General features: G+C 43.4%; 1 protein-coding gene across 1 annotated transcript; it reads right to left on the reverse strand.

The window, feature by feature from the left end:
* Positions 1-20,265: 20,265 nt before the first annotated feature.
* LOC124675096 (protein DETOXIFICATION 19-like) lies at positions 20,266-30,115 on the reverse strand. Its single transcript, XM_047211166.1, has 7 exons — positions 29,335-30,115; positions 21,703-22,247; positions 21,521-21,607; positions 21,343-21,399; positions 20,985-21,223; positions 20,684-20,802; positions 20,266-20,616 (listed from the first exon to the last, which is right to left on the reverse strand). The coding sequence occupies exons 1-7, from the start codon at positions 29,611-29,613 to the stop codon at positions 20,488-20,490; spliced, it is 1,455 nt and encodes a 484-aa protein (XP_047067122.1). The 5' UTR covers positions 29,614-30,115; the 3' UTR covers positions 20,266-20,487.
* Positions 30,116-72,089: the final 41,974 nt, after the last annotated feature.

Genomic DNA, 72,089 nt, shown 5'->3' on the forward strand with positions numbered 1-72,089 from the left:
TCTGTAGTCATGAAGGACTTGGACAGGTTCGACGTTATCTCCCTAGAATCATCTTCCGAAAGCCTGGATAACCTCGATCGGTGCTTCCCTACGCCTTGACTGGTTCGGGAGGCGCTCCCTCGCGAGCCCCTTCGTCGCTTGCTAGATTGTTCTGCGGTGAATAGATGTTTCTCGAGGGTGGCTTGCTCCTTCGATAGACGCTCCCGGTTTTTCTCCAATATAGAGCGATAGGCATTGAGGGTTCTAACCGAAGTTCCAGCGGGGAGTGATGTGTTATTAAGCACGGCTGCTCTGGCTGCTGCCCACTCTTCCTCCGCGATGGTGTAATCGCTGTTGTTGTTACTGGCGCTGTTTTCAAAACTTAGCCGCCTGCTGGAGCGAGGGGTGTGATCTCCATCTCCCCTATTCCTTGCGTTTCCTGTGTTATTGGTGGCATAAACTTGGTGGTGCGCCACTTTCCAGGTGACCCCCTTGACGACGCTGTCGACACTGTTCTCTCCCGATGAATACTGGGCGCTGCAGATGAACGGTGTGTCGCTCGATCCCAACCCATGCCTGGTGTCGCAGTTCAAGCAGTAGTACGAGGTCATCTCTGAAGATACGGGGTTATCGGATCCAACTGACATTGAAGACGTCGACCGAGGGGTCGATGGCGAGGATGAGTTTGTCGAGTCCGTCAGGCCCGCCAAAAGGTCGACTAATGACGACATGCTTGGCCCCGCGGCCGGTGCTGGTGATTTCTTCGCTGACCTGGGGGCATACGGTTCTAGCAGTCGAAGGACTCCTTCCGCGCTGACGTTGTAGTGGACGCTGCCGAACATCATCTCCATGTTTCCTTGTAGATCTGAGAAAGTCGAGTGAGAAGAGTCGCTATGCGGGGTGAACTCATAGGAGCCGAATCGAATCGGGCTTCCTAAATTTGGCGATGATGACGACGATGGCGTCGACGAAGCTGCCGACGACATGACTGGATCTGCCGATGACGGATCTTGTGCCGACAGGGTTCCCACAGACGGCCCAATTGTCCAGGGTACTCCTCGGCAATGCCCTCTGATTGGGGCTTAGGTTTATGGAATCCTATAGGCTGACACGAGACATCGGTTAACAGACAAGCGGGGAGCGCGATTTACCCAGGTTCGGGGCCCTCGATGAGGTAAAACCCTTACGTCCTGCCTGTCTGATCTTGATTATGAAAATATCGGGTTACAATGGGGTGCCGAAGGTTTCGGCTGTGATCTCGTCGAGAGGCTAAGTGGTATGGCGACCTAGCTCTAGACTTATGGTGACTAAAGTTGCTAAGATTGATTGTCCCTCGGCAGCCCCTCTCCTGGCCTTTATATAAGAGGCCAGGTCTCAAGAGATCTGTCCGGGTACGACTAGGTTTACAAAATACCTAGCTCTAAACTTTCCTTGTTCGACTCCTCCCTGTCTTGTTCTTCAAGGAATCTTCTCCAGCACCGTCCTAGTGGCCCACCTTGCCATCGGGTATCTTCATGGGCCTCCAGTTGGGCCGTACAAGATAGGGCAATGTTAGTTACTGATGGCGTGTATTTCACACGTTCGTTGGGCAACCCCAAGAGGAAGGTATGATGCGCACAGCAGCAAGTTTTCCCTCAGAAAGAAACCAAGGTTTATCGAACCAGGAGGAGCCAAGAAGCACGTTGAAGGTTGATGGCGGCGGGATGTAGTGCGGCGCAACACCAGGGATTCCGGCGCCAACGTGGAACCCGCACAACACAACCAAAGTACTTTGCCCCAACGAAACGAGTGAGGTTGTCAATCTCACCGGCTTGCTGTAACAAAGGATTAACCGTATTGTGTGGAAGATGATTGTTTGCAGAGAAAATAGTAAAACAAGTATTGCAGAAGATTTGTATTTCAGTATTAAAAGAATGGACCGGGGTCCACAGTTCACTAGAGGTGTCTCTCCCATAAGATAAAAGCATGTTGGGTGAACAAATTACAGTCGGGCAATTGACAAATAGAGAGGGCATAACAATGCACATACATGTCATGATAAGTATAGTGAGATTTAATTGGGCATTACGACAAAGTACATAGACCGCCATCCAACCGCATCTATGCCTAAAAAGTCCACCTTCGAGGTTATCGTCCGAACCCCCTCCAGTATTAAGTTGCTAACAACGAGACAATTGCATTAAGTATGGTGTGTAATGTAATCAATAACTACATCCTCGGACATAGCATCAATGTTTTATCCCTAGTGGCAACAAGCACAACACAACCTTAGAACTTTCCGTCCATCGTCCCGGTGTCAATGCGAGCATGAACCCACTATCGAGCATAAATACTCCCTCTTGGAGTTACTAGCATCAACTTGGCCAGAGCCTCTACTAATAACGGAGAGCATGCAAGATCATAAACAACACATATGCAATAACTTGATAATTAACATAACATGGTATTCTCTATCCATCGGATCCCGACAAACACAACATAGAGTATTACGGATAGATGATCTTGATCATGTTAGGCAGCTCACAAGATCCAACAATGAAGCACAATGAGGAGAAGACAACCATCTAGCTACTGCTATGGACCCATAGTCCAGGGGTGAACTACTCACTCATCACTCCGGAGGCGACCATGGTGGCGTAGAGTCCTCCGGGAGATGAATCCCCTCTCCGGCAGGGTGCCGGAGGCGATCTCCGAATCCCCCGAGATGGGATTGGCGGCGGCGGCGTCTCAGTAAGGTTTTCCGTATCGTGGTTTTTCGCCTCAGGGGTTTCGCGACGGAGGCTTTAAGTAGGCGGAAGGGCAGAGTCGGGGGCCGACGAGGGGCCCACACCACAGGGCGGCGCGGGCCCCTCCTTGGCCGCGCCGCCTTGTGGTTTGGCCACCTCGTGGCCCCACTTCGTATGCTCTTCGGTCTTCTGGAAGGTTCGTGGCAAAATAGGACCCTGGGTCTTTGTTTCGTCCAATTCCGAGAATATTTCGTTACTAGGATTTCTGAAACCAAAAACAGCAGAAAACAACAACTGGCACTTCGGCATCTTGTTAATAGGTTAGTTCCAGAAAATGCACGAATATGACATAAAGTGTGCATAAAACATGTAGGTATCATCAATAATATGGCATAGAACATAAGAAATTATCGATACGTCGGAGACGTATCAAGCATCCCCAAGCTTAGTTCTGCTCGTCCCGAGCAGGTAAAACGATAACAAAGATAATTTCTGAAGTGATATGCCATCATAACCTTGATCATACTATTTGTAAACATATGTAGTGGATGCAGCGATCAAAACAATGGTAATGACATGAGTAAACAAGTAAATCATAAAGCAAAGACTTTTCATGAATAGTACTTCAAGACAAGCATCAATAAGTCTTGCATAAGAGTTAACACATAAAGCAATAAATCAAAGTAAAGGTATTGAAGCAACACAAAGGAAGATTAAGTTTCAGCGGTTGCTTTCAACTTGTAACATGTATATCTCATAGATAATTGTCAACATAGAGTAATATAACAAGTGCAATATGCAAATATGTAGGAATCAATGCATAGTTCACACAAGTGTTTGCTTCTTGAGATGGAGAGAGATAGGTGAACTGACTCAACATAAAAGTAAAAGAATGGTCCTTCAAAGAGGAAAGCATCGATTGCTATATTTGTGCTAGAGATTTTATTTTGAAAACATGAAACAATTTTGTCAACGGTAGTAATAAAGCATATGAGTTATGAAAATTATATCTTACAAGTTGCAAGTCTCATGCATAGTATACTAATAGTGCCCGCACCTTGTCCTAATTAGCTTGGACTACCGGATCTTTGCAATGCACATGTTTTAACCAAGTGTCACAATGGGGTACCTCCATGCCGCCTGTACAAAGGTCTAAGGAGAAAGCTCGCATTTTGGATTTCTCGCTTTTGATTATTCTCAACTTAGACATCCATACCAGGACAACATGGACAACAGATAATGGACTCCTCTTTAATGCATAAGCATGTGGCAACAATTATTATTCTCATATGAGATTGAGGATATATGTCCAAAACTGAAACTTTCACCATGAATCATGGCTTAGTTAGCGGCCCAATGTTCTTCTCTAACAATATGCATGCTCCAACCATTAAGGTGGTAGATCTCTCTTACTTCAGACAAGACGGATATGCATAGCAACTCACATGATATTCAACAAAGAATAGTTGATGGCGTCCCCGAAGCATGGTTATCGCACAACAAGCAACTTAATAAGAGATAAAGTGCATAAGTACATATTCAATACCACAATAGTTTTTAAGCTATTTGTCCCATGAGCTATATATTGCAAAGGTGAATGATGGAATTTTAAAGGTAGCACTCAAGCAATTTACTTTGGAATGGCGGATAAATACCATGTAGTAGGTAGGTATGGTGGACACAATTGGCATAGTGGTTGGCTCAAGTATTTTGGATGCATGAGAAGTATTCCCTCTCGATACAAGGTTTAGGCTAGCAAGGTTATTTGAAACAAACACAAGGATGAACGGTACAGCAAAACTCACATAAAAGACATATTGTAAACATTATAAGACTCCATACCGTCTTCCTTGTTGTTCAAAACTCAATACTAGATGTTATCTAGACTCTAGAGAAACCAAATATGCAAACCAAATTAGCAAGCTCTAAGTATTTCTTCATTAATGGGTGCAAAGTATATGATGCAAGAGCTTAAACATGAGCACAACAATTGCCAAGTATCAAATTATCCAAGACATTTTAGAGTTACTACATGTAGCATTTTCCAATTCCAACCATATAACAATTTAACGAAGAAGAAATTCGCCATGAATACTATGAGTAGAGCCTAAGGACATATTTGTCCATATGCTACAGCGGAGCGTGTCTATCTCCCATAAAGTGAATGCAAGGATCCATTTTATTCAAACAAAACAAAAACAAAAACAAACCGACGCTCCAAGCAAAGTGCATAAGATGTGACGAAATAAAAATATAGTTTCAGGGGAGGAACTCGATAATGTTGTCGATGAAGAAGGGGATGCCTTGGGCATCCCCAAGCTTAGACGCTTGAGTCTTCTTATAATATGCAGGGGTGAACCACCGGGGCATCCCCAAGCTTAGAGCTTTCACTCTCCTTGATCGTATTGCATCATACTCCTCTCTTGATCCTTGAAAACTTCCTCCACACCAAACTCGAAACAACTCACTAGAGGGTTAGTGCATAATAAAAATTCACATGTTCAGAGGTGACACAATCATTCTTAACACTTCTGGACATTGCATAAAGCTACTGGACATTAATGGATCAATGAAATTCATCCAACATAGCAAAAGAGGCAATGCAAAATAAAAGGCAGAATCTGTCAAAACAGAACAGTCCGTAAAGATGGATTTTATTAGGCCACCAGACTTGCTCAAATGAAAATGCTAAAATTGAATGAAAGTTGCGTACATATCTGAGGATCATGCACGTAAATTGGCTTAATTTTCTGAGCTACCTACAGGGAGGTAGACCCAGATTCGTGACAGCAAAGAAATCTGGAACTGCGCAGTAATCCAAATCTAGTACTTACTTTACTATCAAAGACTTTACTTGGCACAACAAAACTCAAAACTAAGATAAGGAGAGGTTGCTACAGTAGTAAACAACTTCCAAGACACAAATATAAAACAAAAATACTGGAGTAAAAACATGGGTTGTCTCCCATAAGCGCTTTTCTTTAACGCCTTTCAGCTAGGCGCAGAAAGTGTGTATCAAGTAACATCAAAAGATGAAGCATCAACATCATAATTTGTTCTAATAATAGAATCATAAGGTAACTTCATTCTCTTCCTAGGGAAGTGTTCCATACCTTTCTTGAGAGGAAATTGATATTTAATATTATCTTCCTTCATATCAATAGTAGCACCAACGGTTCGAAGAAAAGGTCTTCCCAATATAATGGGGCAAGATGCATTGCATTCAATATCCAAGACAACAAAATCAACGGGGACAAGGTTATTGTTAACCATAATATGCACATTATCAACTCTCCCCAAAGGTTTCTTTTTAGCATTATCAGCGAGATTAACATCCAGATAACAGTTTTTCAATGGTGGCAAGTCAAGCATATCATAGACTTTCGTAGGCATAACAGAAATACTTGCACCAAGATCACATAAAGCATTACAATCAAAATATTTGACTCTCATTTTAATGATGGGCTCCCAACCATCCTCTAGCTTTCTAGGAATAGAAGTTTCAAGTTTTAGTTTCTCTTCTCTAGCTTTTATGAGAGCATTTGTAATATGTTTTGTGAAAGCCAAGTTTACAGCGCTAGCATTGGGACTCTTAGCAAGTTTTTGCAAGAATTTTATAACTTCAGAGATGTGGCAATCATCAAAATCTAAATCATTACAATCTAAAGCAATGGGATTATCATTCCCAAGGTTGGAAAAAATTTCAGCAGTTTTATCACAGGCAGTTTCAGCAGTTTTAGCAGTTTCAAGTAATTTTGCGCGCTTTGCACTAGGAGTAGAAGCATTGCCAACACCAATTATTTTACCATTGATAGTAGGAGGTGCAGCAACATATGAATCATTAGCATTGCTAGTGGTGGTAATAGTCCAAACTTTAGCTACATTTTCCTCTTTAGCTAGTTTTTCATTTTCTTCTCTATCCCACCTAGCACGCTAGTTCAGCCATTAATCTTATATTCTCATTAATTCTAACTTGGATGGCATTTGCTGTAGTAACAATTTTATTTTCAATATCCCTATTATGCATAACTTTCGATTTCAAAAGATCAACATCAGAGGCAAGACTATCAACTCTAGAAACAAGAATATCAATTTTATTGAGCTTTTCCTCAACAGATTTGTTAAAGGCAGTTTGTGTACTAATAAATTCTTTAAGCATAGCTTCAAGTCCAGGGGGTTTATTCCTATTATTGTTGTAAGAATTCCCATAAGAATTAGCATAACCGTTACCATTATTATAAGGATATGGCCTATAGTTATTACCAGAATTGTTCCGATAAGCATTGTTGTTGAAATTATTATTTTTAATGAAGTTTACATCAACATGTTCTTCTTGGGAAACCAATGAAGCTAACGGAACATTATTAGGATCAACATTAGTCCTATCATTCACAAGCATAGACATAATAGCATCAACCTTATCATTCAAGGAAGAGGATTCTTCAACGGAATTTACCTTCTTACCTTGTGGAGCTCTTTCCGTGTGCCATTCAGAGTAATTAACCATCATATTATCAAGGAGCTTTGTTGCTTCACCAAGAGTGATGGACATAAAGGTACCTCCAGCAGCTGAATCCAATAAATTCCGCGAAGAAAAATTTAGTCATGCATAGAAGGTTTGGATGATCATCCAAGTAGTCGATCCATGGGTTGGGCAATTTTTAACCAAAGATTTCATTCTTTCCCAAGCTTGAGCAACATGTTCATTATCTAATTGTTTAAAATTCATTATGCTACTCCTCAAAGATATAATTTTAGCAGGGGGATAATATCTACCAATAAAAGCATCCTTGCATTTAGTCCAGGAATCAATACTATTCTTAGGCGAGAGATAGCAACCAATCTTTAGCTCTTCCTCTTAATGAGAAAGGAAACAATTTTAATTTTATAATGTCACCATCTACATCTTTATACTTTTGCATTTCACACAATTCAACAAAATTATTGAGATGGGCAGCAGCATCATCAGAACTAACACCAGAAATTTGCTCTCTCATGACAAGATTAAGTAAAGCAGGTTTAATTTCAAAGAATTCTGCTGTAGTAGCAGGTGGAGCAATAGGTGTGCATAGGAAATCATTATTATTTGTGCTAGTGAAGTCACACAACTTAGTATTTTCAGGGTTGACCATTTTAGCAGTAGTAAATAAAGCAAACTAGATAAAGTAAATGCAAGTAAACTAATTTTTTGTGTGTTTTTGATATAGCAAACAAGACAGTAAATAAAGTAAAACTAGCAACTAATTTTTTTGTGTTTTGATATAATGCAGCAAACAAAGTAGTAAATAAAATAAAGCAAGACAAAAACAAAGTAAAGAGATTGAGAAGTGGAGACTCCCCTTGCAGCGTGTCTTGATCTCCCCGGCAACGGCGCCGGAAAATATGCTTGATGGCGTGTATTTCACACGTTCGTTGGGCAACCCCAAGAGGAAGGTATGATGCGCACAGCAGCAAGTTTTCCCTCGAAAGAAACCAAGGTTTATCGAACCAGGAGGAGCCAAGAAGCACGTTGAAGGTTGATGGCGGCGGGATGTAGTGCGGCGCAACACCAGGGATTCCGGCGCCAACGTGGAACCCGCACAACACAACCAAAGTACTTTGCCCCAACGAAACAGGTGAGGTTGTCAATCTCACCGGCTTGCTGTAACAAAGGATTAACCGTATTGTGTGGAAGATGATTGTTTGCAGAGAAAATAGTAAAACAAGTATTGCAGCAGATTTGTATTTCAGTATTAAAAGAATGGACCGGGGTCCACAGTTCACTAGAGGTGTCTCTCCCATAAGATAAAAGCATGTTGGGTGAACAAATTACAGTCGGGCAATTGACAAATAGAGAGGGCATAACAATGCACATACATGTCATGATAAGTATAGTGAGATTTAATTGGGCATTACGACAAAGTACATAGACCGCCATCCAACCGCATCTATGCCTAAAAAGTCCACCTTCGGGTTATCGTCCGAACCCCTCCAAGTATTAAGTTGCTAACAACAGACAATTGCATTAAGTATGGTGCATAATGTAATCAATAACTACATCCTCGGACATAGCATCAATGTTTTATCCCTAGTGGCAACAAGACAACACAACCTTAGAACTTTCTGTCACTGTCCCAGGTGTCAATGCAGGCATGAACCCACTATCGAGCATAAATACTCCCTCTTGGAGTTACTAGCATCAACTTGGCCAGAGCCTCTACTAATAACAGAGAGCATGCAAGATCATAAACAACACATATGCAATAACTTGATAATTAACATAACATGGTATTCTCTATCCATCGGATCCCGACAAACACAACATAGAGTATTACAGATAGATGATCTTGATCATGTTAGGAAGCTCACAAGATCCAACAATGAAGCACAATGAGGAGAAGACAACCATCTAGCTACTGCTATGGACCCATAGTCCAGGGGTGAACTACTCACTCATCACTCCGGAGGCGACCATGGCGGCGTAGAGTCCTCCGGGAGATGAATCCCCTCTCCGGCAGGGTGCCGGAGGAGATCTCCAGAATCCCCCGAGATGGGATTGGCGGCGGCGGCGTCTCAGTAAGGTTTTCCGTATCGTGGTTTTTCGCCTCAGGGGTTTCGCGACGGAGGCTTTAAGTAGGCGGAAGGGCAGAGTCGGGGGGCTTACGAGGGGCCCACACCACAGGGCGGCGCGGGCCCCTCCTTGGCCGCACCGCCTTGTGGTTTGGCCACCTCGTGGCCCCACTTCGTATGCTCTTCGGTCTTCTGGAAGGTTCGTGGCAAAATAGGACCCTGGGTCTTTGTTTCGTCCAATTCCGAGAATATTTCGTTACTAGGATTTCGAAACCAAAAACAGCAGAAAACAACAAGCGGCACTTCGGCATCTTGTTAATAGGTTAGTTCCAGAAAATGCACGAATATGACATAAAGTGTGCATAAAACATGTAGGTATCATCAATAATATGGCATAGAACATAAGAAATTATCGATACGTTGGAGACGTATCAGTTACCCAAAGGGTAATGCCCACGTCATGTGGAGTATAAGAGAGATGTGTTGCATCATCTCTATGTTAGAACGTGATGCCATATGAATGTGTATCTTTCACATGTTATTATTTTGCATCATCGTATCTCATTGATGAATTGTTATTGTCCACTACAACTTAAAAGAGAGAATAGTCAAGTGAATCTATGAATCCCGGTCCACTTTTTATCATAATAAACACTTTTATATTGCTTTTATCTTATTTTCTATTTGATGCACTATTTAATCCAAAAATACAAAAATATTTTATTTTCTCATTTGCATCCAAAACAATCAACCCTTTTACTGTTTTTACTTAGTTACTTTATTTTATCTAGTTTACTTGTTTTATTATTACTTGTGGTTTATTTACATACGTGAAACCTTGTGCTTGCCATCCATACGGTGGAGTTGGTGACATAAGGCTTTTATTTTACTTTGCAGGATTGCTAGAAGAAGAGAGGGAGAGAATCCTCTTTGCTCAGTTCCCCGAGAGTTTGATATAAACCCTCGAGTCTCCCTTGCGGGGAAAATACTCTACTGACACAACACTCTTCACTTGAAGTCCCAACGTCATCACACTGCCACCCCCCTAGTCAGCGGCACTGCCGCCTGGCCTGCGAGCCAATTCGACTGAACCCACTCCGTGTCAGTTTGCATCCAAATTATTTCAACCCTAGGTCATCCCAAACTCCTATATGATAGCATCTCTAGCAGACACCCCATATCGGCCTGGAAACGTTAGTTTGGGATGATATGGGGTTTTTGGTCTATTTTTGGGCCAGACCAGACACCGCATCGGTGGTCTGGCCTGGAAAATGGATCCAAGCCGCATCCCAAAACAAGGAAATGTCCGTATATATGGCGGTCAGAGAGGCCGATTGGGGCCAAACCCCATCCGCTCCTCCACCTCCCCGCCTCCCACCGACGACAAATCCTCCTCCCGCCGGCGAGCAATCGGCAACAAGTTCGCGTAGATCCAACCTCCCCTCCTCCCACCGGCGAGCGATGGTTTCGAGGCGTGGATCCAACGGGCGTGGGGGCGGCCGGGTTGGCCGCGACGGAAGCGGCCTCGACCGCGACGACAGCTCCAACGACCACGCCGGCGAGAAGACGGAGGCGGAGAAGGTCCGCTACGGAGCGGTGCGGATCCAGGGGTCGTACCGCTTCAGCAGGTACAGCATCGTGCCGCCGCCAGCGTTCTCGAAGCGCCAGTCCGCGACTTACCGACGCCGCAGCTTCTCCTCTTCCGGCGGTGCTTTGAGGTCCCGCTAGCCGCCATCAATGGCATTGGTGGTGAAGACGGAGCCCGAAGACGCGCCGGCGCCCGCGTTCGCGCCCAGTGATTACCTCGATGACGTAGAGCTCGAGCAGCTCCTCCCGGAGCTCGGCGAGGAAGCTGGCCTCGCACCTGGTTTCTTCATCAACGAGAGCCACCTCGACACTGTCATCGGCTCGTCTCGCAGACAAGCCACCATGAAGCGGACAAGGAGCAGGAGTGGCGGCTGGTTGCGGAGGAGCAGGGGAAGATCTCCTTCGACCTCGGCAGCGACGGTGAGTGAGGAGGCCGCCGACGCGCCGCCGCCATGGCACAAGGCTCCGGTGAGCATCCCGAGCCAAATTTTGGTACTAGGTTGCAGTGGCGACGAGAATTAGCTCGAATAGTTGCCCAATTCGAGTAGCTTTTGGTTGATCGTAGCCGAATTCAGCTTATGTATGTATGAACTATTGAATGCAATGCAATTCTATCTCCCGTGCCAATTTTTTTAAATATGTAGTTCTGTTTAGCGTATCTGGTCTGTGCGCTCCTTTTTAAAACCCCAAATCTTCTTTGGGATGCCCTATATAGGTGGTTTTAGGGTTTGGGGTTTGAGGTATTGATACGCGTAAAGCACACGCCCGTTGGGAACCCCAAGTGTAAGGTGTGATGCGTACAACAGCAAGTTTCCCTCAGTAAGAAACCAAGGTTTATCGAACCAGTAGGAGTCAAGGATCACGTGAAGGTCGTTGGTGAAGGAGTGTAGTGCGGCGCAACACCAGGGATTCCGGCGCCAACGTGGAACCTGCACAACACAATCAAAGTACTTTGCCCCAACGTAACAGTGAGGTTGTCAATCTCACCGGCTTGCTGTAAACAAAGGATTAAATGTATAGTGTGGAAGATGTTTGTTTGCGAAGAACAGTAAAGAACAAGTATTGCAGTAGATTGTATTTCAGATGTAAAAGAATGGACCGGGGTCCACAGTTCACTAGTGGTGTCTCTCCAATAAGATAAATAGCATGTTGGGTGAACAAATTACAGTTGGGCAATTGACAAATAGAGAGGGCATAACAATGCACATACATATCACGATGACTACTATGAGATTTAATCAGGGCATTACGACAAAGTACATAGACCGCTATCCAGCATGCATCTATGCCTAAAAAGTCCACCTTCAGGTTAGCATCCGCACCCCTTCCAGTATTAAGTTGCAAACAACAGACGATTGCATTAAGTATGGTGCGTAATGTGATTAACACAAATATCTTTAGACAAAGCATTGATGTTTTATCCCTAGTGGCAATAGCACATCCACAACCTTAGAACTTTCTGTCACTGTCCCAGATTCAATGGAGGCATGAACCCACTATCGAGCATAAATACTCCCTCTTGGAGTTACAAGTATCAACTTGGCCAGAGCCTCTACTAGCAACGGAGATCATGCAAGAACATAAACAACACATATATGATAGATTGATAATCAACTTGACATAAACGATAACAAGGATAATTTCTGAAGTGACATGCTATCATAATCTTGATCAATACTATTGTAAAGCATATGAGATGAATGCAGTGATTCGAAGCAATGGTAAAGACAATGAATAAACAACTGAATCATATATCAAAGACTTTTCATGAATAGTACTTTCAAGACAAGCATCAATAAGACTTGCACATGAGTTAACTCATAAAGCAATAAATTCTTAGTAGAAAGTTTTGAAGCAACACAAAGGAAGATATAAGTTTCAGCAGTTGCTTTCAACTTCAACATGTTTATCTCATGGATAATTGTCAACACAAAGTAATATGATGAATGCAAATAAGCAAGTATGTAGGAATCAATGCACACAGTTGACACAAGTGTTTGCTTCTAAGATAGAAAGAAGTAGGTAAACTGACTCAACATAAAGTAAAAGAAAGGCCCTTCGCAGAGGGAAGCATGGATTACTATTTTTGTGCTAGAGCTTTTCATTTTGAAAACATAGAAACAATTTTGTCAACGGTAGTAATAAATCATATGTGTTATGTATAAGACATCTTATAAGTTGCAAGCCTCATGCATAGATTACCAATAGTGCTCGCACCTTGTCCTAATTAGCTTGGATTTACATGGATTATCATTGCATAACATATGTTTCAACCAAGTGTCACAAAGGGGTACCTCTATGTCGCCTGTACAAAGGTCCAAGGAGATAGATCGCATTTGATTTCTCGTTTTTGATAGATCTCAACTTAGACATCCATACCGGGACAACATAGACAACAGATAATGGACTCCTCTTTAATGCATAAGCATTCAACAACGGATAATATTCTCATAAGAGATTGAGGATTGATGTCCAAACTGAAACTTCCACCATGATTCATGGCTTTAGTTAGCGGCCCAATGTTCTTCTCTAACAATATGCATACTCAAACCATTTGATCATGATAAATCACCCTTACTTCAGACAAGACGAACATGCATAGCAACTCACATTATATTCAACAAAGGTGTAATAGTTGGTGGCGTCCCCAGAAACATGGTTACCGCTCAACAAGCAACTTATAAGAAATAAGATACATAAGTAACATATTCAATACCATAATAGTTTTTAAGGCTATTTTCCCATGAGCTATATATTGCAAAGACAAGGAATGAAATTTTAAAGGTAGCACTCAAGTAATTTACTTTGGAATGGCAGAGAAATACCATGTAGTATCTAGGTATGGTGGACACAAATGGCATAGTTTTTGGCTCAAGGTTTTGGATGCACGAGAAGAAGTCCCTCTCAATACAAGGCTTTGGCTAGCAAGGTTGTTTGAAGCAAACTCAAGTATAAACCGGTACAACAAAACTTACATAAGAACATATTGGAAGCATTATAAGACTCTACACTGTCTCCTTGTTGTTCAAACACCTTAACCAGAAAATATCTAGACTTTAGAGAGACCAATCATGCAAACCAAATTTCAACAAGCTCTATGTAGTTCTTCATTAATAGGTGCAAAGTACATGATGCAAGAGCTTAAACATGATCTATATGAGCACAACAATTGCAAAGTATCAAATTATTCAAGACATTATACCAATTACCACATGGAGCATTTTCTGTTTCCAACCATAATAATGATGAACGAAGTAGTTTCAACCTTCGCCATGAACATTAAAAGTAAAGCTAAGAACACATGTGTTCATATGCAACAGCGGAGCGTATCTCTCTCCCACACAAGGAATGCTAGGATCTGATTTTATTCAAACAAAAACAAAAATAAAAGCATACAGACGCTCCAAGTAAAGCACATACGATGTGACAGAATAAAAATATAGTTTCACTAGAGGTGACCTGATAAGTTGTCGATGAAGAAGGGATGCCTTGGGCATCCCCAAGCTTAGATGCTTGAGTCTTCTTAAAATATGCAGGGATGAAGCACGGGGGCATCTCCAAGCTTAGACTTTTCACTCTTCTTGATCATATTGTATCATCCTCCTCTCTTGACCCTTGAAAACTTCCTCCACACCAAACTCAAAACAAACTCATTAGAGGGTTAGTGCATAATCAAAAATTCACATATTCAGAGGTGAAATAATCATTCTTAACACTTCTGGACATTGCACAAAGCTACTGAAAGTTAATGGAACAAAGAAATCCATCAAACATAGCAAAACAGACAATACGAAATAAAAGGCAGAATCTGTCAAAACAGAACAGTGCGTAAAGACGAATTTCTATGGGGCAGTTAAGTTGCTCAGATGAAAAAGCTAAAATTGAATGAAAGTTGCGTACATATATGAGGATCATGCACGTAAATTGGCATATTTTTCTGAATTACCTACAGACGGGGCTGCTCAATTTCGTGACAGTAAGAAATCTGTTTCTGCGCAGTAATCCAAATCTAGTATCAAGCCTACTATCAAAGACTTTACTTGGCACAACAATGCAATAAAATAAAGATAAGGAGAGCTTGCTACAGTAATAACAACTTCCAAGACTCAAATATAAAATAAAAGTGTAAAAGTAAAATAATGGGTTGTCTCCCATAAGCGCTTTTCTTTAACGCCTTTCAGCTAGGCGAAGAAAGTGTGAATCAAGTATTATCAAGAGATGAAGCATCAACATCGTAATTTGTTCTAATAATAGAATCATAAGGTAACTTCATTCTCTTTCTAAGGAAGTGTGCCATACCTTTCTTGAGAGTAAATTGATACTTAATATTACCTTCCTTCATATCGCAGAGTGTAAGAAACATATGTTGCATTACGGGGTTGAGATTAACAAATCTAGCTTCCAACATGTGTACTAAAGAAGCAGCAGCAATTTCATAAGTAGGAGCAAGTTTTACCAAGTGTCTATCTTCAAAATCTTCAGCTGTACTAACATGAGTGAAAAAATCTTCTATATTATCTCTTCCAATGATAGACCCTCGTCCTACCGGTATGTCTTTCAGAGTAAACTTAGGAGGAAACATGATGAAATAAACAAAAGGTAAATAAAGTAAATGCAAGTAACTAATTTTTTTGTATTTTTGATATAGTGAACGCAAACAAGACAGTAAATAAAGTAAAGCTAGTAACTAATTTTTTTTGTATTTTTGATATAGAGAACAAACAAAGCAGTAAATAAAATAAAGTAAAGCAAGACAAAAACAAAGTAAAGAGATTGGATGTGGGAGACTGCCCTTGTAGCGTGTCTTGATCTCCCCGGCAACGGCGCCAGAAATTTAGCTTGATACGCGTAAAGCACACGCCCGTTGGGAACCCCAAGTGGAAGGTGTGATGCGTACAGCAGCAAGTTTCCCTCACTAAGAAACCAAGGTTTATCGAACCGAGTAGGAGTCAAGGATCACGTGAAGGTCGTTGGTGACGGAGTGTAGTGCGGCGCAACACCAGGGATTCCGGCGCCAACGTGGAACCTGCACAACACAATCAAAGTACTTTGCCCCAACGTAACAGTGAGGTTGTCAATCTCACCGGCTTGTTGTAAACAGAGGATTAAATTTATAGTGTGGTAGATGTTTGTTTGCGAAGAACAGTAAAGAACAAGTATTGCAGTAGATTGTATTTCAGATGTAAAAGAATGGACCGGGGTCCACAGTTCACTAGTGGTGTCTCTCCAATAAGATAAATAGCATGTTGGGTGAACAAATTACAGTTGGGCAATTGACAAATAGAGAGGGCATAACAATGCACATACATATCACGATGACTACTATGAGATTTAATCGGGGCATTACGACAAAGTACATAGACCGCTATCCAAGCATGCATCTATGCCTAAAAGTCCACCTTCAGGTTAGCATCCGCACCCCTTCCAGTATTAAGTTGCAAATAACAGACGATTGCATTAAGTATGGTGCGTAATGTAATCAACACAAATATCCTTAGACAAAGCATTGATGTTTTATCCCTAGTGGCAACAGCACATCCACAACCTTAGAACTTTCTGTCACTGTCCCAGATTCAATGGAGGCATGAACCCACTATCGAGCATAAATACTCCCTCTTAGAGTTACAAGTATCAACTTGGCAAGAGCCTCTACTAGAAACGGAGAGCATGCAAGAACATAAAAAACACATATATGATAGATTGATAATCAACTTGACATAGTATTCCATATTCATCGGACCCCAACAAACACAACATGTAGCATTACAAATAGATGATCTTGATCATGATAGGTAGCTCACAAGATCTAACACGATAGCACAATGAGGAGAAGACAACCATCTAGCTACTCCTATGGACCCACAGTCCAGGGGTGAACTACTCACACATCAATCCGGAGGCGATCATGGTGATGAAGAGTCCTCCGGGAGATGATTCCCCTCTCCGGCAGGGTGCCGGAGGCGATCTCCTGAATCCCCCGAGATGGGATTGACGGCGGCGGCGTCTCTGGAAGGTTTTCCGTATCGTGGCTCTCGGTACAGGGGTTTTCGCGATGAAGGCTATAAGTAGGAGGAAGGGCAGAGTCGGAGGGCTGACGAGGGGCCCACACCATAGGGCGGCGTGGGCCCCCCTTTGGCCGCGCGGCCCTATGGTGGCGGCGCCTCGTCGCCCCACTTCGTATCCCCTTCGGTCTTCTGGAATCTTCGTGGAAAAATAAGACCCTGGGCGTTGATTTCGTCCAATTCCGAGAATATTTCCTTTGTAGGATTTCTGAAACCAAAAACAGCAGAAAACAAGAATCGGCTCTTCGGCATCTCGTCAATAGGTTAGTGCCGGAAAATGCATAATAATGACATAAAGTGTGTATAAAACATGTGAGTATCATCATAAAAGTAGCATGGAACATAAGAAATTATAGATATGTTTGAGACGTATCAGGTATCTGCTAGAGATGCTCTAAGGTCCAGACACGCCCCCAAATTAAGTTTAGACCACGCTTAAGGTAAACCATAGTTCTAGACCGGTTTGCTACACATAGACCTGAAATTACCCACACCAATTCGTATCGATATGGTGTTTTTGCTACTGAAGGTTTGTGTGATATGTTGTTTCATTGGGAATTGGAAGATTGCAATTTACCATTTCGTGGTCGGCGGCTACGTGCGTAAGTGTGTGAAGTTGCGAACATCTACAGGGTTGAGAGTTGTTGCATTGTCATCAGGAGAGAGCGAGAAGGTGAGTATAGAGAGGCGGTGATAATAAAGTGAGAGAGTGGGGAACGGGTGACGGAGTTATTGGCCGGTCTCCCGCGCTTTCACACGCGTGCATAATTGACCGATTGGAGCCCATTTTGCGCTCGCCCGGGACAAGCTCGCTAGAAACGCCTGACTCGCCCGTTGTTGCTGGGCCTGCCTCAGGGCTGCTTTAAGCTTCGCGCTAGCTACTACGAGCGCGTTTGGTAGCCTTGGCGCCCCTTGGCTCGCATCGGCCCAGCATTTTTTGGGTCGTTTGGTTCACTGGGCTCAGTCGCGTTCTTGCATAGCACGGGTCTTAAAGCACTCATGGGACATGCCCTCGAGGAACGCCCAGTTTGACAGTTTCTCCAGGGCCAAGCCCTGGTGAGACGAAAATCGACAACACCATTCGTGCGGGAGCTCTGCCTCGGCATGGCGGGAGAAGCCAAAATCCCAGCGGCGTTGCACGACAAAGGTAGGGGTAACCTCCCTCTTCGGTTACCCTGTCCATTAGCCCCCTCCCAAAATTTCCCTTCCCCCAATTTTCGCACCGGCGGCGACGTCGGCAACCTAGATCTGGCAGCGCGCATCTTCCTTCGGTCTCCGGCGCTGGACCAGGGTCCTCTTTTCCAGCCGCAGCAGAGCCCGCGCACATCTGCGGTGGCTTTCGGCAGTGTCCGTCGTCCGCCATGACGGAGGTAAGGGGAAACTCCTCTACTCTACTGTAGTGTTAGATTCATGTTGGTAGAACTAGTTGGGTTCGTCATAAATCTTGTTTGAGTAGACCGACCAGCTCCAGCTTGTGCATCACACCGCAACACTCATCATTTGCATACAAGCCTGGATCCTGATGGTGCACAAGAGAGCAGTTAGGCATACTGCTTTTCCTCGTGTGAGTTATGGTCCTATGGTACAACAAGATCAGGAGAGGATTGCCAACCTAAACCACATCTACAACTGCAACGATGTAGAGGCTATCCAGATGCTACGGATGAGAAGAGCCCCTTTCTATGCACTTTTAAAAATGTTCAAGACTAGAGGACTGCTGACTGATAGCATCCACACCTCTGTCAAAGAACAAGTCGCAATGTTTTTTCATGTCGTGGGTCATAACCAGAGGTTCAGAGTCATCCATAGCACATTCAGGCGATTCAGAGAGACTATCTCTCGGTACTTCTAGCAGGTGTTGTAGGCAATTGGGGAGCTTAGAGGTGAAATGATCAAGTTAGCATCAACGAACACACCACCCAAGATCAAGAACAGCTACAGGTGGTTCCCCTATTTCAGGGTGAGTACAAAATCATGTTCCTTCTACCTATCAGATGTGTGGTACTGTCAGAAACATGATTGTGTGCTAATTTTTTTACAGGATTGCATTGGGGCTATTGATGGTACTCATGTCACTGTAAAGGTACCGAGATCAATGTCTGCAGTATTCCGCTGGAGGAAGCACTACACTAGCCAGAACGTGCTAGCAGTTGTGGATTTCGATATGAGGTTCACCTACGTGCTTGCTGGGTGGGAGGGTCCAGCTCATGATTCGAGCATCCTGGCAGACAGCTTTTCAAGGCTTGATGGGTTTCAAATCCATGAGGGTAAGTTCTACCTTGGAGATGCTGGATATGCATGCCGACCTGGTATTCTACCTCCCTTCATGAAAACAAGGTACCACCTCAACGAGTTCTCTGCGAAGCACCGACCTCATAATGCGAAAGAGTTATTCAATCTGAGACACTCAAGCCTTAGAGTCGCCATTGAGAGGGCCTTTGCTGCATTGAAGAACAGGTTCAAGGTCCTTGACCAGAAAGTGTTCCACACTTTTGACACTCAAGTAAAGCTGGTCCTTGCTTGCTGTATTCTTCACAATTGAATCCTAGGTTGCGGCGAGGATGAGTTCTTCGAAGAGGTTGTCACTTTTGATGAAGTAGAGACCGGCCATGGCGTGGACGCAAGCGACAATGATGCCTGGAAGGAGAAGAGGCAAGAGTGGGCAGACGCAATGTGGCAAGCCAGAGGCAACACCACCATCTGAGAAGAAGTGCAGAAGTGAAGTGAAGAAGAAGAAGAACCCCCTATGATCCCCTGTTTCTCGAACCCCTATTCGATCCCCGTATGTTGAACGACCCCGTTATGATAAACTGCCATTCGTAGTAGCTAGGGAGCATCGTGTTATGAACTACCATTCGTACTAGCTAGGACTGATTTCCTGAACTGCTAGCTTCGTAAGTTTGCAACTGTCATGAACTGTGATTTATGTGTGATGGGAGGTGAGAGCATGGTAAGACTATCCGTTGTAGAGAAGAAGTAATCTTAGACATGACTGGATGGTACCAAACAGACCTAATGTCATCGACATCGAGATTTCGGGTTAGCTGTAGGCAAACAAACAGAAAGGCCTTTTCAGCCCAGCCGATGCAGCCCGACCTACCAAACAACATGCTAATTTCGGTCCGTGGCTCGTTTTGAACGCGCAGGTGTAGTTACACCACTACGCTAGTGAGCCAGAATTCGGATCCAGGCTACCAATGCCCTACAACTTAGGGGGTGCTGCAGAAATCCAAACGGGCTGATTTTCTTCTCCCCCAAGCCAGGCCGAACCATCTGTAGGTACCAAACGTGCCCGTATTGAATGAACAGCGTCCGAAAACATATACCCAAAACAGGAAGAAACACGCTGGTCAGAAATGTGAAACTCTGCTCAAAGTACATGGTTAAATAGTTCAGGCACAAAGCTGAGCATGGGCTCAATTCAACGCATGCCACGGCTATCTCACAAAAACCCGTTCAGGTGCAAGCCACGGACGCTGCTGACGCCGACGCACAACCACCTTATGATCCTAAATTACATCATGAACTAACACGTGCGTCTATGCTCATTGATCAAGCGACCTAGTTTTTGTTTTGGAGAGAAATCAAGCGACATAGTTGACCTTCTCTTGTTGCATCGCGTCCACGATCTTGGACCATTTGGTGCGGATGGTGATCACCACCAGCGTGCTTGTCTGGCACGTCAGCCCGCAGATCAGACCCAACCATAAGCCCTGCAAAAATTGAAGATTTGTACATCAGCTATTTTCCAGATCGGGGGGAGTTTCATTCATTACGTACCCTGGTGTTGAAGTTGAGCTTGAAAGCGAAGAGGATGGCCAGCGGCATGCCGATGCAGTAGAACGCCACGAGGTTCGTCATCGCCGCCAGGTGCTGCCATCCGCAGCCCCTCGCCACCCCTGCCACATGCCAATTCATTCATTAGTTTGGTCACTCAATTGTATGTATAGCACTAGCAGTGCATTCTAGTCTCTGATTTTGTGTCCATAATACGAAATCATCCATGTGAAGGAATAAGAGAATAATGATTCTCGGAGAATGGTGTAGGTGTCTAGGTAGCTGGCTGACGGTTTTTTCTTACCTGAAAGGATGCCCTGGGCGGAGTCGAGCACGATGGACATCATCATGAACGGGGTGATGGCCGCAAACTTTGCCGCAATCACCGAGCTCCCGCTGAAGAGGCTCGCCCAGAGGCCGTGGCCAAAGCCCAGTAGCAGGATGAAGGAGAGACCGAGGAACACAGACAGCTTCAACGTCACCGCCACGGCGTTCTTCGCCCTGTCTATGTTCCCGGCACCAATCTCATTCGATACCCTCGTGCTGCAAAAAGTGCAGGAAAAGGAACATAAAATCCCCCTAATTTTACACACAAAGAAACTGGTTCTGACAGCGACAGAGGAAGAAATTGGGAGTCTGAAACCGGACAGTACATCACGTACCTCACAGCGGCACTGAACCCGTAGGTGATCATGTAGGCAATGGCCTCCGTGCTCGCGCTGCATTTGGAAATTAAAGATGGATGAAGTCGATTCATGCCACTAATCATGCATGGGTCCTGGCCTACGTATTACATGATTGAACAATGCCACTGACCAGACTGCAAGAGACGTAACTTACCACATGGCGATCAACGACGTGCTCACCGTGGAATCCGGCAGCAGGCCAGCAATCAGCACCAAGAGCTCAAACGCCCACCACTCCAAGCTGCAGTCAGTACGAATGCCAGGTTAGATTGTAGAGGAAATGACGTACAAGTGTCTCTGAGAATAACATGTGTGCAAGTGCAACAACATACAGACCAGACCATGATGGCGGAGGGCGTTGCGAGCCTGATGGTCGGCAGCACGTAGCTGAACGCGTCGACGGAGAAGCCCTTCCACGTCTCGTCGAACTCCCTGGACCACATCACGTACCCGAGCAGCAGCAGGCAGGAGAACCAGAACGTGGCGGAGATGGAGGCGGACGCGCCGGCGAGGCCCAGGCCGAGCACGTTCACTAGCAGGTGGTTCAGCGCGACGTGGAGCGCGAAGGGCACCCCGGAGCAGACCACGAGCGGCAGGACGACGGACTGCGTCTGCAGATACCGCAGCAAGCACTGCATGAAGGAGAAGGCGAACAGGCCCGGGATCTGGTACCGGACGAACACCGATGCGGCGACGGACACCTCGGGGTCTTGACGAAGGAACAGCAGCAGCGGCTCCGTGAAGAGCCACAGGACGGAGATGAGCACGGACACCACCGCGGACATGATCAGCGACGACTGCAGGTATAGGCCCAGCATGCGGTACAGCCGGGCGCCGTAGGCCTGCCCGCACAGCGTCTCCAGGGCACCACTCATGCCGGTCTGAAACGTGGTTCAAACATTGCAAGTGCGTCAACATATAGTACTGATATTTCAAACATCAGTGCATCACATGACTAATATGACTATCCATCGGTAGTCATCGATTTTTGGAAAGACAGCAAGGCCATCGTGAGGCGGTTCTGAAACTCATCTAGGGTTTTATCCCTCTCGCCGGCGATGCTATCGGTCCGCTCCGCCTTCGGTGGCCTTGAAGTTTTGGAGGTTTGGCAAACCGTGGCTTATCACCGGCGGAAGGTTTCAGTTTTTCATTTAGTTTACATTCAGTGTCTTCTTCGGGATGGTAAGATGGTGGCTACTTACTGAAGTCAGAATAAGGACCTCTCCGTCATATCTCCCGGTGGTGCATCTAGCGCCGACGGAGGACATGTGGAGTTGTGTGCCCGGCGGATTTGTCGTAATCCGGTCGCCTTTCGTGTTCGATTGTGTGGTTTCGGGCCAATCTCTTCCTATCTACTGTTGTCATTGTTGACGATGGTTGCTGCTCTGATGCGTTGGTCCTTAATTTGGGCCTTAGCACGACGGCTTCCCGTCTGTCTACTACAACAAGATCTACTGCGACAAGTTTTGTCAGGCTTCGGTGATGGAGGGGCGAGGACGGCGACGCGCTTTTGGCTCGCGCTAGTGTCTGTAGTTGTCGCTAGGTGGCCTAGTGATATATTTGTAATTTTTATTACTTTTAGATATCTTTGTACTGCTGTTAATGATTTTTAATAGATTGGTGAAATTTTCGCAAAAAAACATGACTAGTATGGCTTTGTTAAAAACTTCAGATGCATTGCAACGTTTTTCATCTGCAAAACAAGCCTTTCACTTATTTCTCTGGGTTTTTTTGGTCGGTTGTATGGTGAAATAATATGAGATGCATCAGGTTTCACAATTTCTAACAAATATCAGTCGTTTCGACAAACCAAAAGAAATAAATTTAGAGCTACCAATTTGCTATTGGTTTCCAGTTCGGAACCAATCCAAATTTTCTTTCAAAATATAGGGTCTTTGTCTCCCATCTTGTTCGTGGTGAGCCGAGCAGAATCGTGAATCCAGTGACCAAGCAACCTAAAACGTGCAATGCATGTTTCTTCTACACTATTTAAGGGTTTCAACATTACTAAATCTTAATCTGTCAATGTTTTCAGTGAGGTATCCAACATCTCCGAGTTGACATTCATAGATTTTCTTACCAAAAAAATTAGGTCTGACGTAGCTCTAGGTACACTGCCAAAATTTTGTGAAAATAGGGCCGACTTCTTAGAGAGAAAAACTACAACACCTGAGACATTTCCAAGTTACGACACCCAAGTTGATTATACTGCTTTTTTTATTAACGGAAACTATAGTAGTAATTTATGCTCGCTGACCGTGCATGTACACAAACAGTAGTTGATAGGTTAACCTATTGCCATGTTGGGATCTGAAAATGATATGCTATGCTTCTTTTTTTAGCCAAATGCAGGCGCAATCCACGTACAACATGATGGATATCCTGGTAGTTAGGCTCAAACCCCAAATAATGCAGGGATTTTCCGTGAGAACCAACCTGATGTTGGGTGGTTAGGAGGATGGTTGTATCCCCAGCCCACCAGAGTTCAAACCCCAGGTTTGACATCTGTGTGTCTCATAAAAGGCGGAATATTCATTCAGTGGGAGGCGACGTTCCCGTCGACAGCGAGGCGCCTGTGGTGACTTCGTCAATTTCAAGATTCAATCCGCCAGTCCAGTCTTCCGGAGGTGCTCATAGGGGTAGGGTGTGCGTTCATAGGGGTGTGTGTATACGCGTGTATGTGCGCGTCTGCGTTTGTACTGTGTTTCTCAAAAAAAAAAAATGCAGGGATTTTCCCATGTAATAACGCCTAAAGAAATATCGGGCACTAAGCCTCTTTTTTTGCCGCACCCAGTAGCACTTCATGTTGTTGCTAGGGACCCATATAGGCGATCTTCGTTGAGAGCCGGGGCTCTTAAGGTGATAATCCGATTTTGTGGGGTTTTTTTCTCACCTAAGCACCTAACTAGGCATCTACCATTGTACATGCCCTTTAATAATTAGGATAGTACCAGAAGAACTTCCACTCTTAAATAACAACGTCGAAATAAATAAAAAGTTTTCCAAAAAACAAGTAGGACATCTCTTTTTTCTCGACATAAACGGCATAGCTAGCCATCTAATGCAAGCATTAGCCAAGAAATGCGAGCTACTTAGATATAACTCTAAATAGATTTTTTCGAAACAGAGGTAAAAACTTTGCCTTATTCATTCATTAAGCAGAAGGTGCCCGGTTTTTAGGAGAAAACCGAGCAAAAATCAACAATAAAAGTGCCATAGCACACCCAAACAACACACTCTGCCTCAAGGGCACACCCAGCCACCCTGACTACCCACAAAAGCTAAGAAGCTCAAGCCGGCCTATGCCAAACAGATGGCTCTTCGGAGAGAGACCTGCAGCTCCGCTTCTGACGACGAGCCTCGGAGAGGAGATGCGCAAGACAAGCGCTGAATAGGACCTTCACCGGACCGCCCCTCGCAGGTCATCGTACACCGCCCGAGGGCGGCTTCGACTTTACAGCAAGAAGAGACCACCACGAAGACATTCGAACACGCCGGAATGGAGCCGACTAACATGACTTTGTCGCAACCAAACCTTGGTCACCACCATCGTCGTTGCCTCTCAAGCCTCCACCCGGAACACCCGCATCTCCGGTTGACCTCCTGCCAACCCAGATGCCCTGTGTGTCGAGGCCGCAGGAGGGCGCGAAGGGAATCACCAACTTCAAGACGACACCCTCAAGAGGGGACACGACGAAGAATCGACGCCGTCGTGTGATCCCGCGGGATCTAGGCTTTCACCTGAAGATGTGAACCCGAGGCAGTGAAGGACGAAGAGATCCACGACCGCCCCTAAGAAGGACGGCGACATCCGCAGACGCCGCGCGGTCAAGCTTTCGCCCGGAGCAAACGAGCCACCACTCCCTCACGCGGCCGAACATCGAGACGAAGACCGAAAACGCTGCCAGCCCGCACCCTGCAGACACACCTCATGTGCAGAAGCGGCGCCACTGCCGCACACAAGCCACCACCGCCACCACAGCCAGACTAAGGAGCTCCGTGAGCTCCGCTGCCACCACCCACACCGCGCGGGGCTGAAAGCCGAGTCGCACCAATAATGCCGACCAAGATCGCCTAGAAGAGCTCCGCGGGCGCCGCCAACCGCCACAGAGAGGGAGCTTCGACGGACGCCAACACAGGGGTCCAAGGCCGAGCTGTCGGCCGGATCAGCGCGAGCTCCCCGGTCCAGCCGCCCTCGCAACCACAGCAGCCGCCAATCCACCCAGCGCACACACAGGGCCGCCGCCCCGCCGTCCAGCACCGCTCCCGCCCCTGCAGCCTCGCCGGTGAAGGCCGGGAAGGAGGACACCGCCTCTGTCCCGGCAACCACATGCCGAGCCAGCGCAAGCCCGTACAGGCCCGCAGGATACCATCTGGGCCCGTGCGCGCGCCGCCAAGCCCCGCTTCGCCCTGCACCGCTGCACCACCGCCGCGCCCCGTCCTCGACCTGGCCGCGCGCCACCACGGCCGCCCGCAGCCCTGCCAGCGCCCAGCCGCTGGCCCACCGCGCCCGGGCGAGCTCCTTCTCGCCATGGGACGCGGGAGGGGAAACCAACCGCCCCGCCGCCACCTTCCCCGGGGCAGGCGCGGCTTTGCTGGCCCCCCTTCGGCGGCGGCGAAGCAAGAGAGAGGGGTGGGGGGGGGGGCTAGAGGCGGCGGCGGCTAGGGTTCCCCCTTGCCGCCAGAGGAGGGCGATGCCGGGGGGGAGAGGGGGGGGGAGGGGGGGAAACCAGTGAACCGGCAACTCTAAATAGATGATGTACTGGGAGGCTCTATAATGCGCTAATACACATAGAATAAGGTGTAAGAGTCAATACGCACCGCTGAATATAGCTAATAGTAGAAAAAGTAGCTTCAGTCCTAGTTGGTAAAGACCTTTAGTCCCAATTTTTCAACAAGAACTACGGAATCGGACTTAATCCCTCTCCTCCCTTTAGTCCCAGTTGCGTTATTAACAGGGACTAAAGGCCCTCCATGTGGGCTGCGGGCGCGCTAGATAGAGGACCTTTAGTTCCGGTTTGTAACACCAACCGGGATTAAAGGCCATGACGTCTAATTTTTATCTTTTTTTTTTCTAATTTTTCCCATTCAATTTGTTTTCTATTTTTCTCAAGAATTTCTAGTATTTAAGTTATTTAATTAGTTTAGTTTCTAATTACACTTAATCTCTAGTCAAATTAATTACTCATGGTCAAACTTTCTGATCGGTCACCCATACTCAAACTGCTTCACCACTAGCACGCTTAATTTCTGAGTTCCTTCCGTCCCGCTTCTACGTGTTTTGCTCACACGTTATTGATATTAGTATCATATCAATTATATTAACCTCTTGGTCACAATGTCACACTTCTTTATTATTTGAATTCCAAATAATTACTTTAATAAAAGATAATGAATTAGTAATAATCTTGAATAAATAAATAACAATATTTTTTTCAAAACCTAAAATCTGAAATTTTTCATATTTTCCTTTGGCAGTTGGAGGATCTAAAAATTAGCTAACCAGGCATAGCCACGTGAAATTAGATGTAGCTTTTCGGCGTAGATAGATTTACATATATTAAATTTTTTGTCGAGTTTGTATGCAAAAGATATTCCCTTTTTACCCAGAAATATAGTTTTTATTGCAAAATAAGTCAAAATCCATGTTTGTTATTTTTCATAATAACTAGATCACCTAAGCTACATACATCTAGAAGGATTTTTAATTTTTAATTTTCTATCATTTTTTTGTATTTTACTAAGCTAAAAAAAGGTGATAGGGGGAGGGGTGGGGTGGAGCCAAAAAAATCCCAAACCTTTAGTCCGGGTTGGTGTCTCCAACCGGTACTAAAAGGTAGACCTTTAGTTCCAGTTGGGGATATCAACCGGAACTAAAGAGACTCGTGGTGTCCAACTGAAACTAAAAGTCTCGTTTAAACCGGGACAAAAACCGTGCGGCATCCATGCCGTTTGAAACCGGGACTAATCGTTAGTCCCGGTTCCAAATGCGACCGGGACTAATGCTTCGGGCAGCTCCGAACTCTAAAAACCTGTTTTCTATTTATGAGCGAGAGAATTCAAATGTCTTTGGTACACTTCTACTCCCTTCAATCATTTTAATTGACTCAGATTTAGTATAAAATTATACTAAATCTGAGCCAATTAAAAGGAATAGGAGGGATTACTTTACAACAAGCCTTCCTAAAGTTAGTTCCGCTCTAGGACTACGTTAAGTCTGTTAAGATGCAGTGCATATTAGTCTTGATCACAGTCAAACTTTATAAAATTTGCTGGAAAGAGTGTTTGACACTACAAGACAGGCAATTGAATTATACCAAGAGGCCTGAGCGCATTTTTTCTTCTCAAAACAGAGTGCAAAGTAATTCTAGAAACTATAACTAATGATTCGAATCTACACAGTTTATTTTCTAATGATCCATTCGAAAAAAAAATCTCAGGAAATCATCTTGTCTTGAATAAAAATCCCCTAACTAATGATGTTTTGTCAGACTGTCATGGCTTTGACGGATCCATCTTCTATCTTATATCAGGTCCGTGTAAAATAGGTGAAATTCTGACTTGGAGTTGCGAGAGGACGTGAAAGGAGGAGTGAAGGGAGACGAACACCCTGGAGATCTGTCTTATTCGTTCGTACTGAATGGAGTGGAGTGTGTAGTTAACTCAGTCGTCTGCTTCTCCTTGGCAGGCAGGGAGATGCGCCCCGGCCATCAGTTCGCATTTAAGTCGCAGCCGCAAATATAGTCCAACCACGCGCGCAGAGTACGTGATGTGTTTTTCTCCTACAGGACAAGGCGAGCTAGACGTTTACTTACTCCAACTCCAAGTGTTCACGTTCGCGAAAAAAAGCGACTGCTTTGTCGTCGGTTTCTCTGGTCGTAAGAAGATCGAGCAGAAGGAGAAGCAATGGTGTGGGTAGAGTGTGGATACGATCCAACGACCAGACTCGGCCCTAGCACTACGGTGGCCAGCGATCGTCGCCGCGCGCCTATATAAGCGATGAAAAAGCAAAGCGGAAACATATATAGATGTAGGCTTGGAGATGACACCAGAATACTGGCAAATATATTTTGAAACGCTACCTTTTTTTATGATTTTCTAAAATTCCAGGGCAATAAAACATAAGTATGTTTCATGTTACGTTCGACCTACCCTTAAGGCTGCTCAAATATTCCTACTACCGTCAAATCGATGGAACGGGAAAGTGACGCCAAACTCCACCAGATCCACCGGAGACTTGGAAAATAAATAATATTATTGTGGTAAATTAATAGCAACTGCACCGTTAAGGTCAACTACACCATCTAGCACACCATTGAAAATATCCGAGATCGAGGACGGATTCGTATCTATTGAAAACTTTAGAGTAACCAAGGTATTAACATACAATCATGTAGCACCAACTACTCCCTCTGTTCATAAAAAAACTGCTTAACTTTATCTAGATATGAAGGTATATAGAGTTGAATCGTATCCACGCTCAGATATTAATCTGAAAATGTACCATAAAATAACCTTTTCAGATTAAGTTTCTGCTTCTACCACAAACTACTAGTACGTTAATTCTCACTAGACTAGTCACAGTAGTAGTTGTGCAACGGGAAAGTGCTACGACCGAAACGTGAGTCGTCGTGAGTAGACGCAGCAGTGGAAATAAATGTACTGTCGAACCAAATGAAGAGTTTATGATAGAAGCAGAAACTTAAACTTATTTCTAACGGAGGAAGTAGAAATTTGCAATGATTACCGTTCTTATTTCCAAAATGCCAACGATATTAATTAGCATAAGGGTCTGTCAATAATTATGCAAGTGCAAGAAGAGATGCATACGACCGGCACGTGGGAGCTGCGATAGCTGCATCGTCGATCATGCCTCGACGCAGCAGCAATAACTATAGCTAGGTGTGTAATTATTGCGCGGTCGAACAAAATCTGGCAAAGAGCATGTGGTATGAGCAGTATACGTACCACGAAGGCGTAGCCGGTGATGGTGGCCCAGGAGTTGCCGAGCGTGGCGCCGGCGAGGTGGACGACGCCGAGGTGGCCGGAGAACATAACGGACACCAGCGGGACGGCGTAGTAGAACATGTTGGTGAGGACCATCGGCACCGCGAACTTCAGCTGCGCCCACGCCTCCTCCGTGTCGATCGCGCGCCGCAGCCATGCCGGCGGCGACCGCGCCGTCGCCTCGCCGCCCTTGCCGCCGACGGAGGTATCGGCGGCGCCGAGCAGCGGAGCCGAAGACATGCCGCCGTCGGCAGGCAGGGCCAGATGATAGCGGGAGGAGGAGGAGGAGGCTATTTGGGTGTGGCGCCGCTGGCGACCGAACGGGGATTCAACGGCGATCAGCGAAATGTGATGTGGAGATTATTTGTAGCAGGTAGCAAAGCGAAGCTTTCCCTTGGCCACGTTTTCCGAGGTGGCTGGGTCGCGCGGGTATGCGTACGTGGCTGGGGTGGAAACGGGGGAAATAGGAGAAGTGGCGGGGAATATGGGTGCTGGATGGGGCAAACCGGCAGAAGCAGCCGGTGGCGCCTTCGTCACGCCGCGGCGGCCGGCGGGGAGAAGCGGTGGCAGCAGCCGTGGAGAACTTGTGGAGAGGGGATCAGAAAATTTGTTGCGATACCGAACTCAGATGCAAGAATTTGGAGCTCTAGAGATGTAGCAATGGCGGAGGAAACAGAAACAGACCGAGATGCCAGGAAGAGGCGGAAGGTGAGGGATGATTTGTTTAGGAGTACTCCGTATTAAATACAGTGGGTCCCACAACCAAACAAGCCGACGTGCTTCCTCTTGTGAACTGACGCACAACACGTCTCGAAGGAAAATGGTGCAGGCTGCCATTTGTATTTTACGAGCGCCAAACTCACGATGGAGTCCATTGGATTTGGATACCCTGGACTTCTTGCGCGTGGATTTGGGTGGACTTGGATTTTATTACTCGTTCATTGGTCAGGATATGGACTGGATCATGAATACTTGGACAGTAGTTGGGTAGTTTAGTTTTGGACGTGGACCTTGATCCATTTCCAGGTATACTTGTGGAGAGGGGATTAGAAAATTTGTTGCGATCTTTTGGGAACGGTTGGCTACTCAGTCGTCCATGTTTCTCTCACTGCCGAGGCTATTCTTGCTCAGTGAGTCTAGATTGTCCCCAATAGCAAGTTTCCATTTCTTTTCGTTACAAAACGCCTAACCTTGCTTGGTAAGTCAAGGGTATTGCCGAGTGAGTACAAAGACTCAGAGATGTGATGGACATCTACTTTAGGGCCTTATCTGGATACGGAATAGTAGGGAGTAGGGACGCGTTTTCGTAGGTCGTATAACACTTGGCTGTGGTCTAACTGGTTCTCAAATCACTGCTCGGCTAGCATCGGGAGAACAGTCGATTCAGCTATTTCAGCGAGCCACCGTCCCCTCGCGCTCCGCTGATGTAAAGGGGAATCTTTTCCTGCACAAGCACGGATGAGAAGGGAGATGTCACTAGCTCTAGCACGCGGCGGCGAAAAGCGGAAAGAGTGGCGGGAAGGATTCCGTCACCTCCCGCCGACCCCCCCCCCTCTCTATTTGTACCCCCAACTCTCACCGTCCGGTTTGAAACCTCCCCCCCCCCCCCCCCCTTTGATTCGAGCTCCACCTTTGGTCCATGAGCAGGTAAGCGAAGTACACATCTCCGATCAGTGGCGGCGGTTGGGATTTATCCTCTTCTTCAACGAGTTCTCCTTCCACTTCGGCGATGACTGTAATCAATCACATCTCCACCATTTCTGCTTCAGTGAATCATCATGATTTCTGCCCAACCATTTGTTTGATCCTTGGTAGATTCACTTTTTGTGCCGTACAATTGTGGTTATTCGAACTCAGTAGTACATGGTAGGATATGATATGTGCGCTTGTTCATCTGTGTGGGGGGAGTCGCAGATCCCCTCACAAGTAGGAGTAGGGGTGTGATACGTCTCAAACGTATCCATAATTTCTTATGTTCCATGCTACTTTTATGACAATACTCACATGTTTTATACACACTTTACATCATTATTATGCATTTTACAGCACTAACCTATTGACAAGATGCCGAAGCGCCAGTTCCTGTTTTCTGCTGTTTTTGGTTTCAGAAATCCTACAAAGGAAATATTCTCGGAATTGGACGAAATCAACGCCCAGGGTCTTATTTTTCCACGGAGCTTCCAGAAGACCGAAGAGCATACGAAGTGGGGCCACGAGGTGGCGACACCACAAGACGGCGCGGCCAAGGAGGGGCCCGCGCCGCCCTATGGTGTGGGCCCCTCGTGCCCCCTCCGACTCTGCCCTTCCGCCTACTTATACTCTCCGTCGCGAAAACCCTATTACCGAGAGCCACGATACGGAAAAAGTTCCAGAGACGCCGCTGTGGCACCCCCGAGATCAGAGTTAGACAAATACCAGATCTTCGTCTGACATAAGCCTAACCTAGAGCTCGAGAGACTACAGTGAGAGAATCGGTAACACAACAGTGACTCTACGACTCCAAGAAGTAATACAAGCTCATAACTGAGCGAAGAACCAAAGAATTACAAGCAGAGGTCACTGACCTGACATACATCAATCAACGGAAGCGAAGTTATGCTATTAGACATAGCAAGATAGCAAAAGTCCTAAGAGGCCAGGAGCATAACGGCGACGTCCCAACCCATAGATTCCAGGCTACCACCTGGGAACCCCAAGCTACTCGTCGATGTCGACTAGAAACCACCATCTGTTGGAGCGACTTCTTCTGAAACAAAAGCATGCAAAGCTGAGTACAGGGACTCAGCAAGACCTAGTACAACCTTTTAGCAAAGCGGGTATGCGGGCTTTCTGTAGAGCTTCTTTTGCGTAAAGCCAGTTTTCCTTTGTTAAACAAGAGGGAGGAGAAGCTCGACTACTCAGAACCTTTAAAAGGGGATAAGAGAGCGATATCTCTATCTCTATTGATCATCATATTGTATCCACCAATCTTCATCATCTCGAACCACTATCCTCGGATCACCCCCTCAACACCCGGAGAAGGTATCCGTAAGCACACATTGTTTGCCAAGTTTTACGATCAGGTTAAAGTTCTCTATGATCTCCACGTCCGTTCCCAAGTCGTCCGTAACCGTGGACACGGCTTTTCGAAAAGATTTAACCCTGCAGGGGTGCACAACTTTACCCACACGTGCCAACCGACTCTTAATGCCAAGCTATTAGCTTTCTTCCTTGGAAAGCTGGCAGAGGGTGGTCGACCACAACCTTTACCTTGCTGTCGCCGAGACCATGAGTCACGCGCTAAGGATTGTTCCGCCGTAACGGGTCAAGTCCCGAAGTCGGTCCTTAACGATGTGTACCGAGGTGGGTTTCCCCAGAGGCCGCAACCCCCAGCCACCACGACCACGCTTACCTGCCTGTTATGTACCTTTACCCCAAGCAAAAATGCAATGCATATGACCAGGTAACGCGCAAACTATGTGACTCATGGAATCTACTAGCAAGTTAGTGAGTCGAGAGGGTACCATAATAGGACCTCGTGTGGTTGTACGCTCAGTCTTGGTTCAAGAGGCGAGAACTCGGTTCCTAGGGTCGGCAGAAACGAAACAACCCACCACATCCCAATGTGGCCTCTCGGCTGAGCCTTTAATCATGTTTATCAACATCTCTATACTTACCACGTCAACCTGTCATGCTAGTTTCATTCATTGTATGGCTCCAGTCCGAAGACCGGAGTAGTAGCGTAACAAACTAAGCATGGCTAAGCATAAAGAGATAAAGGCTCTAGCGACGCACACATGCCCAACCTAGTTATGCTAGGAGCAGTGGATCAGATATTTGAGGCTACAAGGGTGGAACATGCAATAGATAGGATAACTCTACCTATCGATAAAAGACAGTTGAATCGTGTGTAATATGTAGGAACTAGAAGTAAAAGCATTTCAAAAACATATATGAACCAGGCTAGGGCTTGCCTTTGTCCCTGACAAACCGAAGTGGATCTTCGATAAACTTGTACTTGACTTGTTTGTCGGTGGACAATATTGATCTTCAATGTTGTTGATCTTCATCGACTCAGACTCGTGCTTTATCGATCGCGAAGAAGCAAACGCTAGAAATATAGAAATAACATTCAATACATGGCATAATGCAATGCACATTCAAAGATGATGATATGTCAAATTAATGGAATTGAGTAAACCCTAGGTGCATCATCAGATTAAAGGGGTTCCGGCATCGGACCCCGACATATGAGAGGGGTGTATTAGGGTTTTCTACTAATCTTCACATTTAATGGGTTCAATCATGTATGAAACATGTATAAACGAATAGGAAATGTTTTTATGATCGAAATGATATATAATTTTGTATTTTTCTGAATTTATATGAATTATTTATCAATTACGGAAAATGAAACAGAATTAAAGAAAAAAAAGAAATATGACGTCACACTGACGTCAGCATGACGTCAGTGCGGCCATGAGCTCTCTGGGAGCTCTGGTCGAGCTCCAATCGGCCGACTCGGCCTGCGATCGAGGCGCACGATAGGGGGAAAAGGATTAGGGCGACGCAGGGAACCATTTGGCGGGGGCGCCGCCCGCCAATGGTCGCGGGAGCCGGCCGGCGGCGAGCTTGCGCGGAGGCCGGGGTCGGGCGCACGTTGCGGCGGGGCTACGGAGGGGGAGAGGGCAAGGCGAGGCCACCAGAGGGACCACCTGCTCACCGTGATGCTCTTGGTGGCGACGACGTCACTGGAGGTGGCCGGGAGGCGCCGTGGCGACCGTCGGCGTCTTCGCCGGCCGCGGGGAAGACGGGGTCATGGCGGCCGATTAACGGCGCCCGCGCCCAATTCCTTTGGCTCAGAGGTTGCCCGCGACGAGGCAGAGCCGATAGCAGCCTCGGTGGAGCTCGAGGAGGCGCGAGACGGCGGCGACGAGTGTCGGCCGGGGCTAGGGTTTGGCGCGCGTGCACGCAGAGAGAGCAGGGGAGAAGGCGCGCGAGAGGAGAGGATAGGGGTGAGAGAGGCGTGCGAGGTCGGGGTGCTCTCCTCGTTCAACGGCAGCCAGCAGGAGGTGGCAGCGTGGGGCGCAAGGAGCTCGACACGCAGGTGCCTGCCTGGGCACGAGGAAGAAGACAACGTCCAAGTTTTGCACATAACCCCCTGATTTTGGAGATTTTCCTGGAATTTCGAAAATAACACTATTTCAACACCTTTTAATAGTTTTACAACCTTTTGGGGTTAGGAAATAACTCAAATATTTTAGGGAAAATATTTTGTGGCCTTACTAATAATAATTGAAAGTCCACACATTTTTGTTTTGAAAGTTTCAAACATTTGAACACATTCCAAATAGAGAAAGACTTGCATAAACCTAGGGTTTCCATTTTAATTTATTTGCAAATTTTTCCTAATGCATTTTATATGATGCTCATGATGCACAAACAACTCCTAATTAGGGTTTAGCAAAATAGGGATGTTACAACTCTATCCCCCTTACAATAATCTCGTCCCTGAGATTCCTAAGGTAGGAGAAGACAAGGTAACAAGGGTTACACCGATCTTCAACGAGCTTGTCGATAGCATGATGATCTTCTTTGTCGAAGAAGTTGATCCACGACACCATGAAGAAGTTGACCCACAACACCATGAATGAAGCGCTTCATTTTCTTCCTTTGAAGTTGTTGCTCAACTGCACCTAAAGGAAAGAGGGAATAACACTGGACGGTGGATCTTTACAAAGATCGAGTATCTCATGGTCAACTCATGGAAGGAGTGTTTAAAAACAACTCTTGAGCTAACAAACATGAAACACGTCAAGGTAATGGCAGAGACGAAAGAAGTTTCAAAATTTGGTAGGCAATTTTCTCCATGCTTGATAGAATACGAAAAGATGAGGTAGCATAGAGTTGGATTGCTTTTGGTACCATGAAGAGACATTCCCCAAAAGGAGGGTGGCTTAGAGAAGCACAAAATATTACCAACCAGAGAAACTTTGGACTTAAGAATCATGGTCACTCTTCGGGTAGGATATATGAAACGATTGAAGTGTACTCAAAAGGCGGGGCCTAGATGATTGACAAATTCACACAACATGTGAATTAAAGAGAACTTCAAGTGCAAACAGCTGGAAGGGGAGGAGCATCATCGAACGACGTAGTAGGATCACCGGGGAGTGAATTTTCTCCTAACGGAGTTGTTGTCACTGGAGAAATGATTTTGAGGGACTAGCCGAGAGACATTTAGCAACTCTGCTTATAATGTTCTCCTTGATGTTATATACACCAATTTTTAGACTATTGACTAGCCTTCAATAGGTCATCAAGTGAAGGTTAGACTTCGGAATTGAAAATACATCATAAAGGCAACTCCTAGAATAAGTCGCGCAAGATCCTTATGGAGAGTGGTTATTCTTGTTACTTCAAGAAATTATGGCATTAGACCTTCCGACTAATTGTGTTAACCACGGCATCAATCTTACCGGATTTACAAAGAGACCTATGTCAAAAATCCTTGAGAAACACTAACCAGCATTGCCGCTTGAGATTCAGCTTAGGTTAGGTGTAAAGATATTTCAGACGTAGCATTTTTGAATGTAAGATTTGCAACAGTTACCACCAAGGTAAAATCGCTAGATTCTCAAGATATGGACTACAATGTCAAGCTTCCAAAGGATCAAGCTAGATTGTGTAATACATGTGGTTGCGACTGCAAAGGCAATTGCGTGCACATGAACTTACAATGTAACACAAGTGAGTCCTTGGGGAACATCAATGAAGATTTTGAAGTTCTTAAGGTTCTCTTTCTTGAACAAACGATTCAATGGCTTAGTCTGCATAGATGAACTTTTCAAGGAATGGAGGTAACAACCTTCCATCTCAAGAATACTTCGCACATGCCTGACTGTGGTGACCCGGCATACCACTGCATGATGTAGTATGCAAGTCTGATATAATACCAATGAAACACCGTTCCACGAGTATTATATCGCTCAGAGTGGTACAACAGAAACATATGCGGGTCCAAGGCATGTCTATAGAATTACAACATTGACTCTGTTACATAAGATCATCACAGCCTCCTACTTTACAATGAGGTAAAACTGCAGATAACTCCAGAAGAACGACTCGAAGTCTAATCCTATCACGAACTCTATTTGTAGAGTATTTGACTAGCTATAAAGGATAAGAATAGATTCTAGCTAAATAGGAGCTAGGTTTAGGAAGCTAGTTCCCTTCTATGGCTATACTAGGTTTTCTCCTTGTTGGATGAGGTATCTGACTCTTCTGACAAGGTCCTGTCTCGTGAAGTAGTTGTTGACTCCTCGGCCTTTGAGTTGTACTGTAAATCCTCCTTCGATGCCTCCATATCTAAGCAGGGGATTTAAGAGTGGGATGAGTACGAGCGTACTCAACAAGTTCATTATAGGAAAGAGGTGTTTAATGCACTAGCTACAACATTAGACCAGAAAGTCTAATACCAATGCAGAGTTTTCATAACCATTTCTTCAAAAGGTTGCTTTTATTCGGAAGAACTATGTCCGTCGGCCTTCACCGGTTTACTAGAACTTCATGGAGCTCCTTTCCGGCCGCGTTCGCAGTTCCATATCCCGGAACAGGGAGTGCCGAGTCACGATTCATTACACTCTGCAGAGGTGTGTTGCTTTACCCATAAGAGATCTTAACCTTGGTGCCAACCGGGAATGACCCGTCCACACTTCCTATGGTGTGAGGCCCGGTATAAGGTCTAGCCAATCATGTTCCTCCGCTACCTCGAACACCCACCCTTTGTTGCAGACTCCGACCCTGGGTCCACACCGGTCCCATTATTCCCATAGATTTCAGGGTGGACCCCGACCACGACGTCAATGCAGGGCTCTACCATACATTCCTACGCCGGCAGCTGCAACCCATCATAGACCTCATTACCGTTGGGACTTCTACGGGTTCCCACCCTCGCATCATGTCTCGCAAGATCATGTGCACCCAGTAATGAGCATCCGTTGATGAACGAGAGGTGGAAACACTTTTGACTACTCCGTCCCACTCCGGATCTTATGGTTAACACGGGTATTACGGCACAAGAATCACTGGCGACATTTGTTGTTTAATCCTAGATGGATATAAACCCTTGCAATGGAACCTCCACCATATCAACACAATCCATGGTTCCATTGCCAACCACATAGTCATATTCATAGTTATGAAAATAGTGGTTTTGGTTTTTATGCAATAGTGGTAATCATAGTACTTTGCAAGTAATTTGATAAAAATACTCAAATGACATGAGCAAGCGATGAACTTGTCTTTCTTGACTGCAAGATTATGCAGGCAAGGTCTTCGATACGCAATAACTCCAAATTCTGAAATAGCATCATCGTCCAGTAAGGACGATGTTTAAAAGATTGGCAAGGATGCAACAATGCATAAGTATGAGATGCAATCGCGCTAAGCGTGATCTAACCCCGATGATTTAGGATTAGTGAGTTGAAATGATTTGTTTTAGGGTGTGTTACACTTTTAGAGTGATTCAAAGATTCACAAACAAGGTTCTTATTAAGAATTGGTTGCTTGTTATCATAAACAGGTGCTGTAATAAATAATAATTACAATAATAGCACATAACAATAACATTTGGTATAATCTTAACATGTAATGAATAGTGGTTGGTTTTAGCACTATATGGCATGGTTAGTGATTAATTATCACCTACTTTAAAAGAATAACTTTTGAAGAACATGTTCTTTGATAAAGAACAAGTATGATAATTAGGTTGGGTTTCTATGGTTGACTATGGTTTCAGGTAGTTGCTGGAGTAAATATTAGATGGATCCCAACAAAGTTGGATTCATCAACACCTAGGGCTTGTAAGGTTAAGATAAGCCTAGGTATCCTAAGCAATTCATTATACATGGTTGTTGGCAAGGTTGGTTTATCTTGCTAGTGATAGCTGGCTAGGGTTTATAGGTCATTATAAGCAGGGTTGATGATGGTTCTTGGTTTACTTCAAAAGAATAACTTTTGAAGAACATACTTCTTAAATAATAAGAAGTATATCAATTAGGTTGAGGTTGTGTAAGTTTGCTATTTAATTCCCTAAGTAAAGAATGGTTGGTTCCTAAATAGGATGTTTGATAATTATCTAACACTAGTAGGGTTTAGTGGAATATGGTTAGGTAATTCTCAAGATTTGGTAAAGTTGCTCCTGAGGTTCATCACATTAGTGTGATGCTAAGCATGGATGGTTAAGGAGGGTGGTCTAGGGAATAGGAACTAGGGTTTTACACTTGGTTGATCCTACTAGATCAACAAGTTTTATTTAGATGAGGACATAGCATGGCAATTAACTAGTGATAGGGTTATTACATTTTACGTGGTCCTGGTAATTATTTAGTTGCTATTATTGTTCTATGATTTGGAAGTAGGTACCATGATCACATGTTCTAACCTAGGTTTTTAGGTTTAGGACAATTTAGGGTTCACATGTACTAATGGAACTAGGGTCTAAATGGCATTAGGGTTTTAGGATTACACATGAAATGATGAGTTCCTAGTTTTCTACCATATGGAACTAGGGTTTACTATTTACCATGTATTTCTATGATTAATAACTTCATTTTGAATTTGAAGTTATTAATAACTTCTAAAAATAATATTGAATTTGGCACTTATCATTTTTAAATAATTAATAATTAGGGTAATTATTAATCAGGGTTTAAATCTCTCTGATAATGCTTTAACAAAATAAAGAAATAAAGAAAATTAGTTTTGATGTTTTCTTTATTTATTTACTAGTTTTTATTTACTTTTGGATTTTTTTACTAATTATTGAATTTTAATTGAATTTAGAATTAAAATTAAAGGCTTAAATAACAAGTATTAAATAATTGAATTTTTATTAAAAATAAAAATTTCATATTATATTTTTTATTGGATAGATTTTTCTTTTCTAAGAATTTTAATATCTCATTTATATTTTTCTGACTTAAATTGAATTTTTTAGATTTATTTGAAGTTGCAGTATTTTTCTGGAATTAACTTTAAATGAAAACACAGTTTCTACCGTGGCCTACCCTAGCTACTGCCACTGACTGGTGGGGCTATGGACAGGTCAGATGCCACACAAGTATTGACCGAGTCAAAATGGCTGGCGTGGCAAAGGAAGCTCCTGGCCGGCGGCCAGTGGTGGTCGACGTCGACGCCAGAGAACTTCCGCGGCGTGGTGCGCATGCCCATTCGAATCAGCGTGACTCGGAGAACCTAACGGTGGTCTCGCCGCTAATTATTGGTCATCGGAGAGTGGCCGGCGGCGAGGTGAAACGGCGGTGCTTGCAGGCTCACGGTGCGGCGAGGCTACGGAACACAATCGAGCAAACCAACCACACTACGAGATTGAGGAGCTCACCGGGAGCACAGAGCGCTTGACGGCGTGGCCTGAGGTGGTCCGACTCAACGGCGGTGACGGTGGCCGGCGACAGAGAAGACGGGGTCGATTAAGACACTCCAGAGGTCCTCGGCCCGATTCCTTGCATGGCTTGAGCAAGAAGACGATGGCGATGTCGATGGCGTCAACGGTGTGGCTCGGGGATGCTCCAGACGGCGGCGAGAAGAAATGGACGGCGCAGCTAGGGTTCCGTCTGGAGAGAAATTGAGCAGGGGAGGGGAAATTCTGGGCTAGGGTTCGTCGGGACGCTTTATACGGTGGCGGAGCGTGCCTCGTCACGACGCCGAGCGAGGAGGGCGTGCCAGCGCGAGGGAGAAGACGAGCACGTCTTCGTGCTGTCGTCCATGAGCCCTGAGAGGATGAGGACGACCCCCTCACCTCTGTTTTTTAGACGAAGGGTTATGGTGGGCTGGTCTGGATCGTGTTGGGCTGGGATTTGTTGGGCTGCTGGTGGGCTCGGCTGAACAGGTAAGGTCTGGTAAGGTTTTTCTCTCCCCTTTTCTGTTTTTCTTTTTCTTTCTTTGTTTTACAATTTCATTTATTGAATTCTGTTTTGAATCTAATTTGTTTTCAAAATTTTCTTCAGGTTTCTTATTATGTCAATTCAATTAAGAGGTAGTGTGATGTATCACACCACATTCCAATCTGAAGCAAGTATTTTATATTTGTTTACATGTCATGCTTGTTGGCTTATTAAAAATAAATAGGCATGAGCTTATATTCTTATTTTTTTAATTTTCTTTTTCCTTGTGAATTCAATTATTTGGATTATTATTGTTGATACTTTCAACTCAAAGTATTTTAAAGGTTGTGTTAAGACTTGGTTTCAATTTAGGGGATTGGTCACTTGCACATGATTTTATGTGAGCACCAATGTATTAGGGTTTCATAGTATCTATGATAAACCACTTGTTAAGGTTAATACTTATCCTTATCTTTGAAAGTATTTATGTAGGTATTGTTTCAATCATGGTTGATCTTGGTTACCCAGATAAAATAGTTGATCACTTCACATATGGTCTTATCCATATATTGTAGCACAAGGTTTTTCTTGTGTTCAAGCATTGAAGCATAAGATTTATTTGATGTGCAATTCTAGGGTTCAAATGCTATTTACCTAATGACACATGGGTTGAATCTTAATTGTGGTTTAGGTTTTATTTGTGATCACCCAAGTGATACACAAACTAGGGTTGAGATTTAATTCTGGTTTGTAGAGTTGAGATGACACCATATTGCATGTGCTAGGGTTTAATCTCCCTTAACCATGATAAGGTGGTTGTTTACTTAACATTTTATGTTCTCCTCTAGTTACTAAGATATTGAGAATTAGTTTTATCTTCTACCAATTGGCTTCTTATTATTAACCTCAATTTATCAATTAAGTAACTACATTGGTTATAGTTCTTTTTATAGTTAACTTTGGTCATATGGATATATGGTTTCTCACCATATGAAGTATGGGGTTTAACTCTAAGGTTTCCTTAGGTTCATTAATTGATGAATGAATGAGAAAATAGATGTGGTAAGATTCTACTTATTATCACCAATTGATTTACAATTATAGGTTGGGATATAAGCCTAGGGTTGCTTATTAGTGACCTCCCTATAATTTCATGTGGTGGATGATATCTACTTATCTTATTAAGGTTTAACTTATCCTCACATACCTCAAGAGCATGATCATGGTTAGACATGATCCACTTGTTCTTGATATCTTTACCTCAAGTTCTTAGGGTTTATGATCATCACTCAATTTATAATGATCAAGGTTTGGCTTCCTAAATTATTTCTAATGGAATGGGTTCTCACTTCCATGATCAAGCATTGTCTTGTTCAACTAGGATATATCACTTCTATTTTACTTTCTAGGATGGTCATGGTCATGGTTGTCTCAATAGTTTTATATCCCAGGGAAATGCCTGAGATATTTACTTAAAGTTCCCTCAAGAACTGATGGTTTAACCATTTGGATATTTGAATAGATAGAACTAGGATTAGTATGGATGGTCTCTCTCATTTGGGAAGGACTTCAATGCTAACCTAATATTAGGCTCCATAGAGGTTGATGTGATCATCAAGATCTAGGTTTAACATATTTGGGTTCTCTCCCTAGGGATGGTCTGGAATAACATCCTAGGGTTTCTCTTAAAGATGATGATTTGAATACTTGGATGTATATCCAAGGTTTAGCTCAAGGTTGGTTATTGCTTCTCTAATAATTATTATAGAACTCTCACCTCTCTAGGTTTGATGTACAACAACATGGAATAGAGAAGGATGGATATCTTTCTAGAGTTCATCTCCTTGTCATGTTTCCAAGATTGAAATAGAATGAATACCATGAGGTTCATGGTAGGATCAAGGATTAGTTTAAGAAATGGAAAAGATAAGTCAAGAATGGTTTCTCCAGTTATTGTTACTTGATTTATAGTTAATTAGATGTTCATATGTTATGGCAAAGATTACCATGTTATGATCTTTAATAAGATCAAGCAATTGATCATTGAGTAAAGTGTTGTTGGGTCGATTATTAGTTCCATTTGATCTAACCCCTTGGATCAAATCACCTCTACCCAAAACAAAGTTTTGGCAAAGTCACATTGAGGTTTATAGCGCTTGACTTGATGAGCTACTTCAATTCCACCAAGGTCAAATGAAACTTCAGTTACTGTGACTGTTTTACTTTAAAGCCCGAAAATTCCCCAGATTTTCTATGCATGATTGCAATGCACACATCTGTTTCCTCTATTTTTGTAACCCCAATATCTGGGATATTACACTGACCGACTTGCGATGATTCCCGAGGAAAACAAAGGATACTCGACTCGGATCCATGGCGACATCTTTCAGCAAATGCACGTGAACCAGAGAATGTCACTTCCAACATCCAGAACACATACTTCATGATGACACAAAGATGGTTCTCAAAAGTTTCCAATATTAGTGCCAACTGTTCAAGATCAATCTATTTAAACATGGAGGAAATAAGGATGTCATTGATGGGCTCAACAACAAACTTATCAGGATTCTCCAATGAGGGACTCATATTCTGCATGAACGAGGCACAAGTATTGGTCAGACCAAAGGACATGAAGGTATACTCAGACGAGACACCATGAGTATAAACATCATCAAGATAGTCCTTGGAATTGAGTTTGATTTGACGATAGCACAAACTCAAATCAAATATGGAAAAGATAGCATATCCATAAAGGAGATACTTTCCGATTTCAACACAAACAGAACTAGACATTCCTTTAAGATGAATCAAGTTGGATAGAGCTCTTGTCTTTCAACTCTCCAAGTTGCTGATTAAGCTCAACCAATTAGTCCTGGATATCAAGTACAGTTTCTTGGAGAAAGGAGTAGTTCATAGACTAACTTACTCATGAACTCGATAACACGGTCATGTGGCAACATGGCGATACTTCTAGAAAGACAACTAGAATATCACAAACCACCGGTATATCACTGAATTCAAGAGGGAATCTTGCTTTACAAAGCAAACGATATGGTCTTGAGAGCTTTGGAATGAACCTAACTCTTTGACCGAAGATGTGCCAGAATAAACGGACTTGGCAACATCATCAACTTCGCTTAGTAATTGGCGAACCAATCCTACTAAGACTGACACAAACATCCTTGGATTTCAAAGCAATAACAATTGCTAAGAATCTTAAAATGCCACATCAATATACACACCCCAACATTCCCAAGCATAAAAAGCTCGGAGGAAGGGTGACTATAATATGCCCAGAGAATCACTTCATCAAAAAGGCCATGATACACAACACGTCCTCATGATATAAAAGAGGGTGATACTCTAAGTAGAACAGAACAGAAGCTAACGAGACTTCTTAATCTGTGGATTACAACACTTTGACCAAGTCTTAGAAATGGACAAGGTACTGGAGTTTGTTTCTCCTGACATACCGAAATGGAAGTTCTTGATGAACCACAAGAGTAATATACACTGGAGACACCAATGCACATTTACACTTGGCTGCTAACTAGCAGACAAAGGTCAAAAAGCGACTAAAGAGGAGGAACACAATCAGGAACATAATTCATGAGAGGTAGATGCACAAGATAACACTTCGTCAAACTTATGCTGGGGAAGGAGGTGTGGCTCAGTCACAAACATAAATAGGAGACTCACAAAGAGCACTCTTGTCATGATCCATTTGATTCAGTGAAAGAACCTCTGCGATAGCGAGTGGAAGGGAAAGATCTTTATTGCCGCAATTCAACACGACAATAACCATAATCTTGAAGGCTAGCTTAATTTGAATTTAACCATCCCGGTGTAATGTATGAACATTAACACTAGTGTTTAATGGCATGGATCTTGGGTTAAAGGCCAGCTTCATGTACTAAGATTCATTAGAATCCAGCATAATCGGGGACCTTAGGTTCAAGTCCAAGGGTTAAAACCCGAGAAAGGAGTAATTACTATATGCGTGACACAGAGGTCACTGCGAGGTAGTAATCACAAGGTAACTTTTAAGAGGCCATACCAAGCTTCAGAAGTATCCAAGAAAAAGGAAAGGAGGCATCCAAGGTGAAAGGAAACATCGAAGCTAGGAACAGAATTTTGTGGAACCCACAAAATAGAGAGATCATGATGGAAAGGAATCTCTCTGTTGAAACAAAACAAAACAAAGAGGAGGCAAAGAACACACTCGACTCTAGAGAACTCTGCACTAGGTCAACAGGTTTAGAAACGTCATGCCCTTGAGGCACCTAAGTTTGAAAGACTAGAAGAGATAGAAAAACTTTCAAATCAACACAAGGTAAGGCACCTTAGAATTAGAGCGATACCAGATAAGGAGTAAAAAGAAGCCTAATCAGATTGTCACGAATACTTTTAGCTTTCAAATATTTTTCACAAATGCTAGACTCAACATCGACCAGTAGAAAGGGTTTCCTACAGGCAGTCATGCTCTGATACCAAAACCTGTGGCACCCCCGAGATCAGAGTTAGACAAATACCAGATCTTCGTCTGACATAAGCCTAACCTAGAGCTCGAGAGACTACAGTGAGAGAATCGGTAACACAACAGTGACTCTATGACTCCAAGAAGTAATACAAGCTCATAACTGAGCGAAGAACCAAAGAATTACAAGCAGAGGTCACTGACTTGACATACATCAATCAACGGAAGCGAAGTTATGCTATTAGACATAGCAAGATAGCAAAAGTCCTAAGAGGCCAGGAGCATAACGGCGACGTCCCAACCCATAGATTCCAGGCTGCCACCTGGGAACCCCAAGCTACTCGTCGATGTCGACTAGAAACCACCATCTGTTGGAGTGACTTCTTCTGAAACAAAAGCATGCAAAGCCGAGTACGGGGACTCAGCAAGACTTAGTACAACCTTTTAGCAAAGCGGGTATGCGGGCTTTCTGTAGAGCTTCTTTTGCGTAAAGCCAGTTTTCCTTTGTTAAACAAGAGGGAGGAGAAGCTCGACTACTCAGAACCTTTAAAAGGGGATAAGAGAGCGATATCTCTATCTCTATTGATCATCATATTGTATCCACCAATCTTCATCATCTCGAACCACTATCCTCGGATCACCCCCTCAACACCCGGAGAAGGTATCCGTAAGCACACATTGTTTGCCAAGTTTTACGATCAGGTTAAAGTTCTCTATGATCTCCACGTCCGTTCCCAAGTCGTCCGTAACCGTGGACACGGCTTTTCGAAAAGATTTAACCCTGCAGGGGTGCACAACTTTACCCACACGTGCCAACCGACTCTTAATGCCAAGCTATTAGCTTGCTTCCTTGGAAAGCTGGCAGAGGGTGGTCGACCACAACCTTTACCTTGCTGTCGCCGAGACCATGAGTCACGCGCTAAGGATTGTTCCGCCGTAACGGGTCAAGTCCCGAAGTCGGTCCTTAACGATGTGTACCGAGGTGGGTTTCCCCGGAGGCCGCAACCCCCGACCACCACGACCACGCTTACCTGCCTGTTATGTACCTTTACCCCAAGCAAAAATGCAATGCATATGACCAGGTAACGCGCAAACTATGTGACTCATGGAATCTACTAGCAAGTTAGTGAGTCGAGAGGGTACCATAATAGGGCCTCGTGTGGTTGTACACTCAGTCTTGGTTCAAGAGGCGAGAACTCGGTTCCTAGGGTCGGCAGAAACGAAACAACCCACCACATCCCAATGTGGCCTCTCGTCTGAGCATTTAATCATGTTTATCAACATCTCTATACTTACCACGTCAACCTGTCATGCTAGTTTCATTCATTGTATGGCTCCAGTCCGAAGACCGGAGTAGTAGCGTAACAAACTAAGCATGGCTAAGCATAAAGAGATAAAGGCTCTAGCGACGCACACATGCCCAACCTAGTTATGCTAGGAGCAGTGGATCAGATATTTGAGGCTACAAGGGTGGAACATGCAATAGATAGGATAACTCTACCTATCGATAAAAGACAGTTTGAATCGTGTGTAATATGTAGGAACTAGAAGTAAAAGCATTTCAAAAACATATATGAACCAGGCTAGGGCTTGCCTTTGTCCCTGACAAACCGAAGTGGATCTTCGATAAACTTGTACTTGACTTGTTTGTCGGTGGACAATATTGATCTTCAATGTTGTTGATCTTCATCGACTCAGACTCGTGCTTTATCGATCGCGAAGAAGCAAACACTAGAAATATAGAAATAACATTCAATACATGGCATAATGCAATGCACATTCAAAGATGATGATATGTCAAATTAATGGAATTGAGTAAACCCTAGGTGCATCATCAGATTTAAGGGGTTCCGGCATCGGACCCCGACATATGAGAGGGGTGTATTAGGGTTTTGTACTAATCTTCACATTTAATGGGTTCAATCATGCATGAAACATGTATAAACGAATAGGAAATGTTTTTATGATCGAAATGATATATAATTTTGTATTTTTCTGAATTTATATGAATTATTTATCAATTACGGAAAATGAAACAGAATTAAAGAAAAAGAAATATGACGTCACGCTGACGTCAGCATGACGTCAGTGCGGCCATGAGCTCTCTGGGAGCTCTGGTCGAGCTCCAATCGACCGACTCGGCCTGCGATCGAGGCGCACGATAGGGGGAAAAGGATTAGGGCGACGCGGGGAACCATTTGGCGGGGGCGCCGCCCGCCAATGGTCGCCGGAGCCGGCCGGCGGCGAGCTTGCGCGGAGGCCGGGGTCGGGCGCACGTCGCGGCGGGGCTACGGAGGGGGAGAGGGCAAGGCGAGGCCACCAGAGGGACCACCTGCTCACCGTGATGCTCTTGGTGGTGACGGCGTCACTGGAGGTGGCCGGGAGGCGCCGTGGCGACCGTCGGCGTCTTCGCCGGCCGCGGGGAAGACGGGGTCATGGCGGCCGATTAAGGGCACCCGCGCCCAATTCCTTTAGCTCAGAGGTTGCCCGCGACGAGGCGGAGCCGATAGCAGCCTCGGTGGAGCTCGGGGAGGCGCGAGACGGCGGCGACGAGTGCCGGCCGGGGCTAGGGTTTGGCGCGCGTGCACACAGAGAGAGCAGGGGAGAAGGCGCGCGAGAGGAGAGGATAGGGGTGAGAGAGGCGTGCGAGGTCGGGGTGCTCTCCTCGTTCAACGGCAGCCAGCAGGAGGTGGCAGCGCGGGGCGCAAGGAGCTCGACACGCAGGTGCCTGCCTGGGCACGAGGGAGAAGACAACGTCCAAGTTTTGCACATAACCCCCTGATTTTGGAGATTTTCCTGGAATTTCGAAAATAACACTATTTCAACACCTTTTAATAGTTTTGCAACCTTTTGGGGTTAGGAAATAACTCAAATATTTTAGGGAAAATATTTTGTGGCCTTACTAATTGAAAGTCCACACATTTTTGTTTTGAAAGTTTCAAACATTTGAACACATTCCAAATAGAGAAAGACTTGCATAAACCTAGGGTTTCCATTTTAATTTATTTGCAAATTTTTCTTAATGCATTTTATATGATGCTCATGATGCACAAACAACTCATAATTAGGGTTTAGCAAAACAGGGATGTTACAGCCGCCGCCGCCAATCCCATCTCGGGGGATTCAGGAGATCGCCTCCGGCACCCTGCCGGAGAGGGGAATCATCTCCCGGAGGACTCTTCATCACCATGATCGCCTCCGGACTAATGTGTGAGTAGTTCATCCTTGGACTATGGGTCCATAGCAGTAGCTAGATGGTTTTCTTCTCCTCATTGTGCTATCATGTTAGATCTTGTGAGCTGCCTATCATGATCAAGATCATCTATTTGTAATGCTACATGTTGTGTTTGTTGGGATCCGATGAATATGGAATACTATGTCAAGTTGATTATCAATCTATCATATATGTGTTGTTTATGTTCTTGCATGCTCTCCGTTGCTAGTAGAGGCTCTGGCCAAGTTCATACTTGTAACTCCAAGAGGGAGTATTTATGCTCGATAGTGGGTTCATGCCTCCATTGAATCTGGGACAGTGACAAAAAGTTCTAAGGTTGTGGATGTGTTGTTGCCAGTAGGGATAAAACATCAATGCTTTGTCTAAGGATATTTGTGTTGATTACATTACACACCATACTTAATGCAATTGTCTGTTGTTTGCAACTTATTACTGGAAGGGGTGCGGATGCTAACCCGAAGGTGGACTTTTTAGGCATAGATGCATGCTTGGATAGCGGTCTATGTACTTTGTCGTAATGCCCTGATTAAATCTCATAGTAGTCATCATGATATGTATGTGCATTGTTATGCCCTCTCTATTTGTCAATTGCCCAACTGTAATTTGTTCACCCAACATGCTATTTCTTATCGGAGAGACACCACTAGTGAACTGTGGACCCCGATCCATTCTTTTACATCTGAAATACAATCTACTGCAAACTCTGTTCTCTGTTGTTCTTCGCAAACAAATATCATTTTCCACACCATACATTTAATCCTTTGTTTACAGCAAGCCGGTGAGATTGACAACCTCACTGTTACATTGGGGCAAAGTATTTTGATTGTGTTGTGCAGGTTCCACGTTGGCGCCGGAATCCCTGGTGTTGCGCCGCATGATGACCCACAAGTATAAGGGATCGCAACAGTCTTCGAGGGAAGTAAAACCCAATTTATTGATTCGACACAAGGGGAGCCAAAGAATATTCGTAAGCCTTAACAGCGGAGTTGTCAATTCAGCTGCACCTGGAAACAGACTTGCTCGCAAGAGTTTATCGAGTAGTAACAGTTTTATAGCAGTAGCAGTAGTGAAATATCAGCAGCAGTGTAAGAAAGACAACAGTAGTGATTATAGTAAACAGCAGGATTAAAATACTGTAGGCACAGGGATGGATGAACGGGCGCTGCATGGATGAGAGAAACTCATATAACAATCAAGGTAGGGCATTTGCAGATAGTAATAAAACGGTATCCAAGTACTAATCAATCAATAGGCATGTGTTCCATATATAGTCGTGCGTGCTCGCAATGAGAAACTTGCACAACATCTTTTGTCCTACCAGCTCGGTGGAAGCCGGGCCTCTAGGGAATCTACTCGGAAATTAAGGTACTCCTTTTAATAGAGCACCGGAGCAAAGCATTAACACTCCGTGAACACATGTGATCCTCATATCACCGCCTTCCCCTTCGGTTGTCCCAATTTCTGTCACTTTGGGGCCTCGGGTTCGGACAGCAATATGTGTATACAACTTGCAGGTAAGATCATAAAGCAATGAATATCATCATGAATTGATAACATGTTCAGATCTGAGATCATGGCACTCGGGCCCTAGTGACAAGCATTAAGCATAACAAGTTGCAACAATATCATAAAAGTACCAATTACGGACACTAGGCACTATGCCCTAACAATCTTATGCTATTACATGACCAATCTCATCCAATCCCTACCATCCCCTTCAGCCTACAGCGGGGGAATTACTCACACATGGATGCGGGAAACATGGCTGGTCGATGGAGAGGCGTCGGTGGTGATGATGGCGATGATCTCCTCCAATTCCCTGTCCCGGCGGAGTGCCAGAACGGAGTTTCTGGTCCCGAGACGGAGTTTCGTGATGGCGGCGGTGTTCTGGATGTCTTCTGGCGATTTCGTCTAACCCCCGTGCGTTTTTAGGTCGAAACCTTTAAGTAGTCGGAAGGGAGACACCTGGGGCTGCCCGAGGCGCCGCCACCATAGGCTGGCGCGGCCCAGGGGCCTGCCGCGCCGCCTGGTGGGGTGGCTGCCTCGTGGCCCCCCTCCTTCTGGTCTTCTGGCTCCGTCATTCTTCTGTGAAAATAGGCCCATTGGAATTAATCCCGGGATTTTCCCGAAAGTTGAGTTTACGCACGAAACGAGACACCAGGGCAATTCTGCTGAAAACAGCGTTAGTCCGTGTTAGTTGTATCCAAAATACACAAATTAGAGGCAAAACAATAGCAAAAGTGTTCGGGAAAGTAGATACGTTTTGGACTTATCAACTCCCCCGAAGCTTAGCTTATTGCTTGTCCTCAACCAATTCAGTTAACAACTGAGTGCGATAAAAGAACTTTCACGAACACATTTGTTCATATGATGTAAATATTCTCATGATATGGGCAAGTACTTAAGCAACTCATAATAAGATACATGCAAATAAAATCATCGAATAGCTATGTCAATCATAGAAAAGGTACCAACAAATTAGAAATCATCATCATGAATCATGTCTATCAGCAAGATTGCAATGTTCATAAAAAGATATGATAAAGTGGTATCTCGCTTGCCCGTATTTGTACAGCAAAACATAAATGCTCGGGCACCTTCGAAGTTCATGGGAAGATTGGAAGTAGCGATTATCAAAGATAAAAGCATCAAAGTTATACCACAGTTAATCACATTTTGGGACAAGCATATTATACTAAGAATGACAGTTGTGCTCTCAAGAAGGTACTCAAAGAAAGGATGGAGACTCAATGTAAAAGTAAAAGATTGACCCTTCGCAGAGGGAAGCAGGGATTAACATGTGCTAGAGCTTTTCACTTGTAAAACATGAGTAAAATTATTTTGAGAGGTGTTTTTTGTTGTCAACGAATGATAATGGGTACTCTAACTACCTCGTCAACCAGACTTTCAAGAGCAGCTCCCATGAAGGACGTTATCTCTACCAGCAAGGTAAATCATCCCTCTTATCTTTTGTTTACACATATATTTTAGTTTCATTATGGATGACACTCCCCCCAACCTTTGCTTACACAATCCATGACTAACCGAATCCTCGGGTGCCTTCCAACATTCACATACCATGGAGGAGTGTCTATTTGCAAATTAAGTTGCTTACTAATAAATCAGGGCAAAACATGTGAAGAGAATTATTGGTGAAAGTTAATTAACCGGGACTGGGAACCCCGTTGCCAGCTCTTTTTGCAAAATTATTGGATAAGCGGATGAGCCACTAGTCCATTGGTGAAAGTCTGTCAAGAGTAAATGACAAGGTTGAAAGATAAACACCACATACTTCCTCATGAGCTATAAAACATCGACACAAATCAAGAAGCATTTTGAAGGTTTAAAGGTAGCACATGAGAATTTACTTGGAATGGTTTGAAATGCCATGCATAGGTATTTATGGTGGACACTTTGGAATAACTTGGTTTTCAGGGGTTTGGAAGCACGAGCAGCGTTCCCGCTCAGTACAAGTGAAGGCTAGCAATAGACCGGGAAGCGACAATCAAGAGAGCAATAACTGTCATAATCATGGTTGCGATAAAATAAATTAACAGAGGCATAAAAGTGATACAAGAACTCTGAGGCAAAGTAAATCATCGAGGCTTAATTGACTTTTGTTCAGTCATATGCATGCGTGAGCATGTGCCAAGTTGATTCAAGTGAATTATTCAGAGGAGGATACCACAATGTCATACCTATCTATGAATAAAACAATGCAAGCAAATATTTATGATATGCTAGTCATATTAATAAATTGGAGCTAAACATGAGAGATCATGAACTACTAGACTTTCTTAAATGACATATACCTCACATGAACCAACTAAGCATGCTCACATGGATGAGTATATGTACAAAAATGAAAACAAATAGAGTTCATACCAGCCTCTCACCACAGTCGAATTGTTGTAGATCGTCATTATTGCCTTTTCACTTGTGTAGCTTGAATAATATGGAATGAAAACCAAGCTCCAGCCACCGGAGACCGCTGAACTCCATAGTGAAATTTACAAAACCAAAGAAGAACAGAAAATATTTTTGATGTTTTTGAATTGGAAACAAGAACAAAAGGAAACAAGCAAACAAAGCAAAATCTTTTTGGATTTTCTTATAGCAAACCAACGATAGCAAATAAAGAAAAATAGGAGCAAGAAACCAAAATAAACAAATGGTAAAGAGAAACAATAGAATTGTTTTTGGTCTTTTTGTGTTTTAGGAAAGAAAGAAAGCAAAAACAAGAAAATGAAAACTAAAAGAGCCACATAAACACAAAGCAGCAGAAATTCGTCAAGCTTGACAGCAGTACAGTATTCGATTTTTACAAAAATCTTCCGCTACTCAGCTCGAAAAGTGCTCAACTAATGAAAGTTAGATAATAACCTGGGGAACATGCACAAAAATTGGCTTCGCAAAATAACTTTCTGGCTGTTTTTGAGATTTTTTTTGGTATCAGTCCAGAATCTGTTTTCAAACAGCACTTCCCCAAATATCATCTCCCTCTTATTAGAAACCACCTTAAGAAGCTAAACAAGTATGTACAAGTATCCAGCAATTATAATATGCAATGAAGGAGTGATGCCGGTATACCTCCCCCCAAGCTTAGGCTTTTGGCCTAAGTGGAGATCAACCCCACGGTGCCCATGAGGTGGCACTTGGTTCAAACTTCTAAACAACTAAAGCATCTTGCAAAACAAATAGTGCTACAGCAAGTAAAGCAAATGGAGGAAGAAAGAAATGTTGTTCAGCTCTTCTATGCATATAAAATATACTTGTTAACAAGGTTGATCAAGTCTTGCCACCAAATAAATTTTACATGACATAAGAAGAAATAAACCTCAAATCAATCATGTTACCTTGTATTGAATTGATATGGATCCAATCATAATACTTTGATATCCTTGCTTAGGCTCATATATAGGACAATCAATAACCCCCACTTTGATGGTTCTCAAATTAGAAATTGTATTAACTCCACATACTTTATCAATCCTCTTGGGAAAGTAAGCAGTATGCTCCTTGTCATCAACATTGAAAGTAACTTTTCCTTTATTGCAATCAATAACAGCCCCTGCAGTGTTAAGAAAAGGTCTCCCAAGAATAATAGACATATTATCATCTTCAGGTATTTCCAACACAACAAAATCAGTTAATATTAAGCAATTATTAGTAACTTGAACAGGAACATCCTCACATACACCAATAGGAATAGCAGTAGATTTATCAGCCATTTGCAAAGATATATCAGTTGGTATCAACTTATCTAAATAAAGTCTCTTGTAAAGATAAAAAAGGCATAACACTAACACACGCTCCCAAATCACATAGAGCAGTTCTAACATAATTATTCTTGATGGAACAAGGAATAGTCGGTATACCTGGGTCGCCCAGCTTCTTTGGAACTTTGCCATTGAAAGAGTAATTAGCAAGCATAGTGGAAATCTCCTCATTAGGAATTTTCCTTTTGTTAGAGACAGTATCTTTCATATACTTTGAATAAGGAGGCAATTTAATAGCATCAGTCAAAGGGATTTGCAGGAACAAAGGTTTCATCCAATCACAAAATTTATTATAGTGTTCTTCTTCCTTTGATTTTAGTTTCTTAGCAGGAAAAGGCATTTGCTTTTGAACCCAAGGTTCTCTTTCATTACCATGTTTCTTAGCAATAAAATCATCTTTAGTATACTTTATATTCTTAGCATGCTTTTCGAGTTCATCTTCAACCTCTTCTTTATCAGAAGCATCATTCTTATCATTATCTTTATCATGTTCATTACCACTTTCAGTTTCAGCATCAGAAATAGAAATACTATTAGGATCATTAACAGGCTCAGAGGATTCTACTACAGTTTTATGTTTCTTCTTTTTCTTAGAAGGAGCACTAGTTTCAGTTCGTTGAGAATCTTGTTCAACTCTTTTGGGATGCCCCTCAGGATATAGAGGATCCTGAGTAGAAACACCGCCTCTAGTTGTTACTTCATAAGCATGTTTCTCCTTAGAACTATTTTTTAACAAGTCATTTTGCACTTTAGTGAGTTGATCAATTTGAGTTTGAACCATATGAAAATGTTTAACAAGCATCTTAACATCATTGGAGGTTCTCTCCACAATACCATGCAATTCACTAATAGCTCGAGAATTTTCCATTAAATGATTCTCTACTCTCATATTAAAATTATTTTGCTTAACAATATAATTATCAAACTCATCTAAGCATTGATCAGGAGGTTTTGAGTACGGAATATCTTCCCTAGTAAAGCGTTGAAGAGAGTGTACCTCAATCATGGATGAAGGGGGAGTTATCTTACATAAATCTTCTATGGGAGGTAAATTCTTCACATCTTCGGATTTAATACCCTTCTCTTTAAGAGATTTATTGGCTCCCCTCATATCTTCATCATTTAATTTAATCATACCCCTCTTCTTCAATATTGGTGTCGGGGTTGGTTCAGGTGTAGTCCAATCATCATGATTTCGGCCTATTTTAGCCAATAATTCTTCAGCGTCGTCTGGATTCTTTTCCCGAAAACACAACCAAGCACAACTATCCAGGTATGTCCTAGACTCGATGGTTAGTCCACTATAAAATATATCAAGTAAATCATGCTTTTCCAAATCATGTCCAGTGCCGAGCTCTGATAAGAGAGCAAAATCTCGCCCAAGCCTCAGGCAATTTCTCTCCATCTTCCTGGTCAAAATTATAAATTCTCTGCAAACCAATATGTTGAGCACTAGCAGGAAAGTATTTCCGAAAGAAAACATCAAGCAAATCACTTGGACTATCAACAGAATCAGGAGGCAAACTATTATACCAAGTTTTAGCATCATCCTTTAATGAGAAAGGAAAAAATTTAGCAACAAAATAAGTATGCTTCTTAATATCATCAGAAAACAAGCTACTCAGAGTTGAAAGCTCATTCATGTGTTCTACAACACTTTCTTTTTCAGTACCACAAAAAGGTGTTTTCTCAACAATAGCTATATGAGATAAATCAAGAGAAAAATCATAATCCTTATCCTTAATGTTTATAGGAGATGTGGCAAATTTAGGATCAGGAGACATTTTATATCTAATAGTATGTTGTGCAAGAAGCTTTTTAATATTACTTATACCAGTAGTAGCATTGCATTTATCAATGAAATCATCATCAAGTTCTACATAATCTTCATCAAGATCATCACTAGAGTATTCAACAGACTCAGGTGAATTAACAGGTGTAGCAGTATTTTTATTAGGAGTTTCAGTATTTTCAATTTGTCTAGACCTAGCAATTGTAGCATCTAGAAAAGATCCTAATGAACCATCATTATCAAGCATAGCAGAAGCATCATCAAAATTATAAGAGAAATTTTCAGATTCAGCAGAAGTACCAGCATTTGAAGCTTGTGGTGGTGAAACAAGTTTACTTATCACAGATGGTGAATCAAGAGCAGCAGAGGTACTCAGAGTTGTACGTTTTCTTGTAGTGGATGGTAATATGGCGACTTTAGTATCGCGAGGTTTACCCATGATGGAAAATTTGCAGCGAACAATATCAATCCAAGTGAACTTGCAAATAAAGCTATGCTCCCCGGCAACGGCGCCAGAAAATAGTCTTGATGACCCACAAGTATAGGGGATCGCAACAGTCTTCGAGGGAAGTAAAACCCAATTTATTGATTTGACACAAGGGGAGAAAAAGAATATTCGTAAGCCTTAACAGTGGAGTTGTCAATTCAGCTGCACCTGGAAACAGACTTGCTCGCAAGAGTTTATCAGTAGTAACAATTTTATAGCAGTAGCAGTAGTGAAATATCAGCAGCAGTGTAACAAAGACAGCAGTAGTGATTATAGTAAACATCAGGATTAAAATACTGTAGGCACAGGGATGGATGAACGGGCGCTGCATGGATGAGAGAAACTCATGTAACAATCAAGGTAGGGCATTTGCAGATAGTAATAAAACGGTATCCAAGTACTAATCAATCAATAGGCATGTGTTCCATATATAGTCGTGCGTGCTCGCAATGAGAAACTTGCACAACATCTTTTGTCCTACCAGCCGGTGGCAGCTGGGCCTCTAGGGAATCTACTGGAAATTAAGGTACTCCTTTTAATAGAGCACCGGAGCAAAGCATTAACACTCCGTGAACACATGTGATCCTCATATCACCGCCTTCCCCTTCGGTTGTCCCAATTTCGTCACTTTGGGGCCTCGGGTTCCGGACAGCAATATGTGTATACAACTTGCAGGTAAGATCATAAAGCAATGAATATCATCATGAATTGATAACATGTTCAGATCTGAGATCATGGCACTCGGGCCCCAGTGACAAGCATTAAGCATAACAAGTTGCAACAATATCATAAAAATACCAATTACGGACACTAGGCACTATGCCCTAACAATCTTATGCTATTACATGACCAATCTCATCCAATCCCTACCATCCCCTTCAGCTTACAGCGGGGGAATTACTCACACATGGATGGGGGAAACATGGCTGGTCGATGGAGAGGCTTCGGTGGTGATGATGGCGATGATCTCCTCCAATTCCCCGTCCCGGCGGAGTGCCAGAACGGAGTTTCTGGTCCCGAGACGGAGTTTCGCGATGGCGGCTGTGTTCTGGATGTCTTCTGGCGATTTCGTCTAACCCCCATGCGATTTTAGGTCGAAACCTTTAAGTAGTCGGAAGGGAGACACCTGGGGCTGCCCGAGGTGCCGCCACCATAGGCTGGCGCGGCCCAGGGGCCTGCCGCGCCGCCTGGTGGGGTGGCTGCCTTGTGGCCGCCCTCCTTCTGGTCTTCTGGCTCCGTCATTCTTCTGTGAAAATAGGCCCATTGGAATTAATCCCGGGGATTTTCCTGAAAGTTGAGTTTCTGCACAAAAACGAGACACCAGGGCATTTCTGCTGAAAACAGCGTTAGTCCGTGTTAGTTGTATCCAAAATACACAAATTAGAGGCAAAACAATAGCAAAAATGTTCGAGAAAGTAGATACGTTTTGGACGTATCACCGCACTACACTCCGTCACCAACAACCTTCATGTGGCCCTTGACTCCTACTGGTTCGATAACCTTGGTTTCTTACTGAGGGAAAACTTGCTGCTGTACGCATCACACCTTCCTCTTGGGGTTCCCAACGGACGTGTGCTTCACGCGCCATCAAGCATATTTTCTGGCGCCGTTGCCGGGGAGATCAAGACACGCTGCAAGGGGAGTCTCCCACATCCAATCTCTTTACTTTGTTTGTGTCTTGCTTTACTTTACTTTATTTACTGCTTTGTTTGCTTTCTCTATATCAAAAATACAAAAAAAAATTAGTTACTTGCTTTACTTTATTTACTGTCTTGTTTGTGTTCTTTATATCAAAAAACACAAAAAAAATTAGTTACTTGCATTTACTTTACTTTATTTAGTTTGCTTTATTTACTACTGCTAAAAATGAGTAATCCTGAAGTTGAAGTTCGTTCGTTTAAGCAACAAGGGGGAGAAAGTTTTAAAGATGCTTGGTATAGAATTAGTGATGCTCATCATAGGTGCATGATACGTTGATGACGCGTAAAGCTCACGCCCGTTGGGAACCCCAAGTGGAAGGTGTGATGCGTACAACAGCAAGTTTCCCTCAGTAAGAAACCAAGGTTTAATCGAACCAGTAGGAGTCAAGAAGCACGTCGAAGGTTGATGGCGGCGGGATGTAGTGCGGCGCAACACCAGGGATTCCGGCGCCAACGTGGAACTCGCACAACACAACCAAAGTACTTTGCCCCAACGAAACAGTGAGGTTGTCAATCTCACCGGCTTGCTGTAACAAAGGATTAGATGTATAGTGTGGATGATGATTGTTTGCGAGAAAACAGTAGAACAAGTATTGCGATAGATTGTATTCGATGTAAAAGAATGGACCGGGGTCCACAGTTCACTAGAGGTGTCTCTCCCATAAGATAAATAGCATGTTGGGTGAACAAATTATAGTTGGGCAATTGACAAATAGAGAGGGCATGACCATGCACATACATGATATGATGAGTATAGTGAGATTTAATTGGGCATTACGACAAAGTACATAGACCGCTATCCGAGCATGCATCTATGCCTAAAAAGTCCACCTTCGAGGTTATCATCCGAACCCCTTCCGGTATTAAGTTGCAAACAACAGACAATTGCATTAAGTATGGTGCGTAATGTAATCAATAACTACATCCTTAGACATAGCATCAATGTTTTATCCCTAGTGGCAACAGCACATCCACAACCTTAGAACTTTCTGTTACTGTCCCAGATTTAATGGAGGCATGAACCAACTATCGAGCATAAATACTCCCTCTTGGAGTTAAGAGCAAAAACTTGGCCAAAGCCTCTACTAATAACGGAGAGCATGCAAGATCATAAACAACACATAGATAATAGATTGATAATCAACATAACATAGTATTCTCTATCCATCGGATCCCAACAAACACAACATATAGCATTATAGATAGATGATCTTGATCATGTTAGGCAGCTCACAAGATCCGACAATGAAGCACATGAGGAGAAGACGACCATCTAGCTACTGCTATGGACCCATAGTCTAGGGGTGAACAACTCACTCATCACTCCGGAGGCGACCATGGCGGTGAAGAGTCCTCCAGGAGATGATTCCCCTCTCCGGCGGGGTGCCGGAGGCGATTTCCTGAATCCCCCGAGATGGGATTGGCGGCGTCTCTGTAAGGTTTTCCGTATCGTGGCTCTCGGTACTGGGGGTTTCGCGACGAATACTATATGTAGGCGGAAGGGCAGCCTCGGAGGCGACGCGAGGGGCCCACACAACAGGGCTGCGTGGCCAGGAGGTGGGCCGCGCCGCCCTGGCGTGTCGCCGCCTCGTCTCCTCACTTCGTTTCCCTTTCGGTCTTCTGGAAGCTTCGTGGAAAAATAGGCCCCTGGGCGTTGATTTCGTCCAATTCCGAGAATATTTCCTTACTAGGATTTTCGAAACCAAAAACAGCAGAAAACGACAATCGGCTCTTCGGCATCTCGTTAATAGGTTAGTGCCGGAAAATGCATAAATATGACATAAAGTATGCATAAAACATGTAGATATCATCAATAATGTGGCATGGAACATAAGAAATTATCGATACGTCGGAGACGTATCATACGTCTCCAACGTACCTATAATTTCTGATGTTCCATGCTTGTTTTATGACAATACTTACATGTTTTGCTCGCACTTTATAATGTTTTTATGCGTTTTCCGGAACTAACCTATTAACAAGATGCCACAGTGCCAGTTCCGTTTTCTGCCGTTTTTGGTTCCGAAAAGGCTGTTCGGGCAATATTCTCGGAATTCGACGAAACAAAGACCCAGAATCTTATTTTTCCCGGAAGACCACAGAACACCGAAGGAGAGTCGGAGGCGGGCCAGGGGGCCACCACACCATAAGGCGGCGCGGCCCAAGGCCTAGCCGCGCCAGCCTATGGTGAGGGGGGCCCAGGCACCCTCCTGCGTCGCCTCTTCGCCTATAAGACCCCTTTCGACCTAAAAACGCGATACCAATTGATGAAACTCCAGAAAGACTCCAGGGGCGCCGCCGCCATCGCGAAACTCCGTTTCGGGGGACAGAAGTCTCTGTTCCGGCATGCCGCCGGGACGGGGAAGTGCCCCCGGAAGCCATCTCCATCAACGCCACCGCCTCCATCATGCTCCGTGAGTAGTTCCCCCATGGACTACGGGTTCTAGCTGTAGCTAGTTGGTACTCTCTCCCCCATGTACTTCAATACAATGATCTCATGAGCTGCCTTACATGATTGAGATTCATCTGATGCAATCGGTGTTGTGTTTGTTGGGATCCGATGGATTATTACATTATGATTAGTCTATCTATAAAGTTTGTGAAGTTATTGTTGCTGCAATCTTGTTGTGTTTAATGCTTGTCACTAGGGCCCGAGTGGCATGATCTTAGATTTAAGCTCTATACCTATTGCTTAGATTGTATCTACAAGTTGTTTGCACATGTCTATGTCCGGAACCCGAGGCCCCAGAGTGACAACAACTGGGATAAGCTGGAGGGGAAGGCTTAGGTATGAGGATCACATGTTTTCACGGAGTGTTAATGCTTTGCTCCGGTGCTCTATTAAAAGGAGTACCTTAATTTCCAGTAGATTCCCTAGAGGCCCGGCTGCCACCGGCTGGTTGGACAAAAGATGTTGTACAAGTTTCTCATTGCGAGCACGTATGACTATATATGGAAAACATGCCTACATGATTAATAATCTTGATGTTCTGTCTTAATGCTATTTCAGTCCTATCAATTGCCCAACTGTAACTTGTTCACCCAACACTTGTTATTTGAGAGTTACCACTAGTGTAGATAGCTGGGAACCCCGGTCCATCTCTCATCATCATATACTCGTTCTACATGTCATTGGAAGTAGTATCAACTATTTTCTGGTGCCATTGCCTCTGTGTTACTATTACTACTGTTGTGTTACTGTTACTACTGCTCTCATATTACTGCTGCTTTCACATCACCCCTGTTACTAGTGCTTTTCCAGGTGCAGCTAAATTGACAACTCAGTTGTTAAGGCTTATAAGTATTCTTTACCTCCCCTTGTGTCGAATCAATAAATTTGGGTTTTACTTCCCTCGAAGACTGTTGCGATCCCCTATACTTGTGGGTCATCAAGACTATTTTCTCGGCGCCGTTGCCGGGGAGGCATAGCTCTACTCATAAGTTCACCTGGGGAGTACACTCTACCTCTCTCTCTGTTTTATTTTATTTTGTTTTGCTTAGTTTACTTTTGTCTAGTTTATTTGTGCTTAGTTTATTTCTGTCTAGTATTATTTTTCTTAGTTTACTTTTGCCTAGTTTATTTTTGTCTTGTTTTATTTTCTCTATATACCAAGAATTTGAAAAACCGAAAAATTAAAAAACTGTTGCTATGGGAGAACCTACAACCTATTTGGAGCTTATTGAATTATATAATAATTATAGAGAATCAAGAACGGGAAAAGTTATGAGTGCTGCGATAGAAAAATTGAATGCAATTGCTAAAATCTTGCTTAAACGCCATGATATAAATTGTTGCTCTAAACAGGATACTAAACATCTTAAATTTCAATGTGGCTTTAGTGAGGAAGTTTTAATTAAGAACTATAATTGGAATAGCTATATTCATTTTGGGTTCGAAGAAGTAGAACAATTTGTTTTGTTTATGGGAGCTTCTAGATCGAATCCTTCATTGCTAAAAATTATGAAACTTGTGTTGTTTGTAAGGACCTTAAAGATTATGTCTCTTCTATCCTTAATTTTTGCATAGAAAGCTAAAGTGATAATCCTTATATCATTGATTATAAAGAGAGACTCATTAATGCACAAGAATGCACTCACAATTTGCAGGAACCAGTGGAAGAAGAAATCGATGAACCTGAAAGCTCATTGGATGAAAAAGAAGAGGAGAGTGATGAACAAAAGGAGGAAGAATGGATTAGCTACCCATGCCAACCTTCTAATGAGAGTAACTCTTTATCACTTACACTATTTGATCGTCCTCCATGCTTACCAAAGGAGGATGAATGTTATGTTCCTGTGGATTCTCTTGAAATATTCCCTATGAGAAAAACTTGTGAGAATAATTATGCTACTGTTATTCATGATAATCCATGCTATTTTGATAAATCTTATGATAATGCTTTGTTTGTGCCTGATGTCGAAATGCATGGTACTAAAGAATTTTGTTTGGCAAATGTTTATGATAAATCTCTAGATGATGGTCCTATGTTACTTGATAATATTAATTGTACTACTAATGAAAATGGGATTGGAGAGATCATGACTTTATCTAGGAGTCCCATATCTTTTAAGATTGATCAATCATCTTGTTATATAATTGATAAAAGTGGGTTTGAAAGTTTTAATCCTATTATTTCCGAGCTTGATAAAAATTATGTGTTTGTGAATCATGGAAAGCATGCTTTATGTGATAGTTATATTGTTGAGTTTGTTCATGATGCTACTGGAAATTATTATGAGAGAGGAAAATATGGTTGTAGAAATTTTCATGGTACTAAAACACCTCTCTACATGCTGAAATTTTTGAAGTTACTCTTGTTTTATCTTCTTATGCTTGTCACTTTGATCTTCATGAATTTATTTGTGTACAAGATTCCTATGTATAGGAAGTGGGTTAGACATAAATGTGTTTTGAACTTGCTTTTTGATGCTCTCTTTTGCTTCAACTCTTATTTCTTGCGAGTGCATCATTAAAACTGCTGAGCCCATCTTAATGGCTATAAAGAAAACACTTCTGGAGAGATAACCCATGTGTTTATTTTGCTACTGTTTTGTTGTGTCTTGGAAGTTGTTAATACTGTAGCAACCTCTTCTTATCTTTATTTTATTGCAATGTTGTGCCAAGTGAAGTCTCTAATAGAAGGTTGATGCTAGATTTGGATTTCTGCGCAGAAATAGATTTCTTGCTTTCACGAATTTGGGTAGGATTCTCTGTAGGTAACTCATAAAAATCTGCCAATTTACGTGAGTGATCCTCAGATATGTACGCAACTTTCATTAGTTTTGAGTTTTCTGATTTGAGCAACGAAAGTACCTCTTAAAAATCCGTATTTACTGGCTGTTCTGTTTTGGCAGATTCTGTCTCTGTTTTTTGCATTGTCTCTTGTGGACTTTAAGCAAGACTTTCTAGACTTGGAGAGCTGTAGCTAATGTTTTATTGAGTTCTTGCAATATGTCACTACAGGACTAAAGTGGATTAAAGTTTTTTTGAGTACTAACCCCTCTAATGAAGTTTATGAGAAGTTTGGTGTGAAGGAAGTTTTCAAGGGTCAAGAGAGGAGGATGATATATGATCAAGAAGAGTGAAAAGTCTAAGCTTGGGGATGCCCCCGTGGTTCATCCCTGCATATTTCAAGAAGACTCAAGCGTCTAAGCTTGGGGATGCCCAAGGCATCCCCTTCTTCATCAACTTATCAGGTTTCTTCTATTGAAACTATATTTTTATTCGGTCACATCTTATGTGCTTTACTTGGAGCGTCTGTGTGTTTTTATTTTTGTTTATGTTTGAATAAATTCGGATCCTAGCAATCTTTGTTTGGGAGAGAGACACGCTCCGCTTTTTCATATGAACACTTGTGTTCTTCGTTTTACTTTTATTGTTCAATGACAAAAGTTGGAAGCTATTGCACTTATTGTTATTTGGTTGGAAACAAAAAATGCCTCATATTGTCTTGGATAATTTGATACTTGGCAATTGTTTTGAGCTCTCAAGTAGATCATGTTTATTGCATCATATAGTTTTAACCTATTAGTGCAGAAATATCGTAGAGCTTGTTGAAAATTGGTTTGCATGATTGGTCTCTCTAAAGTCTAGACATTTTCTGGTAAAAGTGTTTGAGCAACAAGGAAGACAGTGTAGAGTTTTATAATGCTTGCAATATGTTCTTATGTAAGTTTTGCTGTACCGGTTCATACTTGTGTTTGCTTCAAACAACCTTGCTAGCCAAAGCCTTGTACCGAGAGGGAATGCTTCTCGTGCATCCAAAACCTTGAGCCAAAACCTATGCCATTTGTGTCCACCATAACTACCTACTATGTGGTATTTTTCTGCCATTCCAAAGTAAATTGCTTGCGTGCTACCTTTAAAAAAATTCATTCCTTTTCTTTGCAATACATAGCTCATGGGAAAGTAGCCTAAAAAACTATTGTAGTAAAGAATATGTCGCTTATGTATCTTAGTTCTTATAAGTTGCTTGTTGAGCGGTAACCATGTTTCTGGGGACGCCATCAACCTGTCACACCTTTGTTGAATATCATGTGAGTTGCTATGCATTTCGTCTTGTCTGAAGTAAGGGAGATTTGCCATGAGTTAAATGGTTTGAGTATGCATATTGTTAGAGAAGAACAATGGGCCGCCAACCTTTGGTAGCCAAAGCCTTGTACTGAGAGGAAATACTTCTCGTGCATCCAAAACCTTGATCCAAAACCTATGCCATGTGTGTCCACCATAACTACCTACTATGTGGTATTTTCTGCCATTCCAAGTACATACTTCATGTACTACCTTTAAACAATTCAAAACTTTATTATCTCTTATTTGTGTCAATGTTTTATAGCTCATGAGGAAATATGTGGTGTTTTATCTTTCAATCTTGTTGGGCAGCTTTCACCAATGGACTAGTGGCTTCATCCGCTTATCCAATAATTTTGCAAAAAGAGCTGGCAGCGGGGTTCCCAGCCGATCTACCTTGCTGGTAGAGATAACGTCCTTCATGGGAGCCGCTCTTTGAAAGTCTGTTTGATGAGGGGGTTAGAGTGCCCACTACCATTCGTTGACAACAACAAACACCTCTCAAAACTTTACTTTTATGCTCTCTATATGATTTCAAAACTTAAAAAGCTCTAGCACATGATTTAACCCCTGCTTCCCTCTGCGAAGGGCCTTTCTTTTACTTAATGTTGAGTCAGTTTACCTACTCCTTTCCATCTTAGAAGCAAACACTTGTGTCAACTGTGCATTGATTCTTACATACTTGCTTATTTGCACTCATCATATTACTTTGTGTTGACAATTATCCATGAGATATGCATGTTGAAAGTTGAAAGCAACTGCTGAAACTTAAATCTTCCTCTGTGTTGCTTCAATGCCTTTACTTTGAATTTATTGCTTTGTGAGTTAACTCTTATGCAAGACTTTTGATGCTTGTCTTGAAAGTACTATTCGTGAAAAGTTTTGCTATATGTTATCTATTTGTTAGCAACTATAGATCATTGCCTTGAAGTCACTGCATTCATCTCATATGCTTTGCAATAGTATGATCAAGATTATATAAGTAGCATGTCTGTAACATCCCAAGTTTCAACATTAATAAAATCAAGAGAGAGAGTTTCAACTATTCAAAATGTGTAACAAACAAAAACTTTTTATATGCATATAGTGCCACATATAGTTTCATGCATTTGAGTGCTTTTCTTATGTGCAATTGCCATGATGAGTGTTAGTATGATTATCAATTGCTATTGAACCCTAACCAAAGAGCATCAAACCTTAGTTTGAGAAGAAATGAAGAAAATGGGATAAACCCATATTTCACTTACATACACTTTATGCCAAATTGCAAATCCTCACCCAAGGCCATAATTGCTTGCTTCCTTGCTTGTAAAATACTTAGAGGTGATAAACTAACAGAATTGCATCCTTGGATCAAGAATCAAACACAAGGAAATCAAGATTTCTTCATACATATGATAATGGTCATATGGCCCAAAAATAATTTCTTCACTACTTTACCCCTCTTGTTTTCTCAATTCTTAAACTAAACTGGGTCAACCAAAGCCATGTCATCCAAGACCATGTCAAGCTGAGTAACTTTGATGTTGACCACCATGGCTAGAGTTGACTAGGTTGACCAGTAACAAGGTGACAAGTAGTGATGCTGAAATAAAGAGAAGATCATGTCACTTTTGCCATTTTGCAAAACAACTCCAAATTGACCAAAACCACCACCAATCCAACATATTAATTATATAAATGAGATCCACCAAAAAGAAAACCAAAATTCAAACAAAAAGTTCTTGCGGCCATTTAATCAAACACTTGGCAGGCATCATTTGCAAATTATGTTACATGCTATTATCCATCGGTTTCTTGCCTAAACCAGCTCTACCTTGTGATCATCAGCCCTCTCTATGATCCCTGCCTCTAGTCCAGTACTTGCCATGGCTGGTTAAAGTGAAAAAGTGAGAGAAAACTACCATGTCAAGCACACCCGGCCAACTTTGGCATCCCTCTCGCTAGCCCTCCTCTCAACTCTTCTCCTTGTCCCAGAGCATCTTGGCATCACTAGGCATCTCACCGTACGCAGCCCAGCCTCGCCAAGCCTTGGCATTGGCCAGAACGCCCGCGTCCAAAACCATGCCAGGACGCGCCAGCACGCGCGCTCACCGCGCATTGGCCGCGCCAGTACGTCGAGCACTCGATCGACGCCGTCCTCCTCCTGCATCCCTACCACCATGTTGAGCATCTACTCCACGCCCTCTACCACCTAGCCACACTCAAACGCCTGCGGAGGCCTCGTCACCGTCGTCCTCGCCGGCGAAGTACCGCGGGTACCGCAGCACTCATCACACGCGCCCGAGCCATCCTCTCACCCTTTTCTCTGTCTCGATACAAGTTGAGCATCTCCAGGACACCAGCTAACCGTAGCAGTCCTCGCCTTGCCCTTTCGCCCGCCACGGGAGCCGCGCCATGGCCGTTCCTTCTCAGCACCCCGCGGCCAACCCTCGACCCTATAAATAGAGGCGATCGGCTCCTCCATTCCTCACACCATTCACTCCCCTCTCCTCACTGAGCCACCTCCACCCATCAATTTCACCAATCGTCGCCGGAGACGCTCGAATTGCGAGCTCAAGACCGCCGGAGCTCGCGGAAGCTCTGCTTCGATTGGAGCCTCCCCGAGCGCCGCCGCTGCACCAGGCTGATCCTCGTCGACGACCACTTCCCCGAGCACACTGCCAGACACCTGCAACGGCCTGGTAGGCTCCCCGACCCCCTAGGCTCGCCGCCAGTGAGCTCGCCTCTCATCGGAGACGACGACGCTCACACGCCGTCGATCTCCTTTCTAATCCTACGGCTTAGATGCGGCGTACCGTTTCGCTGGTTAAAACGTCGCCGACAGGTGGACCCCACCTCGTCAGGGCAGCCCACTCGCACCCGTGGCTTGTTGGGCTGCGCAGTGAAATTAATTCCTGTTTCGGCCCGGTAGTGTTTCCCGCCTAAGCCCATGATTCAAATTTGGGTTTAATCTTAATTCAAATTGTTCTGCAGATGGTTAGTAAAATTTGAATAGTTTGAAATCTTCCAAACCAAATTTAGCAAACTTTATACCGTTGGAAAGCCCATGAAATTATCTAACCAATGCCACTGGTCCCATCTCCAAATTCGTAGTAGAAGTTAAATGCTAAAAATAACAAGTCAGGTACTTTTGCAACTTGAAACTTAATTTAAAATTCAACCATAATTGATTTTGAGTTGATTCCAACTCTCATAAATCACAAATGATGTCCTCTAATTGATTATGCAATAATATAGGCATGTTATTTGTATGATCATGGACTAGATCAAATAAAATAGCTAGGTAGTCAATTCTAGTGCAATTAAACTTGAATTCAAATTCAATAAATAGTATGAGAGCTACTCTCTCATTTAAATCTTGATCCTAAGTAATATAATCAGAGGGAATGACTTAGACTAATGAACCTCTGATAATTATTACTTAGAGATTTTAATTCATTTAAATGTTAAGTATTAAAACTATGTGAAGTATAGCACTTCAATTAATTTATACTCACATATAATAGATATGAAATGTTGACTTTGGTCAACCTATATTTCATACCTGATTATTATATGAAGAGATTAAATCTTAATAAGATGTAATAAGAAGAAATTAATTTCTCTAAGGATCTAAGTACTACATTAAAGAAATAGGAATAATGAGAGGAAATTATTTTCCCTTAATTAAAAACTAATCAAATAATCCACCATGCCATGTTTGATTGATGATAGGATTAGTGTGTGGACTCTTTTTGAGTGTTTAGTATGTGAGCTTGGTTTAGTATTTATACCTCGTATTCGTATATAGACGCTAGTAACGAGGAATACCAAGAGGAGGAGGCCTACTCTCAGGAAGAAGAAGAGAACTTCGATAACTACTCAGCTCAAGGCAAGCTAATACTCTTGCTAAACCACCATGATGCAAAGCTCTACAAGATCAAGGCACCATCACCCATTTAATTTGTATGTATTACCTATCCCATGTTTTTACCTTGCAATTACTTTTGCTTATGTACTTCAAATTACTCTTTGATTTATGATTCACTTGGTATGGACTAGAACAAGATTAAAGGTTAGCTTAGAAACACTCAAAGCTAGATAGCACCCCTCATGAAATAGTTGCTAGTGCTAATCAAATAAAATTTGACTACTCTAGATGGGAACATGTGACTTTGAAATGAATTTGAAACCTTGGAATGATGATTCATTCCATTGAATGACTTTGAAGGTGAATATGACCAAGATAAGATGGTGATTTTTGATATAAAACTGATATGGGTTTGAATGCGATACCCTTCCAATTATACAAGTACCCCCACAATACCTGATTATGGGTAGGGCTTAACTAGAAACTTGTGTATTTTAGTATGGGTTCCCTCTAAACAAGCATCATAGGGGTTACGCCGAGGCTGCCTCCGTATATGAGAAATGATGTGAATATGAGGTGAATGTACGACCCAAGCCCTGTGCAGTTCCCGGGTTAACAGTTGGTTTTCACCGGGAGGCCAAGCTCATGGGGAGAGGTGCCTATACTAGGACATATGTGGGGACCCCGGACTAACTGTCCGAAATACCCTGTTATGTATACAGTTCACGATCCCATGATCAGTGCGCCGTGAACACATAACCGAACTGATACCAAATTACATCATCCTTTACAAAACGGAATAAGAAAATTACAATGAGGTCACACAACCAATCTTTACATAATAACCTCGAAGGGCCTAATCTAATCATCAGAGTAGCGGAATCACTTCAGCAGCGTAGAGCCCAAGTCATCTGCCTTAACCCTACAGGCAACTGACTGGGAGAATGTTCCTAGCTTGCATAGACGTCGTCCATTCCTTCTTCATTAGTTGAATTCCTCCAAGTCTGGCCAAGTAAATAGCCAGGGACAAAGCCGTGAGTACATTGGAATTGTACTCGCAAACCATCAAGAAGGTGATAACAATTCTAACTAAAGAAGACAAGAGAGAAATAATAGTTTCTCTTGTGGATATAGCATGTGGAAGAGAATCAGTTTCTCTTGTGGATATAGCATCCCAACTTCGCAGTTGAAGGGAACACTAAGAGGGTTCTATGACATCTCTATATCTTTGTTAAAGAAGATACTTCAAAAGAGTTCTATAACATAAAACACTAGGGAGGGGGGGTAACCCAATTTTGTTTCCTTTCCGACCATCTCCATATGGTCAACCCAACCATTCCCGTACCCTTCCGGTACTCTGAAAACAAGTTCCTTTCTTTCATTTTTCCAAACAATTTTTGTAAACCAAAAACTCATCAGGCTAAGCAACAGCCATTCCAACCGTCCATGACCGCGGACACGGCTATTCGAATAGATTTGACTCTGCAGAGTTTGCACACTTTCCCCACAAGATCCGCGAGTTCATCATGTGGGCATCATCCCCGCATATCAACTATGCCATGACAAAAACTCGGACATAGCCTTTCGCCTATTCGTCTTAGCACGGGATCCTACCCTATGGAGTATGTACCTCCCCGGCACCGTGGCAGCTCACCTCACTTTGAGCGTGGCTCCACCGCCAAGCCGGGAGACCCATAGTGTCTTCCGGACGGGTCAGCCCGAAGGCCTCCCGTTATACTATTGTCTCCACCAACGACAATCAGGATTCAGGGGTAACCTTACCCTTATATAGTTGTGCGGTGTCCCATGTTAAGAAGAACAAACTACGAGCTAAGCCCCGTCCCACTCCAGGGTAATGTGGTTGCGCGGGTTAATTGTCACGGGTGAATACTTAGGCGCCAAAGTTTTCGAAAACAAGATTTTCTTTCCAACCATCTTTGCCAAGATCCTTTCCTTTCATAACCACACACTTGGGTAAGTCCAACTCACCCAAGGTTTTCAAAAATTATTTTCAACAAGGTATTTTTCCAAGGGGGTTCCCAACCTATAGTTTTATGAAGGAACTAAGAGTCACAATGACATGATGCTAGCCATCATACCACTAAGGGGATGATAATTGAGGTGTCAAGGGGATCATACATACTTAGGATAAGCATGTATGGGGACAATATAAATAAGATAATTCATCAAGGGTCATGATGTAAATCATCATACCACTAAGAAGATGATAATATAGGTGGTCAAGGGGCATACATGCTTAGGGTAAGCATGCATACGATCAACAAGGGGTTCAACATACTCAAGAGTAAGTATGCATAACATAAACAAAGGGTTCAACATACTTGGGAGTAAGCCCATGGCATCAACAAGGGGTTTAAGATACAACAAGGGCATGATGCTAACCACCATACCACTAAGGGGTGCAAAAAGGGTGTCAAGAGGTCGACACACCAAAATAAGTGGGCGTACCCATCACATTTAGAGGGTACACCAAGATCATGGTGTTGACAACCACCATTTACAAAAAGGGGTTTGTCGGCGAGGTGCCAAAAGAGTAAACATGCTCACGGTAAGCATGCTCCGACAACAAAAGTAGAAATCACACAAGATAGATCGAGAGACAATAATAATAACAAAGTAACCACCATATGTGATTCAATATTCAGAGATCAAGAGATGGCTTGCCTTGGCTTATTTGTCCCTGGACTTCTTCAACTCCATCAATATAAGAATCCCATCAATATAAATGAAATCCTTGTCCGAACCACTTCTTCTTCTCCGAAATTGTTCGCATCTATCGCCGGAAAATATAAAAGGAACACAATCAACACATTACACCAACAAAACAACATTCAACAATCAAAAATCAATAGCTAACCACTCTACTAAGGCTAGCATATTAAGGGCTTATAGATACTACAAGGCAACTACAAGAAAATCCATTTTATTTACCTAGTAGAGGTATAAGAGCCTCACCAATTATCAATTGCCTCTTTGGGTATCACCATGGCATAAATTAATTATCCCTGGTATATAACACCACAAAGAAGACAAGTGCATTGGTTAGGCATCAAAAGCATTCATATTTTATTTTTAAACATTTTTGGGAAAAGTAGGAAATCATTTTCCTAGTTTATTTGGCTAATAGACACTATACAAAAATAGGAGGTAAACAATATGCTACACTCTTTTGAAAACTTAAGCAAAACAATAGGTCTAAGGTTAAGTTGCAGAGGTTTTGTTTTGCAAGAATAAAACATAGGTTGACTATTTTTTTTAAATAAAAAGAGTTGGTCAAGATTTTAAATAAACAAAAGTTTTGGTACAACATTTCATGTGACACACATATAACACAAACAGTAACAAATATGCATGAATAGAGACTAAAAATATTTTTCCTAGATGGCCAGTACTAAAACAAGACTAACCCAATTGGATTCACCCAAAAATATTAATTTTACAATTTTAGGAATTAGCTATATTCTGCAGCACACATAGAACAAGTTTAATATGCCATAAATCGTAAAGAAATCCTAAAAATATGGGAGCAGTGGCATCGGAAAGCTATTGAAATTTGTGATCTAACACAACTGGTTTCATCTAATTTGGGTTTGTGGATCTGGAGATAATTTCGATTTAGTGCCACTGGTTTTGAAGCAAAAACAGAAATTTTCAAATTTTTAAAGGGGCGGGAAACACCTGGGCTGTGCGGATTTGAACTTGGGCCGGCCCAGGCGGTTTCTTTCCAGGTGGCATTGAGAAAAAAAAAGAAGAAAAGGGAGGGGAGAGGGGCCTAGGGCGGGGCCCATGTGCATGGCCGACGTGGCCCATGCAGCGCACGATCGGGAGGATCGATCGGCCTCTGGGAGTCGTCGTTCTCCTTCGCCCAGGAACGCGCGACGGACGCGATAAAAAGGAGAGGGGCGGCCGGGTGCTTACCGAGGGCGGCGGAGATCGCCGGCGGATCTCCGGCGGGCGGTGGCGGGTCGAGGCGCGTCCAGGGGCGGGCTTGGCAGCTCCTCCTTCCCCTGCAGCGGCTCCTTCCGACAGCTCCATGCTCGCAGCACACTCCGGCCAGAGTTTGACGGCGGCGTGTTCCGGCGACCCTGGACAACGCAGAAGGGTGGGTTAGGAACAGCCGGGCACGGCTAGCGTCGGGGAAAGGAAAAAGGGAGGGAGAAGGGGCCGGGGTGGTCGCAGACTCCATTGGCCAACTCGCGGTGACCATGGCCGGGGCGTTACTTTCTCCGGCTGGTAGCAGCCAGCGAGGCACGCGGCTCTCTCTGCTAAACTAGAGAGGCGAGGGGAGTTGGAAGGGAGTGGTGGAGTGGAGAGCAGAGTGTACAGGGGCGGGCTTCTTATAGCCGAGCGGGCGGGGTGTGGGCGGTGGCTACGGCCAATGACTGGGCGTGCGGGAAGGCTTTGGCCAATGGCTACGA

The sequence above is a fragment of the Lolium rigidum genome, chromosome 7, assembly GCF_022539505.1.
Source record: "Lolium rigidum isolate FL_2022 chromosome 7, APGP_CSIRO_Lrig_0.1, whole genome shotgun sequence".
In the NCBI taxonomy this organism is placed as follows: domain Eukaryota; kingdom Viridiplantae; phylum Streptophyta; class Magnoliopsida; order Poales; family Poaceae; genus Lolium; species Lolium rigidum.

Coding starts and splice junctions, on each gene's coding strand:
- LOC124675096 (XM_047211166.1), bottom strand. CDS start 29,613: ATGTCTTCGGCTCCGCTGCTCGGCGCCGCCGATACCTCCGTCGGCGGC. Junction 22,248..29,334: donor TCACCGGCTACGCCTTCGTG/GTACGTATACTG, acceptor ACCACGTTTCAG/ACCGGCATGAGTGGTGCCCT. Junction 21,224..21,342: donor GGGTTCAGTGCCGCTGTGAG/GTACGTGATGTA, acceptor CACTTTTTGCAG/CACGAGGGTATCGAATGAGA.